This window comes from Staurois parvus, unplaced genomic scaffold, assembly GCF_062004578.1.
Source record: "Staurois parvus isolate SC_StPar_1 unplaced genomic scaffold, SC_StPar_1.0 ptg001933l, whole genome shotgun sequence".
Taxonomy (NCBI): domain Eukaryota; kingdom Metazoa; phylum Chordata; class Amphibia; order Anura; family Ranidae; genus Staurois; species Staurois parvus.
Genome location: NW_028319729.1, coordinates 3,032 through 75,120, shown reverse-complemented (window position 1 = coordinate 75,120; position 72,089 = coordinate 3,032). Strand labels below are relative to the sequence as shown.

Here is a 72,089-nt window from a genome sequence, read left to right as displayed (position 1 = left end):
CCCCCCGATACAGCTCCGAGTATATGACTTCCAGTGTCCCCCCCCCCAATACAGCTCCGAGTATATGACTTCCAGTGTGTGTCCCCCCCGATACAGCTCCGAGTATATGACTTCCAATGTGTCCCCCCAATACATCTCCGAGTATATGACTTCCAATGTGTCCCCCCAATACATCTCCGAGTATATGACTTCCAACATATAACAAGTCATGTATCCGATATGAACCCCCAAACCCCCCCTCTGTATACAATAAACAAGGATACAAAGTCTGAGAGTCCATCACATCTTCATCCTTCATTGTGTTCCTAGTGACACCATCAGGGAGATTTACTAAAACCGGAGAGTGCAGAATCTGGTGCAGCCGTGCACGGCAACCAATCAGCTTCTAGGTTGTATTGTGAAAGCTTCATTGGACAAGCTGAGGTTAGAAGCTGATTGGCTGCCATGCACAGCTGCACCAGATCCTGAGATCTCCAGGTTTAGTAAATCTCCCCCAATGTCCCCTGATTGATGACTTGGTGTGTTGTACACAGAGGGGGGTGGGGGGTTCATATTGGGGACACGGCTTGTTCTGTGTTGGGGGTCATATATGAGGAGCTGTATTCGGGGTATATATTGGTGACACGGCTTGTTCTGTGTTGGGGGTCATATATGAGGAGCTGTATTCGGGGTATATATTGGGGACACGGCTTGTTCTGTGTTGGGGGTCATATATGAGGAGCTGTATTCGGGGTATATATTGGGGACACGGCTTGTTCTGTGTTGGGGGTCATATATGAGGAGCTGTATTCGGGGTATATATTGGGGACACGGCTTGTTCTGTGTTGGGGGTCATATATGGGGAGCTGTATTCGGGGTATATATTGGTGACACGGCTTGTTCTGTGTTGGGGGTCATATATGGGGAGCTGTATTCGGGGTATATATTGGGGACACGGCTTGTTCTGTGTTGGGGGTCATATATGGGGAGCTGTATTCGGGGTATATATTGGGGACACGGCTTGTTCTGTGTTGGGGGTCATATATGAGGGGCTGTATTCGGGGTATATATTGGTGACACGGCTTGTTCTGTGTTGGGGGTCATATATGGGGAGCTGTATTCGGGGTATATATTGGGGACACGGCTTGTTCTGTGTTGGGGGTTATATATGGGGAGCTGTATTCGGGGTATATATTGGGGACACGGCTTGTTCTGTGTTGGGGGTCATATATGGGGAGCTGTATTCGGGGTATATATTGGTGACACGGCTTGTTCTGTGTTGGGGGTCATATATGGGGAGCTGTATTCGGGGTATATATTGGGGACACGGCTTGTTCTGTGTTGGGGGTCATATATGGGGAGCTGTATTCGGGGTATATATTGGGGACACGGCTTGTTCTGTGTTGGGGGTCATATATGGGGAGCTGTATTCGGGGTATATATTGGGGACACGGCTTGTTCTGTGTTGGGGGTCATATATGGGGAGCTGTATTCGGGGTATATATTGGGGACACGGCTTGTTCTGTGTTGGGGGTCATATATGAGGAGCTGTATTCGGGGTATATATTGGGGACACGGCTTGTTCTGTGTTGGGGGTCATATATGAGGAGCTGTATTCGGGGTATATATTGGGGACACGGCTTGTTCTGTGTTGGGGGTCATATATGAGGAGCTGTATTCGGGGTATATATTGAGGACACGGCTTGTTCTGTGTTGGGGGTCATATATGAGGAGCTGTATTCGGGGTATATATTGGGGACACGGCTTGTTCTGTGTTGGGGGTCATATATGAGGAGCTGTATTCGGGGTATATATTGGTGACACGGCTTGTTCTGTGTTGGGGGTCATATATGAGGAGCTGTATTCGGGGTATATATTGGGGACACGGCTTGTTCTGTGTTGGGGGTCATATATGAGGAGCTGTATTCGGGGTATATATTGGGGACACGGCTTGTTCTGTGTTGGGGGTCATATATGGGGAGCTGTATTCGGGGTATATATTGGGGACACGGCTTGTTCTGTGTTGGGGGTCATATATGGGGAGCTGTATTCGGGGTATATATTGGGGACACGGCTTGTTCTGTGTTGGGGGTCATATATGAGGAGCTGTATTCGGGGTATATATTGGGGACACGGCTTGTTCTGTGTTGGGGGTCATATATGAGGAGCTGTATTCGGGGTATATATTGGGGACACGGCTTGTTCTGTGTTGGGGGTCATATATGAGGAGCTGTATTCGGGGTATATATTGGGGACACGGCTTGTTCTGTGTTGGGGGTCATATATGGGGAGCTGTATTCGGGGTATATATTGGGGACACGGCTTGTTCTGTGTTGGGGGTCATATATGAGGAGCTGTATTCGGGGTATATATTGGGGACACGGCTTGTTCTGTGTTGGGGGTCATATATGAGGGGCTGTATTCGGGGTATATATTGGGGACACGGCTTGTTCTGTGTTAGGGGTCATATATGAGGAGCTGTATTCGGGGTATATATTGGGGACACGGCTTGTTCTGTGTTGGGGGTCATATATGAGGAGCTGTATTCGGGGTATATATTGGGGACACGGCTTGTTCTGTGTTGGGGGTCATATATGAGGAGCTGTATTCGGGGTATATATTGGTTTTTGGTATACTTTGGTTTTGTCTGTATTCTTAGCTGTGTTCTCTCTTCTATTGGCTGAGATGTGTCGGAACCCCTGGAAACCATTTCTCCATTCTTCTGACTTCTCTCCATTGCCGTGAAATCTGATTGGTTGTTGGAGGTTCTTGCACTTCGTTTGGCTTTGTTCTGCCTCATGTTTGTCCTTCAGGAAGATAGCCGGACCCATCAGTCTACAGAAAATGGAAGATTCATCTGCATATATGTTGCCTTCCTTGGCTATTCCTTCCCCCTCAATGACACGCCATCAACAATTGTAAAATAAAACATTTTAGTTTTTTATTACATGCCTTTTTTAGACCTAGTTTGGTCCTTCCTGGGTCCCTTTGCTTCTCTATGCAATGCAGGCAGATCATGGCTGGTGGAAGGAACCAACTGGGTGCTTTACAGAGCTTCCTGAAAACATCACAGCACCCGGCCTCAGTACTCCTCTGAAGAGTCCTGATGTAACCAATGGGCTAGCTTGTGGGAGGAGTTATGCAAGAAATCATCGCAATCCCCTGAGTGGTGGCCATCAGTCTGGAAGAGTGGGCGTTTCTAGGAAGGCAACATTTGCATACATGCTGACCTAGGTGCCGCCCTCATGTGATGCTGAGCCTCCACGATTGGTGGAACTGAAATCCAGTGAATGAAAGGGCGGGGCCAAGGACAGTCAGACTGAGGAGGAAAGTGATAAATGATGCTGGACGTCCTCTAGCCAGGAAAGCAGACGGAGCTCTATCTGACTTGCTGCAGCTTCTAATGCACATTGTGAGAAGCTCACAGTGTGCAGTGAAATCAGAGTAAGCCATTTTACTACAGGAGAGGAGTCGGTACAACTGTGCAAGACTGGAGGGGGGCCGGAGGGGGGATTTATTGTACCGTCATTGGTTATAATGTATGAGAAATCTACGTTTTGTTGTATTTGCTTCTCACCTATAAATAAAATATATATATAATTTCCATTTCTAATCCTATTATTGCCATTATTATTCGGATTATTATCATTATAAATATTATTTCTGTTATTAATATTATTATCATGATAGTTGTCGATATTGTTGGAATTATTATTATCATTGCTATAAATAATATTAGTATCAGAATTATCACGCCAATACTAAGGAGGCGAAGCAGCCATCTTGGATATTGCGTTGGCTGGGAATCGAACCCAGGTCAGCTGCTTGGAAAGCAGCCATGCTAACCACTACACCACCAATGCGAGGTTGCCTGTTTTTGAAATGTGGGAGGAAACCGGAGTACCCGGAGGAAACCCACGCAGGCACAGGGAGAACATGCAAACTCCATGCAGATAGGGTCCTGGTCAGGATTTCAACCAAGGACCCCAGTGCTGCAAGGCTAACCAATAAGCCTCTGTGCTGCCCATAGTTTGGCCTCTGATGTATAAGGCCCGCCCCCGCTGAGCGGGGTAAATCAGTGATGTCCAGTAGAGATTAGAGATGATGTCTTCAGCTGTACATTATTGGCTGGACGGGTTCGGGGATGTCGTCCATCTTATTTCCCACATGAGTGTCCTGTCTGTGAACATGAGGAGAACTCTTTGTGTGAGATGTTGGTCTGTGGAGCGGCCATGTGAAGAACGCTTCGTGCTCATGTCTTCTGATGGTGAAGGTCTCCTCTGTGCCCCCAACCTGACCCTTAGACAACCTCATATAGGACGTCGCTGGTAGTCAGAGTTCTCATTGGCCCCAGCAGAAAAGGCCTCAAGCTGGGAGGACGACTCCTCCCACTTCTGAAGCCAAGAAGCGTTCCTGACATTTCTCTGAGACTTTAACCTCCAAGGCCAGACTTAAGCCAGGGGCCCAGTTCAGTCACAATCCTGGGGCCCCTAAAACCCCAAACCTACAGACAAGTTCTAATAAACATCCTAAGGGGAAGCCACCATTTCCCAACGTGGGGGGACACCCCAATATAGAGAGAGCATTGTATACAGTGAGGAACAGAAGTATTTGAACCCCTGAGAAGATCCGTGTTCATATTTGGTACAGAAGCCTTTGTCTGCAATTACAGAGGTCAGACGGTTCCTGTAGTCCTTGGCCAGGTTTGCACTGCAACAGGGATTTTGGCCGACTCCTCCACACCGATCTCCTCTAGATCTGTCAGGTTTCGGGGCTGTCGCTGAGCAACACGGAGTTTCAGCTCCCTCCAAAGATGTTCTATTGGATTTAGGTCTGGAGACTGGCTAGGCCACTCCAGAACCTTGATATGCTTCTTACGGAGCCACTCCTTGGTTCTCCTGGCTGTGTGCTTCGGGTCGTTGTCATGTTGGAAGACCCAGCCACGACCCGTCTTCAATGCTCTGACTGAGGGAAGGAGGTTGTTGCTGAAAATCTCACAATAAATGGCCCCATTCATCCTCTCCTTAATACAGTGCAGTCGTCCTGTCCCCTTTGCAGAAAAGCACCCCCAAAGCATGATGTTACCACCCCCATGCTTCACAGTAGGGATGGTGTTCTTGGGATGCAACTCATCCTTCTTTTTCCTCCAAACACGGCGAGTGAAGTTTAGACCAAACGTTCTCCTTTGGTCTCATCTGACCACATGACTTTCTCCCATGCCTCCTCTGACCACATGACTTTCTCCCATGCCTCCTCTGACCACATGACTTTCTCCCATGCCTCCTCTGCATCATCCAGATGGTCATTGGCAACCTTCAGACGGGCCTGGACATGTGATGACTGGAGCAGGGGAACCTTCAGACGGGCCTGGACATGTGATGACTGGAGCAGGGGAACCTTCAGACGGGCCTGGACATGTGATGACTTGAGCAGTGGAACCTCCCATGCAATGCATGATTGGAAACCATGACGTCGTAGTGTTCTACCGACAGTGACCTGTGAAACTGTGGTCCCAGCTCTCTTCATGTCATTGACCAGCTCCTCCCTTGTAGTTCTGGGCTGATTCCTCACCTTTCTTCTCATCAGTGATACCCCACGAGGGGACATCTTGCATGGAGCCCCAGTCCAAGGGAGACTGACAGTCGTCTTCAGCCTCTTCCATTTTCTAACAATTGCTCCAACAGTTGATCTATTTTCACCAAGCTGCTTGGCAATTGCCCCGTAGCCCTTTCCAGCCTTGTGGAGGTCTACAATTTTGTCTCTGGTGTCTTTTGACAGCTCTTTGGTCTTGCCCATGGTAGTAGTTGGCGTCTGACTGACTGTGGGGTGGACAGGTGTCTTTAAAGAACTCAGACAGGTGATTTCTAAGTGGGAGAACTTGCAAAATCGCAGGGGGTTCAAATACTTCTGTTCCTCACTGTATACAGATATGATTGGGGGGGTGACACCCCAATATAGAGAGAACATTGTATATACAGATATGATGGGGGAGGGGTGACACCCCAATATAGAGAGAACATTGTATATACAGATATGATGGGGGAGAGGTGACACCCCAATATAGAGAGAACATTGTATATACAGATATGACGGGGGAGGGGTGACACCCCAATATAGAGAGAACATTGTATATACAGATATGATGGGGGACGGGTGACACCCCAATATAGAGAGAACATTGTATATACAGATATGACGGGGGAGGGGTGACACCCCAATATAGAGAGAACATTGTATATACAGATATGATGGGGGAGAGGTGACACCCCAATATAGAGAGAACATTGTATATACAGATATGATGGGGGAGAGGTGACACCCCAATATAGAGAGAACATTGTATATACAGATATGACGGGGGAGGGGTGACACCCCAATATAGAGAGAACATTGTATATACAGATATGATGGGGGACGGGTGACACCCCAATATAGAGAGAACATTGTATATACAGATATGACGGGGGAGGGGTGACACCCCAATATAGAGAGAACATTGTATATACAGATATGACGGGGGAGGGGTGACACCCCAATATAGAGAGAACATTGTATATACAGATATGATGGGGGAGGGGTGACACCCCAATATAGAGAGAACATTGTATATACAGATATGATGGGGGGGGGGGTGTGATACCCCAATATAGAGAGAACATTGTATATACAGATATGATGGGGGAGGGGTGACACCACAATATAGAGAGAACATTGTATATACAGATATGATGGGGAGGGGTGACACCCCAATATAGAGAGAACATTGTATATACAGATATGATGGGGAGGGGTGACACCCCAATATAGAGAGAACATTGTATATACAGATATGATGGGGGAGGGGTGACACCCCAATATAGAGAGAACATTGTATAATCAGATATGATGGGGGGGTGACACCCCAATATAGAGAGAACATTGTATATACAGATATGATGGGGGGGGGGGTGACACCCCAATATAGAGAGAACATTGTATATACAGATATGATGGGGGAGGGGAGACACCCCAATATAGAGAGAACATTGTATATACAGATATGATGGGGGAGGGGGGACACCCCAATATAGAGAGAACATTGTATATACAGATATGATTGGGGGGGTGACACCCCAATATAGAGAGAACATTGTATATACAGATATGATGGGGGAGGGGTGACACCCCAATATAGAGAGAACATTGTATATACAGATATGATGGGGGAGGGGTGACACCCCAATATAGAGAGAACATTGTATATACAGATATGATGGGGGAGGGGGGACACCCCAATATAGAGAGAACATTGTATATACAGATATGATGGGGGAGGGGTGACACCCCAATATAGAGAGAACATTGTATATACAGATATGATGGGGGAGGGGAGACACCCCAATATAGAGAGAACATTGTATATACAGATATGATGGGGGAGGGGTGACACCCCAATATAGAGAGAACATTGTATATACAGATATGATGGGGGAGGGGTGACACCCCAATATAGAGAGAACATTGTATATACAGATATGATGGGGGGGGGACACCACAATATAGAGAGAACATTGTATACACAGATATGATGGGGGAGGGGTGACACCCCAATATAGAGAGAACATTGTATATACAGATATGATGGGGAGGGTGACACCCCAATATAGAGAGAACATTGTATATACAGATATGATGGGGGAGGGGTGACACCCCAATATAGAGAGAACATTTATATACAGATATGATGGGGGAGGGGTGACACCCCAATATAGAGAGAACATTGTATATACAGATATGATGGGGGAGGGGTTATACCCCAATATAGAGAGAACATTGTATATACAGATATGATGGGGGGGGGACACCCCAATATAGAGAGAACATTGTATATATGTCTTCTGATGGTGGACGTCTCTTTGGTGCCTTCAGCCAGGTGCGATGTAACACACACGTCATCCCGCAATTCTCATGCGTCTTGCCATGCGACAATTGCAGCAACATCACACTGCATTCGGGGCGCCATGTTGATGGTGAACGTCTCTTTGGTGCCTCTTCAGACATCTCCATAGAGGACGTCACTGGCAGGAAGGGTTCTCATTGGTCCCAGCAGAAAAGGCCTCAAGCTGGAAAGACTCCTCCCACTTCTGAAGCCAATCGGAGTTCCTTTCTTTTCTCCCAAGCTTCATCCTCCAAGACCAGACCTAAGCCAGGGGCCCAGTTCAGTCACAATCCTGGGGCCCCTAATCCCCAAACCTTCAGACAAGCCCTATTAAACCTCCTGAAGGGAAGCCCCCATTTCCTAAAGTGGGGGGACGTCTGTTGGCCTTTGGGGTCACCTGGTCAGCAGACATCTCAGAAGCTCAGGTAAGAGACGTGGTGTCCAGGGGCTACAGGCTAGAGGTCATCTCCCTGCCCCCACCCCGCTTCGTGTTGTCCAACCTGCCGGTGTCCCCGCAGGGACTAGCGATCCTCCATGCTGCTCCTGCAGATCTGCTGACCCAAGGAGATCTCCCCATTGGACCAACAGCAGAAAGGTTTCCGGGTTTTTACTCCAACCGTTTCCTTGTTCTAAAGCCTCAAGGAGGACATAGGCTGCATTCACTGGGGGGATTAGGGGGCATACAGGGGATTCCTGGGGCTGGGATCACTGTGAACAGTGGGGGATGGGAAGTCTGTACAAAGCAATGACAGGCTGAGCCGGGACCATTCCCATGTATCCGCACATCCATCGGTCATCTGTGGTCAGGGAAGGATGAGCGATCCTGGCCCTAACCGTAGATGACCGATGGATGTGCGGATACATGGGAATGGTCGCGGCTCAGCCTGTCATTGCTTTGTACAGACTTCCCATCCCCCACTGTTCACAGTGATCCCATCCGCAGGAATCCCCTGTATGCCCCTAATCCCCCCAGTGAATGCAGCCTATGTCCTCCTTGAGCTCGGGTTCACACCAATGCGGTGCGGGAAACGCTGCGAATCCTGTACGTTTCCCGCACCGCATTGCAATCGCATCACGTTCATGCGATCTGGTGCGGGAGTCAGTAATAAATTATTGACACCCGAAACAGATGGCAAGACGCGATGTGATTGCCAGAAATCACATGACATGGGTGAGAAGACCCATACCATGTGATTCAGGTGCGGATCTAAAGACAGTCCTGCACCTTTGTGGTGCGGATGCGATGTGATTTGAGCCATAGGAAGTGTATGGCCCAAATCGCAGCGCACAGACATGTGCATGGAATGCGCAGAGGAATGCGGTGTGATTCCTGTGCAGACTCCATGCAGTGTCCCGCACCACATAGTGTGAACCGGCTGGGAGGCTTTAGAACAGGGAAAAGGTTGGAGTAAGGCCCCGGTCACAGGGGGCGTACTAATCCGTACAGCCGTGGGGGGCCGTGTTTACTTGGGGGATGTACCGGTGTTCATGCATCCCTGTGCAGGCAGGTTCATTGATGTCAGTTGGGATGCAGCGGCTGCATGGATACAGACACTGCTCCCAATGTAACATCTGTGCGGGTGAACAGCTGTGAACACAGATAGTGTGCGTTCAGGGCCATGCATCCATACGGATGTCAGATTGGGATCAGCATCTGTGTCCATGTTACCACTACGTCCCAACTGACATCAATGGAACTGCCTGCACAGGGATGCATGAACACCGGGACATCCCCTGCAAATAAACACGGCCCCCCACGGCGGTACACATTGGTATGTCCCCTGTGAATGTGGCCTAAAAACCGGGAACTATTCTGCTGTTGGTCCAATGGGGAGATCTCCTTGGGTCAGCAGATCTGCAGGAGCAGCATGGAGGATCGCTAGTCCCTGCGGGGACACCGGCAGGTTGGACAACACGAAGCGGGGTGGGGGCAGGGAGATGAACTCTAGTCTGTAGCCCCTGGACACCACGTCTCTTACCTGAGCTTCTGAGATGTCTGCTGACCAGGTGACCCCAAAGGCCAACAGACGTCCCCCCACTTTAGAAAGTAGGGAAATCCCTTCAGGAGGTTTAATAGGACTAGTCTGCAGGTTTGGGGATTAGGGGCCCCAGGATTGTGACTGAACTGGGCCCCTGGCTTAGGTCTGGTCTTGGAGGATGAAGCTTGGGAGAAAAGAAAGAAACTCTGATTGGCTTCAGAAGTAGGAGGAGTCTTTCCAGCTTGAGGCCTTTTCTGCTGGGACCAATGAGAACCCTTCCTGCCAGTGACGTCCTTTATGGAGATGTCTGAAGAGGCACCAAAGAGACGTTCACCATCAACATGGCGCCCCGAATGCAGTGTGATGTTGCTGCAATTGTCGCATGGCAAGACGCATGAGAATTGCGGGATGACGTGTGTGTTACATCGCACCTGGCTGAAGGCACCAAAGAGACGTCCACCATCAGAAGACATATATACAATGTTCTCTCTATATTGTGGTGTCCCCCCCCCATCATATCTGTATATACAATGCTCTCTCTATATTGGGGTGTCACCCCCCCATCATATCTGTATATACAATGCTCTCTCTATATTGGGGTGTCACCCCTCCCCCATCATATCTGTATATACAATGTTCTCTCTATATTGGGGTGTCACCCCTCCCCCATCATATCTGTGTATACAATGTTCTCTCTATATTGGGGTGTCACCCCCCCCATCATATTTGTATATACAATGTTCTCTCTATAGTGGGGTGTCACCCCTCCCCCATCATATCTGTATATACAATGTTCTCTCTATATTGGGGTGTCACCTCTCCCCCATCATATCTGTATATACAATGTTCTCTCTATATTGGGGTCCCCCCCCCCCATCATATCTGTATATACAATGTTCTCTCTATATTGGGGTGTCTCCCCTCCTCCATCATATCTGTATATACAATGTTCTCTCTATATTGGGGTGTCTCCCCTCCCCCATCATATCTGTATATACAATGTTCTCTCTATATTGGGGTGTCACCCCTTCCCCATCATATCTGTATATACAATGTTCTCTCTATATTGGGGTCCCCCCCCCATCATATCTGTATATACAATGTTCTCTCTATATTGGGGTGTCTCCCCTCCCCCATCATATCTGTGTATACAATGTTCTCTCTATATTGGGGTGTCACCCCTCCCCCATATCTGTATATACAATGTTCTCTCTATATTGGGGTGTCACCCCTCCCCCATCATATCTGTATATACAATGTTCTCTCTATATTGGGGTGTCACCCCTCCCCCATCATATCTGTATATACAATGTTCTCTCTATATTGGGGTGTCACCCCTCCCCCATCATATCTGTATATACAATGTCCTCTCTATATTGGGGTGTCACCCCTCCCCCATCATATCTGTGTATCTAATGTTCTCTCTGAGTCTTCTGGCCGGCCTCTTCGGTTGGCCCGCGCTTCTTCTTTAGCCGCAATACATTCTATAGGTGTCAGACACCACCTGACGGTATCTCTAGCGGCCCACAGTGTGGGGTTCCTCAGCACGCGGGGTCTAAGTCCCAATCTGCTTATGCACCAGGGCCCCTGATGGTGGGGATGGACTTGGAGCAGACCGAGACCAGGGCGCGACCCCTGAGTATGTCCAGCAGTGGTAGAGAGTACCGTCAGAGGTGTTGCGGGAAATAGAGCCTGACGAGAAGAGGCTGGTAGGCCTTGCAGCAGGGACTGATCCTTGCGGGATGGATGGATGGACAGTCAGCGTGACGTAAGGCGTAGTCAGGCAGGCCGGGTCAGCAACGTGCGGGCAGCGAGGTACCGGAGGAGCAGGCAGAGAATGGTCAGGGTCACGAGCCGGGTTCAGCAACGTGCGGGCAGCGAGGTACCGGAGGAGCAGGCAGAGAATGGTCAGGGTCACGAGCCGGGTTCAGCAACGTGCGGGCAGCGAGGTACCGGAGGAGCAGGCAGGAGAGTGGTCAGGGTCACGAGCCGGGTTCAGCAACGTGCGGGCAGCGAGGTACCGGAGGAGCAGGCAGGAGAGTGGTCAGGGTCACGAGCCGGGTTCAGCAACGTGCGGGCAGCGAGGTACCGGAGGAGCAGGCAGAGAATGGTCAGGGTCACGAGCCGGGTTCAGCAACGTGCGAGCAGCGAGGTACCAGAGGAGCAGGCAGAGAATGGTCAGGGTCACGAGCCGGGTTCAGCAATGTGCGGGCAGCGAGGTACCAGAGGAGCAGGCAGGAGAGTGGTCAGGTCAAGCCAGGGGTCAAGCAGGAGACAACCAGCAGGGTCAGGATCAAGCAGAGGTCGGCAACAGGAAACTTCACAAACCAGATGACAGGAACAGGATAATAAGACATACCTCCTGTCCTGTTTAAATAGCGCGCCCTGCGCTGTCATTGGTGCCAGGCGCCTGTCCGCGATCGGGAGTGCGCATGCGCGGCCGTCGCCGCCGCCACAATCGCCCAGGGCCCACTGGCTAGAGCGTGTCGGTGTTCTGTGCATGCGCCACCCGGCGTATCGCGGCAGAACACCCGACCCCTGACAATAGGTGAATACGGCTGCGATATTTAGGAGGTGACACAGTCGAAGATGAAACAGTCTGCTGGACATATAACTGGATGTCTCCCGCACAAGATGACGGCGACCTGGTATGAGGTGGGATTGTTGAGATTTTTCACCTTAGGTCGCTTGTGCTTCTTCTTTCGCTGGAATAAATTGCGTGGATTAAAGCGGGTGCCATCACTAGGAGATGCACCGCTGGGATGGCCAGTCGGTTGGTCAGTCCCAGAACTAATGTCATCGCTTGGTGGTTGGATGATGTCACTGATTGATGACATGGTAGAATATCTCTTAGGAATGATGTCATGCGTTGATGGGACGGCATCATCACCCTGTGGAATGACATCACTCGTTGATGGGACGGTATAATCAACCTGTAGAATGACATCACTCAGTAATGGGACGGTATCATCGTCCTGTGGAATGACGTCACTCATTGATGAGACCATTTTGCCATAACTGAACTCTATGGTTGTCCAGCGCCTCTTCATTGCCCGCCATAAATCCCGTAGGATAAAACGGGCGGTATCGCTAGGAATTTCACCTCTGGATTGGACACTGGGATGGACAGTCATGGTTGTCCATTCTCGCCTATTGCCAGAACTCGATCGTAGGGTCATGTCTTTTGTTGGAAAGACGCCAGAAGTCGTTGATGGTAAAGTGTTATCTAATGCTGGAAAGAGTAAACCTCTTGTTGATGTGCTGGAAGGATGAACACGGATGGGATCCCTGGGAGGTGCGACGCTGGGAATGGGAAAGTCGGTCTCTTCCATAGCACTGTCCACATTTTCACTTGTTGATGAAAGGATGTAGCCATGCCTGAACTCCTTGGTTGGCCTGCGCCTCCCCATTGGCCGGCATAGATGCCGTAGGTGAGCGCGGATGTCATCCCTGGGAGGTGGGACGCTGGGAATGGGAAGGTCAGTCTCTTCCATACGAAAGTCAGCCTGGTCCATAGTGCTGTCTGTTGTTACATCGATGTCAATCGTCGGTGGGTTGATGTTGCTTTTCATTGGTTGGATCCATTGGTGAAATGGCTTGAAATATTTTAGGAACATTACCAGCAGCAAGATGATAAGTCCCAACAAGCATTCTGATTGGTGCTCAGCAACAGTATTTATAAGCATGGGTAGCACTGTGTTCCCTAAGGCCGCCCACCCATTGGACCAGACTGACTGGAGCTCAGCAACCATCCATTGGTAGCAGTCAGTGGCATTTATAAGCATGGGTGGGATTGTGTTCCCTAAGGCCGCCCACCCATTGGACCAGACTGACTGGAGCTCAGCAAACATCCATTGGTAGCAGTCAGTGGCATTTATAAGCATGGGTGGGGCTGTGTTCCCTAAGGCCGCCCACCCATTGGACCAGACTGACTGGAGCTCAGCAACCATCCATTGGTAGCAGTCAGTGGCATTTATAAGCATGGGTGGGGCTGTGTTCTCTGAGGTTGGCCCCTCGCTGTACCAGACATCGAGTAGTTGATAAAAGAATTCAATCAGCTCCAGGAACATCAAATATTGTGCTAATATTGTGGCCAGATGATTCCTGCGCAGGATGTACCTCAGAATGAGAACACTTATCAGGACTGTCCCCTTATACCAGAATGGAATGGTGGCCAGTAGTGAAAACCAACTGATGGGTCCTGGGGACTCGTTTTCCAATTCTCTGACCTTTTCCTGCTCCAGTTCTTCCATCATCTTCATGGTCCTCCCCTCCTCCATGCGTATATCTGGGGAGTCTTTGATGAAATATCGGTGTTCCTCCATCATCTTCATGCTCCCCCCCTCCATGCGGATATCTGGGGAGTCTTTGATGAAATTTCTTTGTTCCTCCATAATCTTCATATCATTGTCCTTGTCCATGCCGGTCTTTGTGGAGTCTTTGATGTCCTTCCTGTGTACTCCCCAAGGGAGCAACAGGATAACAATCGCGGCAAAGATTCTGCACATTTTTGTTTTTTTTTTTTAGAAAAAAAACAGGAGCTCTGTAAGGAAGCAGCTGTCTCTGGTGAGAGAAAACAGCAACTGAGGACTCACAGTGAGGGAGGTCATGTGACCACAGTGAGGGGGGCGGGGTTTATGTGTGACCAATCAGCAGCCTCTGTTCAGCCTGCTTTACTCTGATTGGCTCATCTGTGATCCAGTCTGTTTACAGTGCAAAGTCACAGTGAGGGGGGCGGGGTTTATGTGTGACCAATCAGCAGCGTCTGTTCAGCCTGCTTTACTCTGATTGGCTCATCTGGGATCCAGTCTGTTTACAGTGCAAAGTCACAGTGAGGGGGGCGGAGTTTATGTGTGACCAATCAGCAGCCTCTGTTCAGCCTGCTTTACTCTGATTGGCTCATCTGGGATCCAGCTCAGATGGCTTTGGATTGGATGTTGGGATGTAGAGCAGATCTGGATTGGATCCTATTATATAACATTGATAACATTTCCCTGTATTTATAATATAGACGCCTCTGTTTATATTCATACAATGTTATTATAATGTCATTTTATTTATTTTACTGTATTAATAGGATTGTAATGATTGATATGAATTGTAATATAAACAATAATGGGTGTAATATTAATAATCCCAATAATTATAATACAATAAAGCTGTTCTGTGTATTTGGATGACAGAAATCTCCTGGCCATTCTCTGTGCTGACATTTCCCTGATGTAATGCACACAGGAGCCGCTAGAGGGCAGCAACACTCAGCTCCTCCTGTAGTGTCCCATCACCATAGATTTCCTCCTGGAAGACCCATCACCATGGAGACCAGGCAGGAAGTGATCGGTGTTTTCATGGTGTCTGGAGGGGAAGTTGGGGAAGCTGCGCCCCGGGGTGGCCGGGAAGGGGAAGTGCTGGGGGAAGGGAGACACTGGGGGAAGGGAGACACTGGGGGGGGGGGGGGTCAGCCCCCATTATTATTATGGGTAATAAGATGTGTAATCATATATAATGTTATAGTGATACATCGTCATAACTCCTCTGATAGTCACACTTATTGTTATCATTAACCATCATTTCTATACCCCCCCCCATCATCACTATACCCCCCCCATCATCGCTATACCCCCCCCATCATCACTATACCCCCCCATCATCACTATACCCCCCCCATCATCGCTATACCCCCCCCCATCATTTCTATACCCCCTCCCCATCATCGCTATACCCCCCCCATCATCACTATACCCCCCCCATCATCGCTATACCCCCCCCCATCATCGCTGTACCCCCCCCATCATCGCTATACCCCCCCCATCATCGCTGTACCCCCCCCATCATCGCTATACCCCCCCCATCATCGCTATACCCCCCCCCATCATCGCTGTACCCCCCCCCATCACTGCTATATTCCCCCCATCATCGCTATACCCCCCATCATTGCTATACCCCCCCCCCATCATCGCTATACCCCCCCATCATTTCTATACCCCCCCATCATCACTATACCCCCCCATCATCGCTATACCCCCCCCATCATCGCTATACCCCCCCCATCATCGCTATACCCCCCCCCCATCATCGCTGTACCCCCCCCCATCACTGCTATATTCCCCCCATCATCGCTATACCCCCCATCATTGCTATACCCCCCCCCCCATCATCGCTATACCCCCCCCCATCACCGCTATACCCCCCCATCATTTCTATACCCCCCCATCATCGCTATACCCCCCCCATCATCGCTATACCCCCCCATCATTGCTATACCCCCCCATCATCACTATACCCCCCCATCATCGCTATACCCCCCCCATCATCGCTATACCCCCCCATCATTGCTATACCCCCCCCATCATCACTATACCCCCCCATCATCGCTATACCCCCCCCCATCATCGCTATACCCCCCCCCATCATTGCTATACCCCCCCCCCCCCATCATCGCTATACCCCCCCCCATCACCGCTATACCCCCCCATCATTTCTATACCCCCCCATCATCGCTATACCCCCCCCCATCATCGCTATACCCCCCCATCATTGCTATACCCCCCCCATCATCACTATACCCCCCCATCATCGCTATACCCCCCCCATCATCGCTATACCCCCCCATCATTGCTATACCCCCCCCATCATCACTATACCCCCCCATCACTGCTATACCCCCCCCATCATCGCTATACCCCCCATCATCGCTATACCCCACCATCATCACTGTACACCCCCCATCATCGCTGTACACCCCCCCCCACCATCATCGCTGTACACCCCCCCCCCCACCATCATCGCTGTACACCCCCCCATCATCGCTGTACACCCCCCCATCATCGCTGTACACCCCCCCCATCATCACTGTACACCCCCCCCATCCTCATCATGGCTGTACACCCCCCCCCCATGTTTGGGACCCCCTGTATGACCTTTACCGGGGTAATCAGGACGGATGGCGGATGCAATGCTTTACAAGCTGCTAAGAAAACAATTATAAATACACATTTTTTTTCCTGCAAAACACGGCATTTATTTATTTATTTCATTGTTTTTTAAGGTGAACTTCTATTGTTGGAGAATATTTCTCTGGCTGTCAGTTTGCATTTGTATCTTCTATGCTGGGAAAAGGTTTCTTTGAGTTGTGATGATTTGGTTTGTGATTATGATGGGTCACCATTGTGAACTAACCATCCGTTTTACTCTTCTAGAAGATCAGGAAATATTCCCGGACACATTCCTTGCTGACCCCCCAACATTAATAAAAGGGGGCGTTCAGAAGAGGGCGACAGACCCCAGTGTAGCCGAAGGGATGATGGCGTGCCCCCTGTCTTCTCTGACAGCCAATGGTGAGTTCACATGGGGAATGCCCTTCATCACTGAGCTGACAACACTGTCTCTGCTGCACTGAAATCCCAAGCAGTGTTGTCAGCCCCGGCCAGTTCTTCTCTGTATTACTAATAGCGTGTTAGGAGGCCTGGATCCCAAATGGGGAAACAGATTTGATGAAGAGAGGCAGCTCTGTAATGTGGGGTATCCCTGAGGGTCCCCAGAAAAGTGTCCAAGGATGAGAGTGCCCCCGGATAGTGTACGTCCAGTAAATGTTTATCAAATGTTACTTCAACTTTAAAGGATAAATGTAAAGGTGTACAACCCCCCCTCCCATCCCCCGATACCTGCTGTACTTACCTTTGGGGTGGGAGCTGTCAGGGCTCCCACAGGTGACCCAGTAGTCCAGGGATTCTCTGGGCAGCACTTCCTGGAAGGAGCAGATGGATTCTGATTGCTCGGCGCTGTCACAGGGAGTCTATCTGGTCCGTCTTGTGAGCGCTGCACAGAAAAGAGCGGATATTTCACATTCCCTGACCACTGGACCTGCTGAAGAAACCCTGACAACTCAGGATGGCCAGAAGTAAGTACAGAGCCCCCTCTGCTATGATATGTCCCCCCCCCCCCCATGTATGTAGGATGGCATCGGTCTTGGGCAAGCGCCTGGTGCTGAAATCAGCGCCATCCATCAACTCTCATCCATTCTTCTTCAAAACATCACGGTCAGACAGCGGTGGGAGGGGGGGGAATAGAGGGGCGTGCTGTCAACCACGCTAGCCCCCAGTCTACAGAACATGTAATACATACATGCACTCTGTCACCTAGAGCTCAGGATGAAATACACATTATAGATTCTCCTTTGAAGCTGGACTCCAGGTATGAAAAGAACATCAATGAATCCTCATAATCTCCTGTACAGCAGAGCTCAGGCTGGGAGATGGAGGAGCATCAGAGGGAACCAATAGGAATAGATAGGATTTGTGGTGGTTTTTGCCCATGTGATTGGTTCTGGCCTCTTTCACATAACCGTTCCAATCAGGTCCACCTGTCAGTTTTTGGATTTGGCTAAACAGGCCAGACTTCCCTCCCCACCTCCATCAATGAGACTTTCCTCCCCACCTCCATCAATGAGACTTCCCTCCCCACCTCCATCAATGAGACTTTCCTCCTCACATCCACCAATGAGACTTCCCTCCCCACCTCCATCAATGAGACTTTCCTCCTTACATCCACCAATGAGCCCACACTGGGGAAAAAAAACAAACCGTTTTCTTTGTTCTGTTATACAATTTTGCACATTCTCCTCCAGGTTGCTGATGCCTCTCCAGTCGCCGTCATCTCGTCCAGCGTGCCCCCCAGTACTGGGGTGCACTTACCTGCGGGCGCCGTAGTTACTTTGGCTCCGCCCCCAGACATCATCGGGATGAAGGACAGCGGAGGAGATGTAAGTCCCTGATTTCAGTCTTCTGCTTCATTCTGCCTCAAGTATTCAGGGAAAGGGAAAAGCTGTCACTTTGTAACAGGTTCTCTTTATAGCCCCGCCTCCTCTGCGGCTCTTTTTGTATAAACGGTTTGGTTAGGAAGGGAAGGATTACCATACACTTACAGATCTAAAGCCAGCGAGTTATAGAGGAAATAATGCAGCATGCAGACCTTTTACTAAAGCGCAACTCCACCAAAAAGGGGAAATTCCGCCTTAAAGTGACATCAACCACTTGCCTACCGGGCACTTTTACCCCCTTCCTGCCCAGGCCAGATGTCACACTTTGAATGACAATCGCACGGTCATGCAACATTGCATCCAAACTAAATTTATAGCTTTTTTTTTAGACAAACAGAGATTTCTTTTGTTGGTATTTAATCAGCACTGGGGGGGAGGGGGGGGGTTAATTTATGTTAAACAAACGATGAAAGACCAAACATTTTGAAAAAAACACATTTTTGTTTAGTTTCTGTTATAAAGTTTTGTAAATAGGTGATTTTTCTCCTTCACTGATGAGGCGGCACTGATGGGCATTGATTGGCGGCACTGACAACCAGCACTGATGGGCACTGACAGCCAGCACTGATGGGCACTGATAGTCAGCAATGATGGATATTGATGAGGCACTGATGAGACTTCTCCAATATGTGGCACTGATAGGCAGCACTGATGGGCACTGATAGATAGCACTGATGGGTACAGACAGGCATCAATGATGGACAATGAAATTCATCACTGATAAGCAATGTACTGATGAGCACTGACCACTAGCACTGTTGGGTACTTATAGCCATCACTGATGGGCACTGATAGCCAGCACTGATGGGCACCCATACAAAGCACTGATGGGCAGTGACCACTAGCACTGATGGGTACTGATAGCCATCACTGATTGGCACTGATAGCCAGCACTGATGGTCACTGACCACTAGCACTGATGGGCACTGATAGCCATCACTGATGGGCACCCATACAAAGCACTGATGGGCAGTGAGCACTAGCACTGATGGGTACTGATAGCCATCACTGATGGGCACTGATAGCCTGTACTGATGGTCACTGACCGCTAGCACTGATGGGCACTGATAGCCAGCACTGATGGGCACTGACCACTAGCACTGATGGGTACTGATAGCCATCACTGATGGGCACCCATACAAAGCACTGATGGGCAGTGACCACTAGCACTGATGGGCACTGATAGCCAGCACTGATGGGCACCCATACAAAGCACTGATGGGCAGTGAGCACTAGCACTGATGGGTACTGATAGCCATCACTGATGGGCACTGATAGCCTGTACTGATGGTCACTGACCGCTAGCACTGATGGGCACTGATAGCCAGCACTGATGGGCACCCATACAAAGCACTGATGGGCAGTGAGCACTAGCACTGATGGGTACTGATAGCCATCACTGATGGGCACTGATAGCCTGTACTGATGGTCACTGACCGCTAGCACTGATGGGCACTGATAGCCATCACTGATGGGCACCCATACAAAGCACTGATGGGGCTACACTGATAAGTGCCCTGATGATCAGTGTATTTGTCCCCTCTGAGAAATGCCGCTTCCCAGCTCTCCTCTCCTCATGTGCTGTGAGCGGGAGGAGAGGACTGCCGATATCCAGCATTTCTGATTTACACTGATCGGCTGTGATTGGGCACAGCTGACCACATGGTAAAAGGCTACTCCGATTGGCCCTTTTACTGGACATATGAGCAGCTGTGGCTGAACAGCACAGCGATCAAAAGATCGCGCCCGTTGCGGGCGCCCCCTGGAGGGGGAGGGGAGGGCGTGGTTCTGGGAGGACGTCCATGGACACCCTCTCAGAACTAGCCGACCTCGCTGTCGCTGTCTTTTGCCTGTAGTGTGGTCAGGAACTGGTTACAGGTAATTAAAACTTCCTTTCTGTCTGTAATGGTTTTGCACAGAGCGGCCCCGATCCTCCTCTTCTCGGGTCACTTGCCTGCCCTCCTTGTCCCTCCCTTCTGCCTCGTTCCCCCATAGCAAGTAACTTGTTTGGGGGCACCCAAGCAAACTTGCTCCTGAGCCACTGCGATGTGTGTCCATTCACACACAGAGCACTGTTTGGCCCTCCTCATTGGCTCACTGGCTCTGATTGACAGTAGCAGGAACCAAAGGGCTCCTGCTACTGTCTCAGCCAATGAGTAGGGAGAGTCCCCATACAGCTGAGGCTATAGTGAACATCAGTGGATTGGAGGGGGTTCAGGTAAGGATTGGGGGTGCTTCACACAGAAGGTTTTTTACCTTCATTCATAGAATGGCTGCAGGGAGCGGTCTTAGAACATGCAGGGATCCTGCAGGAGCGGAGGATCAGGTATGAGAGGCGGCACCGATGGGCACTGATAGGTAACAATGACTGGCACTGATAGGCAACACTGATGGGCACTGATATGTGGCATTGATGGGCACTGACAGGTGGCACTGACTGGCACTGATAGGTGACAATGACTGGCACTGATAGGCAACACTGATGGGCACTGATATGTGGCACTGATGGGGACTGACAGGTGGCACTGATAGGTGACAATGACTGGCACTGATGGGAACTGACAGGTGGCACTGATGGGGCTACACTGAGCAGTGCCCTGATGATCAGTGTAGATGTCCCCTCTGAGGAATGACGATTACCGGCTCTCCTCTCCTCACATGCTGTCAGCGTTAGGAGAGGATTGCCAATAGCCGGCATTTCCTTCTTTACATGTGATCAGTTGTGATTGGACACAGTTGATCACATGACAGAACTGATATCATCGACTCTTTACTTTGATCGGTGATCCTGTGTGTTCTAGGGATACGGCGCACCACCGATTGCCACCCCGCACTCCCCCGAGAGCCCCTGATGATGTCTGCTCTGTCATATGACGTCCTCCCAGAACGAAAGAACCGCCCATCCCCCCCCCCCCCCCCGCCTGTCCTTTCCTTCTATTATTACTATTATACAGGAATTATGGCGCCAACAGTTTGCGCAGCGCTGTACAATATAAGGGGGGCGGTACAATTACAATACATTTCAGTACAGAAGGAATAGGAGGGCCCGGCTCTTGGAGCTTACACTCTAAAGTCTCCATACCAGGGTCAGTCATACACCCCATACTATGGTCGGTCACATGTTCCCATACCAGAGAGGCATGATGGGATTTGTAGTTTCAGCACAGCTGGAGTTTGAAGGTCGCCTGGTCTAGGCTGTAGCCCCTCCGCAGAAAAGCTATAGTACTCTATAGGGAAGGATTTGGGGGCTTGTCAGGGTCGGCTACATAGACCTAAAGATACAGTTGGATCAGGAGATGTGTAGTCTCTAATGGGAGCTTTATATTTCTGTGTCCACATTCAGCGCAGCAACACAATGGGGGAAACATCAAATTAATTAGGGGCCCTCTTCTCATGTCAATGGGGAGCCCCAGACCCCTCCCAGCCCGCTGCTTTGGGGAATGAAGGGGGGGAACAATAATCAAGCAGGTTAGAAAACCCAAAAACCTGTCCTGAATGTCCTTCCTCCCCTTCCAAGTATATCAGCCATGGGGGGGGGGGTCATGGTTTTACCACCCCCCAGACTGCTTGGATGGAAGGGGCTGTACACATGATTTGCGGATGCAGCAGAGATGATACCCTCTGTCACATTTGCCATCGGTACTGCTGAGTGTGAATGGGACCCGTCACAACTGCCCTGCATCCATGTACAATGCATGTGGTTGCTGCTCGGGGGCGGGGACTTTACAGGATTATATCACTTAGTGAGAAGGTGACTTCTCATCTCCCAGCTGCCTGTCAATTGCCCTCTGAAAAGAGATCCAACGGTGATCACTGTTAGAGGACAATGCTGGTATAAAGAGCCCTTCCTCTGGCTGTGTGCAGAGATCTGCCCATGTGTATGTCAGAGGATTCCCGGCTCTGGAAACCTATACAATGTTCTTTTATACTTGGAGATGTAAACGGCTTGATACTGAAAGAGCCTTTACATGGTTAGTAAAAGAACTTCCTTCCCTATGAACAGCGAACCCCACCTGTGAACGGACTTCATGATCCAATCAATATTTGTCTGCAGACGTAACGACGTTCAATATATAAATGTATTCTTCTATAAATCCTCGCTCCGCGCTCCTCCTACCTACACCTCCCCCACCAATAGCTGCTGTATTCACCAACCTGAGAAACAGACAAAACTAGAGTCTACCAAAACCAATGTGTCCCCCCCCCCCCCCCGGTACAGCTCCGAGTATACGACTTCCAATGTGTCCCCCCCCCCCGATACAGCTCCGAGTATATGACTTCCAGTGTCCCCTCCCCGATACACCTCCGAGTATACGACTTCCAATGTGTCCCCCCCCCCCCGATACAGCTCCGAGTATATGACTTCCAATGTGTCCCCCCCCCCCCGATACAGCTCCGAGTATATGACTTCCAATGTGTCCCCCCCCCCCCGATACAGCTCCGAGTATATGACTTCCAATGTGTCCCCCCCCCCCCCCCGATACAGCTCCGAGTATACGACTTCCAATGTGTCCCCCCCCCCCCCCCCGATACAGCTCCGAGTATACGACTTCCAATGTGTCCCCCCCCCCCCCCCGATACAGCTCCGAGTATACGACTTCCAATGTGTCCCCCCCCCCCGATACAGCTCCGAGTATATGACTTCCAATGTGTCCCCCCCCCCCCGATACAGCTCCGAGTATACGACTTCCAATGTGTCCCCCCCGGTACACCTCCGAGTATATGACTTCCAATGTGTCCCCCCCCCCCCGATACAGCTCCGAGTATATGACTTCCAATGTGTCCCCCCCCCCCCCGATACAGCTCCGAGTATATGACTTCCAGTGTGCCCCCCCAATACAGCTCCGAGTATATGACTTCCAATGTGTCCCCCCAATACAGCTCCGAGTATATGACTTCCAATGTCCCCCCCCAATACAGCTCCGAGTATATGACTTCCAATGTGTCCCCCCGATACAGCTCCGAGTATATGACTTCCAATGTGTCCCCCCAATACAGCTCCGAATATATGACTTCCAATGTCCCCCCCAATACAGCTCTGAGTATATGACTTCCAATGTGTCCCCCCAATACAGCTCCGAATATATGACTTCCAATGTCCCCCCCAATACAGCTCCGAGTATATGACTTCCAATGTGTCCCCCCAATACAGCTCCGAATATATGACTTCCAATGTCCCCCCCAATACAGCTCCGAGTATATGACTTCCAATGTCCCCCCAATACAGCTTCGAGTATATGACTTCCAATGTGTCCCCCCCGATACAGCTCCGAGTATATGACTTCCAATGTGTACCCCCCCAATACAGCTCAGAGTTTATGACTTCCAATGTGTCCCCCCAATACAGCTCCGAGTATATGACTTCCAATGTCCCCCCCAATACAGCTCCGAGTATATGACTTCCATTGTGTCCCCCCCCAATACAGCTCCGAGTATATGACTTCCATTGTGTACCCCCCCAATACAGCTCCGAGTATATGACTTCCAATGTGTCCCCCCAATACAGCTCCGAGTATATGACTTCCAATGTGTCCCCCCAATACAGCTCCGAGTATATGACTTCCAATGTCCCCCCCCCAATACAGCTCCGAGTATATGACTTCCAATGTGTCCCCCTAATACAGCTCCGAGTATATGACTTCCAATGTGTCCCCCCCAATACTGCTCCGAGTATATGACTTCCAATGTGTCCCCCAATACAGCTCCGAGTATATGACTTCCAATGTGTCCCCCCCAATACAGCTCCGAGTATATGACCTCCAATGTGTCCCCCCAATACAGCTCCGAGTATATGACTTCCAATGTCCCCCCCCGATACAGCTCCGAGTATATGACTTCCAATGTGTCCCCCCAATACAGCTCCGAGTATATGACTTCCAATGTGTCCCCCCAATACAGCTCCGAGTATATGACTTCCAATGTGTCCCCCCCCAATACAGCTCCGAGTATATGACTTCCAATGTGTCCCCCCAATACAGCTCCGAGTATATGACTTCCAATGTGTCCCCCAATACAGCTCCGAGTATATGACTTCCAATGTGTCCCCCCCCAATACAGCTCCGAGTATATGACTTCCAATGTGTCCCCCCCAATACAGCTCCGAGTATATGACTTTCAATGTGTCCCCCAATACAGCTCCGAGTATATGACTTTCAATGTGTCCCCCAATACAGCTCCGAGTATATGACTTCCAATGTGCCCCCCAATACTGCTCCGAGTATATGACTTCCAATGTCCCCCCAATACAGCTCCGAGTATATGACTTCCAATGTCCCCCCAATACAGCTCCGAGTATATGACTTCCAATGTGTCCCCCCAATACAGCTCCGAGTATATGACTTCCAATGTGTCCCCCCAATACAGCTCCGAGTATATTACTTCCAATGTGTCCCCCCCCAATACAGCTCCGAGTATATTACTTCCAATGTGTCCCCCCCCGATACAGCTCCGAGTATATGACTTCCAATGTGTCCCCCCCCAATACAGCTCCGAGTATATGACTTCCAATGTGTCCCCCCAATACAGCTCCGAGTATATGACTTCCAATGTCCCCCCCAATACAGCCCTGAGTATATGACTTCCAATGTCCCCCCCCCAATACAGCTCCGAGTATATGACTTCCAATGTCCCTCCAATACAGCTCCGAGTATATGACTTCCAATGTGTCCCCCCAATACAGCTCCGAGTATATGACTTCCAATGTGTCCCCCCCGATACAGCTCCGAGTATATGACTTCCAATGTGTCCCCCCCGATACAGCTCCGAGTATATGACTTCCAATGTGTCCCCCCAATACAGCTCCGAGTATATGACTTCCAATGTGTCCCCCCCGATACAGCTCCGAGTATATGACTTCCAATGTGTCCCCCCAATACAGCTCCGAGTATATGACTTCCAATGTGTCCCCCCCGATACAGCTCCGAGTATATGACTTCCAATGTGTCCCCCCAATACAGCTCCGAGTATATGACTTCCAGTGTGTCCCCCCCCGATACAGCTCCGAGTATATGACTTCCAGTGTCCCCCCCCCCAATACAGCTCCGAGTATATGACTTCCAGTGTGTCCCCCCCCGATACAGCTCCGAGTATATGACTTCCAATGTGTCCCCCCAATACATCTCCGAGTATATGACTTCCAATGTGTCCCCCCCCGATACAGCTCCGAGTATATGACTTCCAATGTGTCCCCCCAATACAACTCCGAGTATATAACTTCCAATGTGTCCCCCCCAATACATCTCCGAGTATATGACTTCCAATGTGTCCCCCCAATACATCTCCGAGTATATGACTTCCAATGTGTCCCCCCCAATACATCTCCGAGTATATGACTTCCAATGTGTCCCCCCAATACAGCTCCGAGTATATGACTTCCAATGTGTCCCCCCAATACAGCTCCGAGTATATGACTTCCAATGTGTCCCCCCAATACAGCTCCGAGTATATGACTTCCAATGTCCCCCCCAATACAGCTCCGAGTATATGACTTCCAATGTGTCCCCCCAATACATCTCCGAGTATATGACTTCCAATGTGTCCCCCCCAATACAGCTCCGAATATATGACTTCCAATGTGTCCCCCCCAATACATCTCCGAGTATATGACTTCCAATGTGTCCCCCCAATACATCTCCGAGTATATGACTTCCAATGTGTCCCCCCCAATACAGCTCCGAATATATGACTTCCAATGTGTCCCCCCCAATACAACTCCGAGTATATGACTTCCAACATATAACAAGTCATGTATCCGATATGAACCCCCAAACCCCCCCTCTGTATACAATAAACAAGGATACAAAGTCTGAGAGTCCATCACATCTTCATCCTTCATTGTGTTCCTAGTGACACCATCGGGGAGATTTACTAAAACCGGAGAGTGCAGAATCTGGTGCAGCCGTGCACGGCAACCAATCAGCTTCCAGGTTGTATTGTCAAAGCTTCATTGGACAAGCTGAGGTTAGAAGCTGATTGGCTGCCATGCACAGCTGCACCAGATCCTGAGATCTCCAGGTTTAGTAAATCTCCCCCAATGTCCCCTGATTGATGACTTGGTGTGTTGTACACAGAGGGGGGTGGGGGTTCATATTGGGGACACGGCTTGTTCTGTGTTGGGGGTCATATATGAGGAGCTGTATTCGGGGTATATATTGGGGACACGGCTTGTTCTGTGTTGGGGGTCATATATGAGGAGCTGTATTCGGGGTATATATTGGTGACACGGCTTGTTCTGTGTTGGGGGTCATATATGAGGAGCTGTATTCGGGGTATATATTGGGGACACGGCTTGTTCTGTGTTGGGGGTCATATATGGGGAGCTGTATTCGGGGTATATATTGGGGACACGGCTTGTTCTGTGTTGGGGGTCATATATGAGGAGCTGTATTCGGGGTATATATTGGGGACACGGCTTGTTCTGTGTTGGGGGTCATATATGAGGAGCTGTATTCGGGGTATATATTGGGGACACGGCTTGTTCTGTGTTGGGGGTCATATATGGGGAGCTGTATTCGGGGTATATATTGGTGACACGGCTTGTTCTGTGTTGGGGGTCATATATGGGGAGCTGTATTCGGGGTATATATTGGGGACACGGCTTGTTCTGTGTTGGGGGTCATATATGAGGAGCTGTATTCGGGGTATATATTAGGGACACGGCTTGTTCTGTGTTGGGGGTCATATATGATTAGCTGTATTCGGGGTATATATTGGGGACACGGCTTGTTCTGTGTTGGGGGTCATATATGAGGAGCTGTATTCGGGGTATATATTGGTGACACGGCTTGTTCTGTGTTGGGGGTCATATATGAGGAGCTGTATTCGGGGTATATATTGGGGACACGGCTTGTTCTGTGTTGGGGGTCATATATGAGGAGCTGTATTCGGGGTATATATTGGGGACACGGCTTGTTCTGTGTTGGGGGTCATATATGGGGAGCTGTATTCGGGGTATATATTGGTGACACGGCTTGTTCTGTGTTGGGGGTCATGTATGGGGAGCTGTATTCGGGGTATATATTGGGGACACGGCTTGTTCTGTGTTGGGGGTCATATATGGGGAGCTGTATTCGGGGTATATATTGGGGACACGGCTTGTTCTGTGTTGGGGGTCATATATGAGGAGCTGTATTCGGGGTATATATTGGGGACACGGCTTGTTCTGTGTTGGGGGTCATATATGAGGAGCTGTATTCGGGGTATATATTGGGGACACGGCTTGTTCTGTGTTGGGGGTCATATATGAGGAGCTGTATTCGGGGTATATATTGGGGACACGGCTTGTTCTGTGTTGGGGGTCATATATGAGGAGCTGTATTCGGGGTATATATTGGGGACACGGCTTGTTCTGTGTTGGGGGTCATACAGTTGTGTCCAAAATTATTCAACCCCCAATGCTGTAAAGGGGTTTAGGGACTATAGTGTACATTTGGAATTGTATTCAGAATCAAATCCTACAAGGACGTTGTAACTACCCAAATGCAACTAAAATGACATCAATTGTTTATGTAATACAGTAGTAAATGGTTCTTATGTGGTTTCTTCATTGCCACAATTATTCAACCCCTTAAAGACTACCACTCTGAAGAACAGAGGTTCATACAGGTGCTTTCCATCAGGTATTGAAAACACCTGTGGATGTCACCGAGCAGCAATCAAGCATAATAAGCACCAATTAGGCAGCTTTAAAATGACTGTGATACTCAGCTCCTTCTAGACATTTACTGGTGTGGTTACAAACATGGTGAAGGCAAGAGAATGGTCCAGGAAGACAAGAGAAGAGGTGATTTCTCTTCACAGGAAGGGCAATGGCTATAAGAAGATTGCAAAGATGTTAAACATACCAAGAGACACCTTAGGAAGCATCATTCGCAAATTCAAGGCAAAGGGCACTGTTGAAACGCTACCTGGTCGTGGCAGAAAGAAGATGCTGACTTCGACTGCTGTGCGCTACCTGAAGCGTAGAGTGGAGAGAAGTCCCCGTGTGACTGCTGAGGAACTGAGAAAAGATTTGTCAGATGTGGGTACAGAAGTTTCAGCCCAGACAATAAGACGCACACTGCGTAATGAAGGCCTCCGTGCCAGAACTCCCAGGCGTACCCCCTTGCTGTCTCCAAAGAATAAGAAGAGTCGACTGCAGTATGCCAAAAGCCATGTGGACAAACCACAAAAGTTGTGGGATAGTGTTCTGTGGACTGATGAAACAAAATTAGAACTGTTTGGGCCCATGGATCAACGCTATGTTTGGAGGAGGAAGAACAAGGCCTATGATGAAAAGAACACCTTGCCTACTGTGAAGCATGGTGGAGGGTCAATCATGCTTTGGGGCTGTTTTGCTTCTGCAGGTACAGGGAAGCTTCAGCGTGTGCAAGGTACCATGAATTCTCTTCAGTACCAGGAGATATTGGATGGAAACGTGATGCAGTCCGTCACACACCTGAGGCTTGGGAGACGTTGGACCTTTCAACAGGACAATGATCCCAAGCATACCTCCAAGTCCACTAGAGCATGGTTGCAGAGGAAAGGCTGGAACATTTTGGAGTGGCCATCGCAGTCACCAGACTTAAATCCGATTGAGAACCTCTGGTGGGACTTAAAGAAAGCAGTTGCAGTGCGCAAGCCTAAGAATGTGACTGAACTGGAGGCCTTTGCCCATGAAGAATGGGCGAAGATACCCGTAGATCGCTGCAAGACACTTGTGTCAAGCTATGCTTCACGTTTAAAAGCTGTTATAACTGTAAAAGGATGCTGTACTAAGTACTAAGATTGAATGTCACTTGGGGGTTGAATAAAACTGATAATGCTGTGAGCACAGAAAAGACATTTGTGGTTATTTCATTATAACTGTTATGTTATATTTGTCTGACCTACAAGTGCCTCTTTAATGTAAATGTAAGCAAGATGACTGAATGATCAAAAGCAATGTCAAACTGGCCAAAACACTCAATTTCAGTGGGGGTTGAATAATTTTGGACACAACTGTATATGGGGAGCTGTATTCGGGGTATATATTGGGGACACGGCTTGTTCTGTGTTGGGGGTCATATATGAGGAGCTGTATTCGGGGTATATATTGGGGACACGGCTTGTTCTGTGTTGGGGGTCATATATGAGGAGCTGTATTCGGGGTATATATTGGGGACACGGCTTGTTCTGTGTTGGGGGTCATATATGAGGAGCTGTATTCGGGGTATATATTGGGGACACGGCTTGTTCTGTGTTGGGGGTCATATATGGGGAGCTGTATTCGGGGTATATATTGGTGACACGGCTTGTTCTGTGTTGGGGGTCATATATGAGGAGCTGTATTCGGGGTATATATTGGGGACACGGCTTGTTCTGTGTTGGGGGTCATATATGGGGAGCTGTATTCGGGGTATATATTGGGGACACGGCTTGTTCTGTGTTGGGGGTCATATATGGGGAGCTGTATTCGGGGTATATATTGGGGACACGGCTTGTTCTGTGTTGGGGGTCATATATGGGGAGCTGTATTCGGGGTATATATTGGTGACACGGCTTGTTCTGTGTTGGGGGTCATATATGGGGAGCTGTATTCGGGGTATATATTGGTGACACGGCTTGTTCTGTGTTGGGGGTCATATATGAGGGGCTGTATTCGGGGTATATATTGGGGACACGGCTTGTTCTGTGTTGGGGGTCATATATGAGGAGCTGTATTCGGGGTATATATTGGTGACACGGCTTGTTCTGTGTTGGGGGTCATATATGAGGAGCTGTATTCGGGGTATATATTGGGGACACGGCTTGTTCTGTGTTGGGGGTCATATATGAGGAGCTGTATTCGGGGTATATATTGGTGACACGGCTTGTTCTGTGTTGGGGGTCATATATGAGGAGCTGTATTCGGGGTATATATTGGGGACACGGCTTGTTCTGTGTTGGGGGTCATATATGAGGAGCTGTATTCGGGGTATATATTGGGGACACGGCTTGCTCTGTGTTGGGGGTCATATATGAGGAGCTGTATTCGGGGTATATATTGGTGACACGGCTTGTTCTGTGTTGGGGGTCATATATGGGGAGCTGTATTCGGGGTATATATTGGTGACACGGCTTGTTCTGTGTTGGGGGTCATATATGAGGAGCTGTATTCGGGGTATATATTGGGGACACGGCTTGTTCTGTGTTGGGGGTCATATATGAGGAGCTGTATTCGGGGTATATATTGGGGACACGGCTTGCTCTGTGTTGGGGGTCATATATGAGGAGCTGTATTCGGGGTATATATTGGTGACACGGCTTGTTCTGTGTTGGGGGTCATATATGGGGAGCTGTATTCGGGGTATATATTGGTGACACGGCTTGTTCTGTGTTGGGGGTCATATATGAGGAGCTGTATTCGGGGTATATATTGGGGACACGGCTTGTTCTGTGTTGGGGGTCATATATGGGGAGCTGTATTCGGGGTATATATTGGGGACACGGCTTGTTCTGTGTTGGGGGTCATATATGAGGAGCTGTATTCGGGGTATATATTGGGGACACGGCTTGTTCTGTGTTGGGGGTCATATATGAGGAGCTGTATTCGGGGTATATATTGGTTTTTGGTATACTTTGGTTTTGTCTGTATTCTTAGCTGTGTTCTCTCTTCTATTGGCTGAGATGTGTCGGAACCCCTGGAAACCATCTCTCCATTCTTCTGACTTCTCTCCATTGCCGTGAAATCTGATTGGTTGTTGGAGGTTCTTGCACTTCGTTTGGCTTTGTTCTGCCTCATGTTTGTCCTTCAGGAAGATAGCCGGACCCATCAGTCTACAGAAAATGGAAGCTTCATCTGCATATATGTTGCCTTCCTTGGCTATTCCTTCCCCCTCAATGACACGCCATCAACAATTGTAAAATAAAACATTTTAGTTTTTTATTACATGCCTTTTTTAGACCTAGTTTGGTCCTTCCTGGGTCCCTTTGCTTCTCTATGCAATGCAGGCAGATCATGGCTGGTGGAAGGAACCAGCTGGGTGCTTTACAGAGCTTCCTGAAAACATCACAGCACCCGGCCTCAGTTCTCCTCTGAAGAGCCCTGATGTAACCAATGGGCTAGCTTGTGGGAGGAGTTATGCAAGAAATCATCGCAATCCCCTGAGTGGTGGCCATCAGTCTGGAAGAGTGGGCGTTTCTAGGAAGGCAACATTTGCATACATGCTGACCTAGGTGCCGCCCTCATGTGATGCTGAGCCTCCACGATTGGTGGAACTGAAATCCAGTGAATGAAAGGGCGGGGCCAAGGACAGTCAGACTGAGGAGGAAAGTGATAAATGATGCTGGACGTCCTCTAGCCAGGAAAGCAGACGGAGCTCTATCTGACTTGCTGCAGCTTCTAATGCACATTGTGAGAAGCTCACAGTGTGCAGTGAAATCAGAGTAAGCCATTTTACTACAGGAGAGGAGTCGGTACAACTGTGCAAGACTGGAGGGGGGCCGGAGGGGGGATTTATTGTACCGTCATTGGTTATAATGTATGAGAAATCTACGTTTTGTTGTATTTGCTTCTCACCTACAAATAAAATATATATATAATTTCCATTTCTAATCCTATTATTGCCATTATTATTCGGATTATTATCATTATAAATATTATTTCTGTTATTAATATTATTATCATGATAGTTGTCGATATTGTTGGAATTATTATTATCATTGCTATAAATAATATTAGTATCAGAATTATCACGCCAATACTAAGGAGGCGAAGCAGCCATCTTGGATATTGCGTTGGCTGGGAATCGAACCCAGGTCAGCTGCTTGGAAAGCAGCCATGCTAACCACTACACCACCAACGCGAGGTTGCCTGTTTTTGAAGTGTGGGAGGAAACCGGAGTACCCGGAGGAAACCCACGCAGGCACAGGGAGAACATGCAAACTCCATGCAGATAGGGTCCTGGTCAGGATTTCAACCAAGGACCCCAGTGCTGCAAGGCTAACCAATAAGCCTCTGTGCTGCCCATATTTTGGCCTCTGATGTATAAGGCCCGCCCCCGCGGAGCGGGGTAAATCAGTGATGTCCAGTAGAGATTAGAGATGATGTCTTCAGCTGTACATTATTGGCTGGACGGGTTCGGGGATGTCGTCCATCTTATTTCCCACATGAGTGTCCTGTCTGTGAACATGAGGAGAACTCTTTGTGTGAGATGTTGGTCTGTGGAGCGGCGATGTGAAGAACGCTTCGTGCTCATGTCTTCTGATGGTGAAGGTCTCCTCTGTGCCCCCAGCCTGACCCTTAGACAACCTCATATAGGACGTCGCTGGTAGTCAGAGTTCTCATTGGCCCCAGCAGAAAAGGCCTCAAGCTGGGAGGACGACTCCTCCCACTTCTGAAGCCAAGAAGCGTTCCTGACGTTTCTCTGAGACTTTAACCTCCAAGGCCAGACTTAAGCCAGGGGCCCAGTTCAGTCACAATCCTGGGGCCCCTAATCCCCAAACCTACAGACAAGTTCTAATAAACATCCTAAGGGGAAGCCACCATTTCCCAACGTGGGGGGACACCCCAATATAGAGAGAACATTGTATACAGTGAGGAACAGAAGTATTTGAACCCCTGAGAAGATCCGTGTTAATATTTGGTACAGAAGCCTTTGTCTGCAATTACAGAGGTCAGACGGTTCCTGTAGTCCTTGGCCAGGTTTGCACTGCAACAGGGATTTTGGCCGACTCCTCCACACCGATCTCCTCTAGATCTGTCAGGTTTCGGGGCTGTCGCTGAGCAACACGGAGTTTCAGCTCCCTCCAAAGATGTTCTATTGGATTTAGGTCTGGAGACTGGCTAGGCCACTCCAGAACCTTGATATGCTTCTTACGGAGCCACTCCTTGGTTCTCCTGGCTGTGTGCTTCGGGTCGTTGTCATGTTGGAAGACCCAGCCACGACCCGTCTTCAATGCTCTGACTGAGGGAAGGAGGTTGTTGCTGAAAATCTCACAATAAATGGCCCCATTCATCCTCTCCTTAATACAGTGCAGTCGTCCTGTCCCCTTTGCAGAAAAGCACCCCCAAAGCATGATGTTACCACCCCCATGCTTCACAGTAGGGATGGTGTTCTTGGGATGCAACTCATCCTTCTTTTTCCTCCAAACACGGCGAGTGAAGTTTAGACCAAACGTTCTCCTTTGGTCTCATCTGACCACATGACTTTCTCCCATGCCTCCTCTGACCACATGACTTTCTCCCATGCCTCCTCTGCATCATCCAGATGGTCATTGGCAACCTTCAGACGGGCCTGGACATGTGATGACTGGAGCAGGGGAACCTTCAGACGGGCCTGGACATGTGATGACTGGAGCAGGGGAACCTTCAGACGGGCCTGGACATGTGATGACTTGAGCAGTGGAACCTCCCATGCAATGCATGATTGGAAACCATGACGTCGTAGTGTTCTACCGACAGTGACCTGTGAAACTGTGGTCCCAGCTCTCTTCATGTCATTGACCAGCTCCTCCCTTGTAGTTCTGGGCTGATTCCTCACCTTTCTTCTCATCAGTGATACCCCACGAGGGGACATCTTGCATGGAGCCCCAGTCCAAGGGAGACTGACAGTCGTCTTCAGCCTCTTCCATTTTCTAACAATTGCTCCAACAGTTGATCTATTTTCACCAAGCTGCTTGGCAATTGCCCCGTAGCCCTTTCCAGCCTTGTGGAGGTCTACAATTTTGTCTCTGGTGTCTTTTGACAGCTCTTTGGTCTTGCCCATGGTAGTAGTTGGCGTCTGACTGACTGTGGGGTGGACAGGTGTCTTTAAAGAACTCAGACAGGTGATTTCTAAGTGGGAGAACTTGCAAAATCGCAGGGGGTTCAAATACTTCTGTTCCTCACTGTATACAGATATGATTGGGGGGGTGACACCCCAATATAGAGAGAACATTGTATATACAGATATGATGGGGGAGAGGTGACACCCCAATATAGAGAGAACATTGTATATACAGATATGACGGGGGAGGGGTGACACCCCAATATAGAGAGAACATTGTATATACAGATATGATGGGGGACGGGTGACACCCCAATATAGAGAGAACATTGTATATACAGATATGACGGGGGAGGGGTGACACCCCAATATAGAGAGAACATTGTATATACAGATATGACGGGGGAGGGGTGACACCCCAATATAGAGAGAACATTGTATATACAGATATGATGGGGGAGGGGTGACACCCCAATATAGAGAGAACATTGTATATACAGATATGATGGGGGGGGGGTGTGATACCCCAATATAGAGAGAACATTGTATACACAGATATGATGGGGGAGGGGTGACACCACAATATAGAGAGAACATTGTATATACAGATATGACGGGGGAGGGGTGACACCCCAATATAGAGAGAACATTGTATATACAGATATGACGGGGGAGGGGTGACACCCCAATATAGAGAGAACATTGTATATACAGATATGATGGGGGAGGGGTGACACCCCAATATAGAGAGAACATTGTATATACAGATATGATGGGGAGGGGTGACACCCCAATATAGAGAGAACATTGTATATACAGATATGATGGGGGAGGGGTGACACCCCAATATAGAGAGAACATTGTATAATCAGATATGATGGGGGGGTGACACCCCAATATAGAGAGAACATTGTATATACAGATATGATGGGGGGGGGGGGTGACACCCCAATATAGAGAGAACATTGTATATACAGATATGATGGGGGAGGGGAGACACCCCAATATAGAGAGAACATTGTATATACAGATATGATGGGGGAGGGGGGACACCCCAATATAGAGAGAACATTGTATATACAGATATGATTGGGGGGGTGACACCCCAATATAGAGAGAACATTGTATATACAGATATGATGGGGGAGGGGTGACACCCCAATATAGAGAGAACATTGTATATACAGATATGATGGGGGAGGGGTGACACCCCAATATAGAGAGAACATTGTATATACAGATATGATGGGGGAGGGGGGACACCCCAATATAGAGAGAACATTGTATATACAGATATGATGGGGGAGGGGTGACACCCCAATATAGAGAGAACATTGTATATACAGATATGATGGGGGAGGGGAGACACCCCAATATAGAGAGAACATTGTATATACAGATATGATGGGGGAGGGGTGACACCCCAATATAGAGAGAACATTGTATATACAGATATGATGGGGGAGGGGTGACACCCCAATATAGAGAGAACATTGTATATACAGATATGATGGGGGAGGGGTGACACCCCAATATAGAGAGAACATTGTATATACAGATATGATGGAGGGGGGACACCACAATATAGAGAGAACATTGTATACACAGATATGATGGGGGAGGGGTGACACCCCAATATAGAGAGAACATTGTATATACAGATATGATGGGGGGGGGGACACCCCAATATAGAGAGAACATTGTATATACAGATATGATGGGGGAGGGGTGACACCCCAATATAGAGAGAACATTGTATATACAGATATGATGGGGGAGGGGTGACACCCCAATATAGAGAGAACATTTATATACAGATATGATGGGGGGAGGGGTGACACCCCAATATAGAGAGAACATTGTATATACAGATATGATGGGGGGGGGGTGACACCCCAATATAGAGAGAACATTGTATATACAGATATGATGGGGGAGGGGTGACACCCCAATATAGAGAGAACATTGTATATATGTCTTCTGCTGGTGGACGTCTCTTTGGTGCCTTCAGCCAGGTGCGATGTAACACACACGTCATCCCGCAATTCTCATGCGTCTTGCCATGCGACAATTGCAGCAACATCACACTGCATTCGGGGCGCCATGTTGATGGTGAACGTCTCTTTGGTGCCTCTTCAGACATCTCCATAAAGGACGTCACTGGCAGGAAGGGTTCTCATTGGTCCCAGCAGAAAAGGCCTCAAGCTGGAAAGACTCCTCCCACTTCTGAAGCCAATCAGAGTTCCTTTCTTTTCTCCCAAGCTTCATCCTCCAAGACCAGACCTAAGCCAGGGGCCCAGTTCAGTCACAATCCTGGGGCCCCTAATCCCTAAACCTTCAGACAAGCCCTATTAAACCTCCTGAAGGGAAGCCCCCATTTCCTAAAGTGGGGGGACGTCTGTTGGCCTTTGGGGTCACCTGGTCAGCAGACATCTCAGAAGCTCAGGTAAGAGACGTGGTGTCCAGGGGCTACAGGCTAGAGGTCATCTCCCTGCCCCCACCCCCGCTTCGTGTTGTCCAACCTGCCGGTGTCCCCGCAGGGACTGGCGGTCCTCCATGCTGCTCCTGCAGATCTGCTGACCCAAGGAGATCTCCCCATTGGACCAACAGCAGAAAGGTTTCCGGGTTTTTACTCCAACCGTTTCCTTGTTCTAAAGCCTCAAGGAGGACATAGGCTGCATTCACTGGGGGGATTAGGGGGCATACAGGGGATTCCTGGGGCTGGGATCACTGTGAACAGTGGGGGATGGGAAGTCTGTACAAAGCAATGACAGGCTGAGCCGGGACCATTCCCATGTATCCGCACATCCATCGGTCATCTGTGGTCAGGGAAGGATGAGCGATCCTGGCCCTAACCGTAGATGACCGATGGATGTGCGGATACATGGGAATGGTCGCGGCTCAGCCTGTCATTGCTTTGTACAGACTTCCCATCCCCCACTGTTCACAGTGATCCCATCCGCAGGAATCCCCTGTATGCCCCTAATCCCCCCAGTGAATGCAGCCTATGTCCTCCTTGAGCTCGGGTTCACACCAATGCGGTGCGGGAAACGCTGCGAATCCTGTACGTTTCCCGCACCGCATTGCAATCGCATCACGTTCATGCGATCTGGTGCGGGAGTCAGTAATAAATTATTGACACCCGAAACAGATGGCAAGACGCGATGTGATTGCCAGAAATCACATGACATGGGTGAGAAGACCCATACCATGTGATTCAGGTGCGGATCTAAAGACAGTCCTGCACCTTTGTGGTGCGGATGCGATGTGATTTGAGCCATAGGAAGTGTATGGCCCAAATCGCAGCGCACAGACATGTGCATGGAATGCGCAGAGGAATGCGGTGTGATTCCTGTGCAGACTCCATGCAGTGTCCCGCACCACATAGTGTGAACCAGCTGGGAGGCTTTAGAACAGGGAAAAGGTTGGAGTAAGGCCCCGGTCACAGGGGGCAAACTAATCCGTACAGCCGGGGGGGGCCGTGTTTACTTGGGGGATGTACCGGTGTTCATGCATCCCTGTGCAGGCAGGTTCATTGATGTCAGTTGGGATGCAGCGGCTGCATGGATACAGACACTGCTCCCAATGTAACATCTGTGCGGGTGAACAGCTGTGAACACAGATAGTGTGCGTTCAGGGCCATGCATCCATACGGATGTCAGATTGGGATCAGCATCTGTGTCCATGTTACCACTACGTCCCAACTGACATCAATGGAACTGCCTGCACAGGGGTGCATGAACACCGGGACATCCCCTGCAAATAAACACGGCCCCCCACGGCGGTACACATTGGTATGTCCCCTGTGAATGTGGCCTAAAAACCGGGAACTATTCTGCTGTTGGTCCAATGGGGAGATCTCCTTGGGTCAGCAGATCTGCAGGAGCAGCATGGAGGACCGCTAGTCCCTGCGGGGACACCGGCAGGTTGGACAACACGAAGCGGGGTGGGGGCAGGGAGATGAACTCTAGTCTGTAGCCCCCGGACACCACGTCTCTTACCTGAGCTTCTGAGATGTCTGCTGACCAGGTGACCCCAAAGGCCAACAGACGTCCCCCCACTTTAGAAAGTAGGGAAATCCCTTCAGGAGGTTTAATAGGACTAGTCTGCAGGTTTGGGGATTAGGGGCCCCAGGATTGTGACTGAACTGGGCCCCTGGCTTAGGTCTGCTCTTGGAGGATGAAGCTTGGGAGAAAAGAAAGAAACTCTGATTGGCTTCAGAAGTAGGAGGAGTCTTTCCAGCTTGAGGCCTTTTCTGCTGGGACCAATGAGAACCCTTCCTGCCAGTGACGTCCTTTATGGAGATGTCTGAAGAGGCACCAAAGAGACGTTCACCATCAACATGGCGCCCCGAATGCAGTGTGACGTTGCTGCAATTGTCGCATGGCAAGACGCATGAGAATTGCGGGATGACGTGTGTGTTACATCGCACCTGGCTGAAGGCACCAAAGAGACGTCCACCAGCAGAAGACATATATACAATGTTCTCTCTATATTGGGGTGTTCCCCCCCCCCATCATATCTGTATATACAATGTTCTCTCTATATTGGGGTGTCACCCCTCCCCCATCATATCTGTATATACAATGTTCTCTCTATATTGGGGTGTCACCCCTCCCCCATCATATCTGTGTATACAATGTTCTCTCTATATTGGGGTGTCACCCCCCCATCATATCTGTATATACAATGTTCTCTCTATAGTGGGGTGTCACCCTCCCCCATCATATCTGTATATACAATGTTCTCTCTATATTGGGGTGTCACCCCTCCCCCATCAATCTGTATATACAATGTTCTCTCTATATTGGGGTCCCCCCCATCATATCTGTATATACAATGTTCTCTCTATATTGGGGTGTCACCCCCCCCCCCCCCATCATATCTGTATATACAATGTTCTCTCTATATTGGGGTGTCACCCCTCCCCATCATATCTGTGTATACAATGTTCTCTCTATATTGGGGTGTCACCCCTCCCCCATATCTGTATATACAATGTCCTCTCTATATTGGGGTGTCCCCCTCCCCCATCACTATCTGTGTATCTAATGTTCTCTCTGAGTCTTCTGGCCGGCCTCTTCGGTTGGCCCGCGCTTCTTCTTTAGCCGCAATACATTCTATAGGTGTCAGACACCACCTGACGGTATCTCTAGCGGCCCACAGTGTGGGGTTCCTCAGCACGCGGGGTCTAAGTCCCAATCTGCTTATGCACCAGGGCCCCTGATGGTGGGGATGGACTTGGAGCAGACCGAGACCAGGGCGCGACCCCTGAGTATGTCCAGCAGTGGTAGAGAGTACCGTCAGAGGTGTTGCGGGAAATAGAGCCTGACGAGAAGAGGGCTGGTAGGCCTTGCAGCAGGGACTGATCCTTGCGGATGGATGGATGGACAGTCAGCGTGACGTAAGGCGTAGTCAGGCAGGCCGGGGTCAGCAACGTGCGGGCAGCGAGGTACCGGAGGAGCAGGCAGAGAATGGTCAGGGTCACGAGCCGGGTTCAGCAACGTGCGGGCAGCGAGGTACCGGAGGAGCAGGCAGGAGAGTGGTCAGGGTCACGAGCCGGGTTCAGCAACGTGCGGGCAGCGAGGTACCGGAGGAGCAGGCAGAGAATGGTCAGGGTCACGAGCCGGGTTCAGCAACGTGCGGGCAGCGAGGTACCGGAGGAGCAGGCAGAGAATGCAGGTCACGAGCCGGGTTCAGCAACGTGCGGGCAGCGAGGTACCGGATGAGCAGGCAGAGAATGGTCAGGGAGTCTCGAGCCGGGTTCAGCAACGTGCGGGCAGCGAGGTACCGGAGGAGCAGGCAGGAGAGTGGTCAGGGTCACGAGCCGGGTTCAGCAACGTGCGGGCAGCGAGGTACCAGAGGAGCAGGCAGGAGAGTGGTCAGGTCAAGCCAGGGTCAAGCAGGAGACAACCAGCAGGGTCAGGATCAAGCAGAGGTCGGCAACAGGAAACTTCACAAACCAGATGACAGGAACAGGATAATAAGACATACCTCCTGTCCTGTTTAAATAGCGTGCCCTGCGCTGTCATTGGTGCCAGGCGCCTGTCCGCGATCGGGAGTGCGCATGCGCGGCCGTCGCCGCCGCCACGATCGCCCAGGGCCCACTGGCTAGAGCGTGTCGGTGTTCTGTGCATGCGCCACCCGGCGTATCGCGGCAGAACACCCGACCCCTGACAATAGGTGAATACGGCTGCGATATTTAGGAGGTGACACAGTCGAAGATGAAACAGTCTGCTGGACATATAACTGGATGTCTCCCGCACAAGATGACGGCGACCTGGTATGAGGTGGGATTGTTGAGATTTTTCACCTTAGGTCGCTTGTGCTTCTTCTTTCGCTGGAATAAATTGCGTGGATTAAAGCGGGTGCCATCACTAGGAGATGCACCGCTGGGATGGCCAGTCGGTTGGTCAGTCCCAGAACTAATGTCATCGCTTGGTGGTTGGATGATGTCACTGATTGATGACATGGTAGAATATCTCTTAGGAATGATGTCATGCGTTGATGGGACGGCATCATCACCCTGTGGAATGACATCACTCGTTGATGGGACGGTATCATCAACCTGTGGAATGACATCACTCAGTAATGGGACGGTATCATCGTCCTGTGGAATGACGTCACTCATTGATGAGAACATTTTGCCATAACTGAACTCTATGGTTGTCCAGCGCCTCTTCATTGCCCGCCATAAATCCCGTAGGATAAAACGGGCGGTATCGCTAGGAATTTCACCTCTGGATTGGACACTGGGATGGACAGTCATGGTTGTCCATTCTCGCCTATTGCCAGAACTCGATCGTAGGATCATGTCTTTTGTTGGAAAGACGCCAGAAGTCGTTGATGGTAAAGTGTTATCTAATGCTGGAAAGAGTAAACCTCTTGTTGATGTGCTGGAAGGATGAACACGGATGGGATCCCTGGGAGGTGCGACGCTGGGAATGGGAAAGTCAGAATCTCCCGTAGCACTGTCCGCATATTCATCTTTTGGTGGTATGTGGTCACTCTCTGGTAGATTGAGCTTGCGGTGCCTGAACTCCTTGGTTGGCCTGCGCCTCCCCATTGGCCGGCATAGATCCCGTAGGTGAGCACGGATGTCATCCCTGGGAGGTGGGACGCTGGGAATGGGAAGGTCAGTCTCTTCCATAGCACTGTCCACACTTTCACTTGTTGATGGGAAGATGTTAATGTTCCTGAGCTGCTTGTTTCGCTCGCTCCTCCTCATTTCCCGGAGTAAATCCGTTATGTGAGCACGGACGTCATTGCTAGGAGGTGTGAGGATGGGAGTACGAAAGTCAGCCTGGTCCATAGTGCTGTCTGTTGTTAGATTGATGTCAATCGTCGGTGGGTTGATGTTGCTTTTCGTTGGTTGGATCCATTGGTGAAATGGCTTGAAATATTTTAGGAACATTACCAGCAGCAAGATGATAAGTCCCAACAAGCATTCTGATTGGTGCTCAGCAACAGTATTTATAAGCATGGGTAGCACTGTGTTCCCTAAGGCCGCCCACCCATTGGACCAGACTGACTGGAGCTCAGCAACCATCCATTGGTAGCAGTCAGTGGCATTTATAAGCATGGGTAGCACTGTGTTCCCTAAGGCCGCCCACCCATTGGACCAGACTGACTGGAGCTCAGCAACCATCCATTGGTAGCAGTCAGTGGCATTTATAAGCATGGGTGGGGCTGTGTTCCCTAAGGCCGCCCACCCATTGGACCAGACTGACTGGAGCCCAGCAAACATCCATTGGTAGCAGTCAGTGGCATTTATAAGCATGGGTGGGATTGTGTTCCCTAAGGCCGCCCACCCATTGGACCAGACTGACTGGAGCTCAGCAACCATCCATTGGTAGCAGTCAGTGGCATTTATAAGCATGGGTGGGGCTGTGTTCTCTGAGGTTGGCCCCTCGCTGTACCAGACATCGAGTAGTAGATAAAAGAATTCAATCAGCTCCAGGAACATCAAATATTGTTCTAATATTGTGGCCAGATGATTCCTGCGCAGGATGTACCTCAGAATGAGAACACTTATCAGGACTGTCCCCTTATACCAGAATGGAATGGTGGCCAGTAGTGAAAACCAACTGATGGGTCCTGGGGACTCGTTTTCCAATTCTCTGACCTTTTCCTGCTCCAGTTCTTCCATCATCTTCATGGTCCTCCCCTCCTCCATGCGTATATCTGGGGAGTCTTTGATGAAATATCGGTGTTCCTCCATCATCTTCATGCTCCCCCCCTCCATGCGGATATCTGGGGAGTCTTTGATGAAATTTCTTTGTTCCTCCATCATCTTCATATCATTGTCCTTGTCCATGCCGGTCTTTGTGGAGTCTTTGATGTCCTTCCTGTGTACTCCCCAAGGGAGCAACAGGATAACAATCGCGGCAAAGATTCTGCACATTTTTGTTTTTTTTTTTTAGAAAAAAAACAGGAGCTCTGTAAGGAAGCAGCTGTCTCTGGTGAGAGAAAACAGCAACTGAGGACTCACAGTGAGGGAGGTCATGTGACCACAGTGAGGGGGGCGGGGTTTATGTGTGACCAATCAGCAGCCTCTGTTCAGCCTGCTTTACTCTGATTGGCTCATCTGTGATCCAGTCTGTTTACAGTGCAAAGTCACAGTGAGGGGGGCGGAGTTTATGTGTGACCAATCAGCAGCCTCTGTTCAGCCTGCTTTACTCTGATTGGCTCATCTGGGATCCAGTCCAGGCGGCTTTGGATTGGATGTTGGGATGTAGAGCAGATCTGGATTGGATCCTATTATATAACATTGATAACATTTCCCTGTATTTATAATATAGACGCCTCTGTTTATATTCATACAATGTTATTATAATGTCATTTTATTTATTTTACTGTATTAATAGGATTGTAATGATTGATATGAATTGTAATATAAACAATAATGGGTGTAATATTAATAATCCCAATAATTATAATACAATAAAGCTGTTCTGTGTATTTGGATGACAGAAATCTCCTGGCCATTCTCTGTGCTGACATTTCCCTGATGTAATGCACACAGGAGCCGCTAGAGGGCAGCAACACTCAGCTCCTCCTGTAGTGTCCCATCACCATAGATTTCCTCCTGGAAGACCCATCACCATGGAGACCAGGCAGGAAGTGATCGGTGTTTTCATGGTGTCTGGAGGGGAAGTTGGGGAAGCTGCGCCCCGGGGTGGCCGGGAAGGGGAAGTGCTGGGGGAAGTGAGACACTGGCGGAAGGGAGACACTGGGGGGGGGGGGGGGGGGGTGTCAGCCCCCATTATTATTATGGGTAATAAGATGTGTAATCATATATAATGTTATAGTGATACATCGTCATAACTCCTCTGATAGTCACACTTATTGTTATCATTAACCATCATTTCTATACCCCCCCCCATCATCACTATACCCCCCCCCATCATCACTATACCCCCCCCCCCCCATCATCGCTATACCCCCCCATCATCGCTATACCCCCCACCATCATCACTATACCCCCCCATCATCACTATACCCCCCCCATCATCGCTATACCCCCCCCATCATCACTATACCCCCCCATCATCGCTATACCCCCCCATCATCGCTGTACCCCCCCCCCATCATCGCTATACCCCCCCCATCATCACTATACCCCCCCCCCATCATCACTATACCCCCCCCATCATCACTATACCCCCCCATCATCGCTATACCCCCCCCATCATCGCTATACCCCCCCCCATCATCGCTGTACCCCCCCCATCATCGCTATACCCCCCCCATCATCGCTATACCCCCCCATCATCGCTGTACCCCCCCCATCACTACTATATTCCCCCCATCATCGCTATACCCCCCATCATTGCTATACCCCCCCCCCATCATCGCTATACCCCCCCCATCACCGCTATACCCCCCCATCATTTCTATACCCCCTCCATCATCACTATACCCCCCCATCATCGCTATACCCCCCCCCATCATCGCTATACCCCCCCATCATTGCTATACCCCCCCCATCATCACTATACCCCCCCATCATCGCTATACCCCCCCCCATCATCGCTATACCCCCCCATCATTGCTATACCCCCCCCATCATCACTATACCCCCCCATCATCGCTATACCCCCCCCCATCATCGCTGTACCCCCCCCATCATCGCTATACCCCCCATCATCGCTATACCCCACCATCATCACTGTACACCCCCCATCATCGCTGTACACCCCCCCCACCATCATCGCTGTACACCCCCCCCCCCCACCATCATCGCTGTACACCCCCACCATCATCGCTGTACACCCCCCCATCATCGCTGTACACCCCCCCATCATCGCTGTACACCCCCCCATCATCGCTGTACACCCCCCCCATCATCACTGTACACCCCCCCCCCACCATGGCTGTACACCCCCCCCCCATGTTTGGGACCCCTGTATGACCTTTACCGGGGTAATCAGGACGGATGGCGGATGCAATGCTTTACAAGCTGCTAATAAAACAATTATAAATACACATTTTTTTTCCTGCAAAACACGGCATTTATTTATTTATTTCATTGTTTTTTAAGGTGAACTTCTATTGTTGGAGAATATTTCTCTGGCTGTCAGTTTGCATTTGTATCTTCTATGCTGGGAAAAGGTTTCTTTGAGTTGTGATGATTTGGTTTGTGATTATGATGGGTCACCATTGTGAACTAACCATCCGTTTTACTCTTCTAGAAGATCAGGAAATATTCCCGGACACATTCCTTGCTGACCCCCCAACATTAATAAAAGGGGGCGTTCAGAAGAGGGCGACAGACCCCAGTGTAGGCGAAGGGATGATGGCGTGCCCCCTGTCTTCTCTGACAGCCAATGGTGAGTTCACATGGGGAATGCCCTTCATCACTGAGCTGACAACACTGTCTCTGCTGCACTGAAATCCCAAGCAGTGTTGTCAGCCCCGGCCAGTTCTTCTCTGTATTACTAATAGCGTGTTAGGAGGCCTGGATCCCAAATGGGAAAACAGATTTGATGAAGAGAGGCAGCTCTGTAATGTGGGGTATCCCTGAGGGTCCCCAGAAAAGTGTCCAAGGATGAGAGTGCCCCCGGATAGTGTACGTCCAGTAAATGTTTATCAAATGTTACTTCAACTTTAAAGGATAAATGTAAAGGTGTACAACCCCCCCTCCCATCCCCCGATACCTGCTGTACAACCCCCCCTCCCATCCCCCGATACCTGCTGTACAACCCCCCTCCCATCCCCCGATACCTGCTGTACAACCCCCCCTCCCATCCCCCGATACCTGCTGTACAACCCCCCCTCCCATCCCCCGATACCTGCTGTACTTACCTTTGGGGTGGGAGCTGTCAGGGCTCCCACAGGTGACCCAGTAGTCCAGGGATTCTCTGGGCAGCACTTCCTGGAAGGAGCAGATGGATTCTGATTGCTCGGCGCTGTCACAGGGAGTCTATCTGGTCCGTCTTGTGAGCGCTGCACAGAAAAGAGCGGATATTTCACATTCCCTGACCACTGGACCTGCTGAAGAAACCCTGACAACTCAGGATGGCCAGAAGTAAGTACAGAGGGACCTGGGGGGGGGGGGGGTACGGTGTTCATACACCCTCTGCACTGCATTTGTATTGTGGAGCTCACGGTGAGCTGACTATCTTCTACCCCCTCTGCTATGATATGTCCCCCCCCCCCATGTATGTAGGATGGCATCGGTCTTGGGCAAGCGCCTGGTGCTAAAATCAGCGCCATCCATCAACTCTCATCCATTCTTCTTCAAAACATCACGGTCAGACAGCGGTGGGGGGGGGATAGAGGGGCGTGCTGTCAACCACGCTAGCCCCCAGTCTACAGCACATGTAATACATACATGCACTCTGTCACCTAGAGCTCAGGATGAAATACACATTATAGATTCTCCTTTGAAGCTGGACTCCAGGTATGAAAAGAACATCAATGAATCCTCATAATCTCCTGTACAGCAGAGCTCAGGCTGGGAGATGGAGGAGCATCAGAGGGAACCAATAGGAATAGATAGAATTTGTGGTGGTTTTTGCCCATGTGATTGGTTCTGGCCTCTTTCACATTACCGTTCCAATCAGGTCCACCTGTCAGTTTTTGGATTTGGCTAAACAGGCCAGACTTCCCTCCCCACCTCCATCAATGAGACTTCCCTCCCCACCTCCATCAATGAGACTTCCCTCCCCACCTCCATCAATGAGACTTTCCTCCTCACATCCACCAATGAGCCCCCACCGGGTTGTTTTCTTTTTGTGCTAAAAAGATTGGGGAAAAAAAACCAAACCGTTTTCTTTGTTCTGTTATACAATTTTGCACATTCTCCTCCAGGTTGCTGATGCCTCTCCAGTCGCCGTCATCTCGTCCAGCGTGCCCGCCAGTACTGGGGTGCACTTACCTGCGGGCGCCGTAGTTACTTTGGCTCCGCCCCCAGACATCATCGGGATGAAGGACAGCGGAGGAGATGTAAGTCCCTGATTTCAGTCTTCTGCTTCATTCTGCCTCAAGTATTCAGGGAAAGGGAAAAGCTGTCACTTTGTAACAGGTTCTCTTTATAGCCCCGCCTCCTCTGCGGCTCTTTTTGTATAAACGGTTTGGTTAGGAAGGGAAGGATTACCATACACTTACAGATCTAAAGCCAGCGAGTTATAGAGGAAATAATGCAGCATGCAGACCTTTTACTAAAGCGCAACTCCACCAAAAAGGGGAAATTCCGCCTTAAAGTGACATCAACCACTTGCCTACCGGGCACTTTTACCCCCTTCCTGCCCAGGCCAGATGTCACACTTTGAATGACAATCGCACGGTCATGCAACATTGCATCCAAACTAAATTTATAGCTTTTTTTTTAGACAAACAGAGATTTCTTTTGTTGGTATTTAATCAGCACTGGGGGGGGGGAGGGGGGGGTTAATTTATGTTAAACAAACGATGAAAGACCAAACATTTTGAAAAAAACACATTTTTGTTTAGTTTCTGTTATAAAGTTTTGTAAATAGGTGATTTTTCTCCTTCACTGATGAGGCGGCACTGATGGGCATTGATTGGCGGCACTGACAACCAGCACTGATGGGCACTGACAGCCAGCACTGATGGGCACTGATAGTCAGCAATGATGGATATTGATGAGGCACTGATGAGACTTCTCCAATATGTGGCACTGATAGGCAGCACTGATGGGCACTGATAGATAGCACTGATGGGTACAGACAGGCATCAATGATGGACAATGAAATTCATCACTGATAAGCAATGTACTGATGAGCACTGACCACTAGCACTGTTGGGTACTGATAGCCATCACTGATGGGCACTGATAGCCAGCACTGATGGGCACCCATACAAAGCACTGATGGGCAGTGACCACTAGCACTGATGGGTACTGATAGCCATCACTGATGGGCACTGATAGCCAGCACTGATGGTCACTGACCACTAGCACTGATGGGCACTGATAGCCATCACTGATGGGCACCCATACAAAGCACTGATGGGCAGTGAGCACTAGCACTGATGGGTACTGATAGCCATCACTGATGGGCACTGATAGCCTGTACTGATGGTCACTGACCGCTAGCACTGATGGGCACTGATAGCCAGCACTGATGGGCACTGACCACTAGCACTGATGGGTACTGATAGCCATCACTGATGGGCACCCATACAAAGCACTGATGGGCAGTGACCACTAGCACTGATGGGCACTGATAGCCATCACTGATAGGCACCCATACAAAGCACTGATGGGCAGTGACCACTAGCACTGATGGGCACTGATAGCCAGCACTGATGGGCACCCATACAAAGCACTGATGGGCAGTGAGCACTAGCACTGATGGGTACTGATAGCCATCACTGATGGGCACTGATAGCCTGTACTGATGGTCACTGACCGCTAGCACTGATGGGCACTGATAGCCATCACTGATGGGCACCCATACAAAGCACTGATGGGGCTACACTGATAAGTGCCCTGATGATCAGTGTATTTGTCCCCTCTGAGAAATGCCGCTTCCCAGCTCTCCTCTCCTCATGTGCTGTGAGCGGGAGGAGAGGACTGCCGATATCCAGCATTTCTGATTTACACTGATCGGCTGTGATTGGGCACAGCTGACCACATGGTAAAAGGCTACTCCGATTGGCCCTTTTACTGGACATATGAGCAGCTGTGGCTGAACAGCACAGCGATCAAAAGATCGCGCCCGTTGCGGGCGCCCCCTGGAGGGGGAGGGGAGGGCGTGGTTCTGGGAGGACGTCCATGGACACCCTCTCAGAACTAGCCGACCTCGCTGTCGCTGTCTTTTGCCTGTAGTGTGGTCAGGAACTGGTTACAGGTAATTAAAAAAAAAAGCCAAACATGTTATACTTCCTTTCTGTCTGTAATGGTTTTGCACAGAGCGGCCCCGATCCTCCTCTTCTCGGGTCACTTGCCTGCCCTCCTTGTCCCTCCCTTCTGCCTCGTTCCCCCATAGCAAGTAACTTGTTTGGGGGCACCCAAGCAAACTTGCTCCTGAGCCACTGCGATGTGTGTCCATTCACACACAGAGCACTGTTTGGCCCTCCTCATTGGCTCACTGGCTCTGATTGACAGTAGCAGGAACCAAAGGGCTCCTGCTACTGTCTCAGCCAATGAGTAGGGAGAGTCCCCATACAGCTGAGGCTATAGTGAACATCAGTGGATTGGAGGGGGTTCAGGTAAGGATTGGGGGTGCTTCACACAGAAGGTTTTTTACCTTCATTCATAGAATGGCTGCAGGGAGCGGTCTTAGAACATGCAGGGATCCTGCAGGAGCGGAGGATCAGGTATGAGAGGCGGCACCGATGGGCACTGATAGGTAACAATGACTGGCACTGATAGGCAACACTGATGGGCACTGATATGTGGCATTGATGGGCACTGACAGGTGGCACTGACTGGCACTGATAGGTGACAATGACTGGCACTGATAGGCAACACTGATGGGCACTGATATGTGGCACTGATGGGGACTGACAGGTGGCACTGACTGGCACTGATAGGTGACAATGACTGGCACTGATGGGAACTGACAGGTGGCACTGATGGGGCTACACTGAGCAGTGCCCTGATGATCAGTGTAGATGTCCCCTCTGAGGAATGACGATTACCGGCTCTCCTCTCCTCACATGCTGTCAGCGTTAGGAGAGGATTGCCAATAGCCGGCATTTCCTTCTTTACATGTGATCAGTTGTGATTGGACACAGTTGATCACATGACAGAACTGATATCATCGACTCTTTACTTTGATCGGTGATCCTGTGTGTTCTAGGGATACGGCGCACCACCGATTGCCACCCCGCACTCCCCCGAGAGCCCCTGATGATGTCTGCTCTGTCATATGACGTCCTCCCAGAACGAAAGAACCGCCCCCCCGCCTGTCCTTTCCTTCTATTATTACTATTATACAGGAATTATGGCGCCAACAGTTTGCGCAGCGCTGTACAATATAAGGGGGGCGGTACAATTACAATACATTTCAGTACAGAAGGAATAGGAGGGCCCGGCTCTTGGAGCTTACACTCTAAAGTCTCCATACCAGGGTCAGTCATACACCCCATACTATGGTCGGTCACATGTTCCCATACCAGAGAGGCATGATGGGATTTGTAGTTTCAGCACAGCTGGAGTTTGAAGGTCGCCTGGTCTAGGCTGTAGCCCCTCCCCAGAAAAGCTATAGTACTCTATAGGGAAGGATTTGGGGGCTTGTCAGGGTCGGCTACATAGACCTAAAGATACAGTTGGATCAGGAGATGTGTAGTCTCTAATGGGAGCTTTATATTTCTGTGTCCACATTCAGCGCAGCAACACAATGGGGGAAACATCAAATAAATTAGGGGCCCTCTTCTCATGTCAATGGGGAGCCCCAGACCCCTCCCAGCCAGCTGCTTTGGGGAATGAAGGGGGGGAACAATAATCAAGCAGGTTAGAAAACCCAAAAACCTGTCCTGAATGTCCTTCCTCCCCTTCCAAGTATATCAGCCATGGGGGGGTGGGTCATGGTTTTACCACCCCCCAGACTGCTTGGATGGAAGGGGCTGTACACATGCTTTGCGGATGCAGCAGAGATGATACCCTCTGTCACATTTGCCATCGGTACTGCTGAGTGTGAATGGGACCCGTCACAACTGCCCTGCATCCATGTACAATGCATGTGGTTGCTGCTCGGGGGCGGGGACTTTACAGGATTATATCACTTAATGAGAAGGTGACTTCTCATCTCCCAGCTGCCTGTCAATTGCCCTCTGAAAAGAGATCCAACGGTGATCACTTTTAGAGGGCAATGCGGGTATAAAGAGCCCTTCCTCTGGCTGTGTGCAGAGATCTGCCCATGTGTATGTCAGAGGATTCCCGGCTCTGGAAACCTATACAATGTTCTTTTATACTTGGAGATGTAAACGGCTTGTTACTGAAAGAGCCTTTACATGGTTAGTAAAAGAACTTCCTTCCCTATGAACAGCGAACCCCACCTGTGAACGGACTTCATGATCCAATCAATATTTGTCTGCAGACGTAACGACGTTCAATATATAAATGTATTCTTCTATAAATCCCCGCTCCGCGCTCCTCCTACCTACACCTCCCCCACCAATAGCTGCTGTATTCACCAACCTGAGAAACAGACAAAACTAGAGTCTACCAAAACCAATGTGTCCCCCCCCCCCCGGTACAGCTCCGAGTATACGACTTCCAATGTGTCCCCCCCGGTACAGCTCCGAGTATATGACTTCCAGTGTGTCCCCCCAATACAGCTCCGAGTATATGACTTCCAATGTGTCCCCCCCATACAGCTCCGTGTATATGACTTCCAATGTGTCCCCCCAATACAGCTCCGAGTATATGACTTCCAATGTCCCCCCCCCGATACAGCTCCGAGTATATGACTTCCAATGTCCCCCCCAATACAGCTCCGAGTATATGACTTCCAGTATGTCCCCCCAATACAGCTCCGAGTATATGACTTCCAATGTGTCCCCCCAATACAGCTCCGAATATATGACTTCCAATGTCCCCCCCAATACAGCTCCGAGTATATGACTTCCAATGTCCCCCCAATACAGCTTCGAGTATATGACTTCCAATGTCCCCCCCAATACAGCTCCGAGTATATGACTTCCAATGTGTACCCCCCCAATACAGCTCCGAGTATATGACTTCCATTGTGTACCCCCCCAATACAGCTCCGAGTATATGACTTCCAATGTGTCCCCCCAATACAGCTCCGAGTATATGACTTCCAATGTGTCCCCCCAATACAGCTCCGAGTATATGACTTCCAATGTCCCCCCCCAATACAGCTCCGAGTATATGACTTCCAATGTCCCCCCCAATACAGCTCCGAGTATATGACTTCCAATGTGTCCCCCCAATACAGCTCCGAGTATATGACTTCCAATGTGTCCCCCCCAATACTGCTCCGAGTATATGACTTCCAATGTGTCCCCCCAATACAGCTCCGAGTATATGACTTCCAATGTGTCCCCCCAATACAGCTCCGAGTATATGACTTCCAATGTCCCCCCCCAATACAGCTCCGAGTATATGACTTCCAATGTGTCCCCCCAATACAGCTCTGAGTATATGACTTCCAATGTGTCCCCCCAAATACTGCTCCGAGTATATGACTTCCAATGTGTCCCCCCAATACAGCTCCGAGTATATGACTTCCAATGTCCCCCCCCGATACAGCTCCGAGTATATGACTTCCAATGTGTCCCCCCAATACAGCTCCGAGTATATGACTTCCAATGTGTCCCCCCCCCAATACAGCTCCGAGTATATGACTTCCAATGTGTCCCCCCAATACAGCTCCGAGTATATGACTTCCAATGTGTCCCCCAATACAGCTCCGAGTATATGACTTCCAATGTGTCCCCCAATACAGCTCCGAGTATATGACTTCCAATGTGCCCCCCCCCCCCCGATACAGCTCCGAGTATATGACTTCCAATGTGTCCCCCCCCAATACAGCTCCGAGTATATGACTTCCAATGTGTCCCCCCCCCCGATACAGCTCCGAGTATATGACTTCCAATGTGTCCCCCCCAATACAGCTCCGAGTATATGACTTCCAATGTGTCCCCCCCAATACAGCTCCGAGTATATGACTTCCAATGTGTCCCCCCCAATACAGCTCCGAGTATATGACTTCCAATGTGTCCCCCAATACAGCTCCGAGTATATGACTTCCAATGTGCCCCCCCCCCCCCGATACAGCTCCGAGTATATGACTTCCAATGTGCCCCCCCCCCCGATACAGCTCCGAGTATATGACTTCCAATGTGTCCCCCCCCAATACAGCTCCGAGTATATGACTTCCAATGTGTCCCCCCAATACAGCTCCGAGTATATGACTTCCAATGTGTCCCCCCCAATACAGCTCCGAGTATATGACTTCCAATGTGTCCCCCCCAATACAGCTCCGAGTATATGACTTCCAATGTGTCCCCCCCAATACAGCTCCGAGTATATGACTTCCAATGTGTCCCCCAATACAGCTCCGAGTATATGACTTCCAATGTGCCCCCCCCCCCGATACAGCTCCGAGTATATGACTTCCAATGTGTCCCCCCCAATACAGCTCCGAGTATATGACTTCCAATGTGTCCCCCCCAATACAGCTCCGAGTATATGACTTCCAATGTCCCCCCAATACAGCTCCGAGTATATGACTTCCAATGTGTCCCCCCCGATACAGCTCCGAGTATATGACTTCCAATGTGTCCCCCCAATACAGCTCCGAGTATATGACTTCCAATGTCCCCCCCAATACAGCCCTGAGTATATGACTTCCAATGTCCCCCCCCCCAATACAGCTCCGAGTATATGACTTCCAATGTCCCTCCAATACAGCTCCGAGTATATGACTTCCAATGTGTCCCCCCCCGATACAGCTCCGAGTATATGACTTCCAGTGTCCCCCCCCCCAATACAGCTCCGAGTATATGACTTCCAGTGTCCCCCCCCCCAATACAGCTCCTAGTATATGACTTCCAGTGTGTGTCCCCCCCGATACAGCTCCGAGTATATGACTTCCAATGTGTCCCCCCCAATACATCTCCGAGTATATGACTTCCAACATATAACAAGTCATGTATCCGATATGAACCCCCAAACCCCCCCTCTGTATACAATAAACAAGGATACAAAGTCTGAGAGTCCATCACATCTTCATCCTTCATTGTGTTCCTAGTGACACCATCGGGGAGATTTACTAAAACCGGAGAGTGCAGAATCTGGTGCAGCCGTGCACGGCAGCCAATCAGCTTCTAGGTTGTATTGTGAAAGCTTCATTGGACAAGCTGAGGTTAGAAGCTGATTGGCTGCCATGCACAGCTGCACCAGATCCTGAGATCTCCAGGTTTAGTAAATCTCCCCCAATGTCCCCTGATTGATGACTTGGTGTGTTGTACACAGAGGGGGGTGGGGGGTTCATATTGGGGACACGGCTTGTTCTGTGTTGGGGGTCATATATGAGGAGCTGTATTCGGGGTATATATTGGGGACACGGCTTGTTCTGTGTTGGGGGTCATATATGAGGAGCTGTATTCGGGGTATATATTGGTGACACGGCTTGTTCTGTGTTGGGGGTCATATATGAGGAGCTGTATTCGGGGTATATATTGGTGACACGGCTTGTTCTGTGTTGGGGGTCATATATGGGGAGCTGTATTTGGGGTATATATTGGGGACACGGCTTGTTCTGTGTTGGGGGTCATATATGAGGGGCTGTATTCGGGGTATATATTGGTGACACGGCTTGTTCTGTGTTGGGGGTCATATATGAGGAGCTGTATTCGGGGTATATATTGGTGACACGGCTTGTTCTGTGTTGGGGGTCATATATGAGGAGCTGTATTCGGGGTATATATTGGGGACACGGCTTGTTCTGTGTTGGGGGTTATATATGGGGAGCTGTATTCGGGGTATATATTGGGGACATGGCTTGTTCTGTGTTGGGGGTCATATATGGGGAGCTGTATTCGGGGTATATATTGGGGACACGGCTTGTTCTGTGTTGGGGGTCATATATGAGGAGCTGTATTCGGGGTATATATTGGGGACACGGCTTGTTCTGTGTTGGGGGTCATATATGAGGAGCTGTATTCGGGGTATATATTGGGGACACGGCTTGTTCTGTGTTGGGGGTCATATATGAGGAGCTGTATTCGGGGTATATATTGGGGACACGGCTTGTTCTGTGTTGGGGGTCATATATGGGGAGCTGTATTCGGGGTATATATTGGGGACACGTCTTGTTCTGTGTTGGGGGTCATATATGAGGAGCTGTATTCGGGGTATATATTGGGGACACGGCTTGTTTTGTGTTGGGGGTCATATATGAGGAGCTGTATTCGGGGTATATATTGGGGACACGGCTTGTTCTGTGTTGGGGGTCATATATGAGGAGCTGTATTCGGGGTATATTTTGGTTTTTGGTATACTTTGGTTTTGTCTGTATTCTTAGCTGTGTTCTCTCTTCTATTGGCTGAGATGTGTCGGAACCCCTGGAAACCATTTCTCCATTCTTCTGACTTCTCTCCATTGCCGTGAAATCTGATTGGTTGTTGGAGGTTCTTGCACTTCGTTTGGCTTTGTTCTGCCTCATGTTTGTCCTTCAGGAAGATAGCCGGACCCATCAGTCTACAGAAAATGGAAGCTTCATCTGCATATATGTTGCCTTCCTTGGCTATTCCTTCCCCCTCAATGACACGCCATCAACAATTGTAAAATAAAACATTTTAGTTTTTTATTACATGCCTTTTTTAGACCTAGTTTGGTCCTTCCTGGGTCCCTTTGCTTCTCTATGCAATGCAGGCAGATCATGGCTGGTGGAAGGAACCAGCTGGGTGCTTTACAGAGCTTCCTGAAAACATCACAGCACCCGGCCTCAGTACTCCTCTGAAGAGCCCTGATGTAACCAATGGGCTAGCTTGTGGGAGGAGTTATGCAAGAAATCATCGCAATCCCCTGAGTGGTGGCCATCAGTCTGGAAGAGTGGGCGTTTCTAGGAAGGCAACATTTGCATACATGCTGACCTAGGTGCCGCCCTCATGTGATGCTGAGCCTCCACGATTGGTGGAACTGAAATCCAGTGAATGAAAGGGCGGGGCCAAGGACAGTCAGACTGAGGAGGAAAGTGATAAATGATGCTGGACGTCCTCTAGCCAGGAAAGCAGACGGAGCTCTATCTGACTTGCTGCAGCTTCTAATGCACATTGTGAGAAGCTCACAGTGTGCAGTGAAATCAGAGTAAGCCATTTTACTACAGGAGAGGAGTCGGTACAACTGTGCAAGACTGGAGGGGGGCCGGAGGGGGGATTTATTGTACCGTCATTGGTTATAATGTATGAGAAATCTACGTTTTATTGTATTTGCTTCTCACCTACAAATAAAATATATATATAATTTCCATTTCTAATCCTATTATTACCATTATTATTCGGATTATTCTCATTATAAATATTATTTCTGTTATTAATATTATTATCATGATAGTTGTCGATATTGTTGGAATTATTATTATCATTGCTATAAATAATATTAGTATCAGAATTATCACGCCAATACTAAGGAGGCGAAGCAGCCATGTTGGATATTGCGTTGGCTGGGAATCGAACCCAGGTCAGCTGCTTGGAAAGCAGCCATGCTAACCACTACACCACCAACGCGAGGTTGCCTGTTTTTGAAATGTGGGAGGAAACCGGAGTACCCGGAGGAAACCCACGCAGGCACAGGGAGAACATGCAAACTCCATGCAGATAGGGTCCTGGTCAGGATTTCAACCAAGGACCCCAGTGCTGCAAGGCTAACCAATAAGCCTCTGTGCTGCCCATAGTTTGGCCTCTGATGTATAAGGCCCGCCCCCGCTGAGCGGGGTAAATCAGTGATGTCCAGTAGAGATTAGAGATGATGTCTTCAGCTGTACATTATTGGCTGGACGGGTTCGGGGATGTCGTCCATCTTATTTCCCACATGAGTGTCCTGTCTGTGAACATGAGGAGAACTCTTTGTGTGAGATGTTGGTCTGTGGAGCGGCCATGTGAAGAACGCTTCGTGCTCATGTCTTCTGATGGTGAAGGTCTCCTCTGTGCCCCCAACCTGACCCTTAGACAACCTCATATAGGACGTCGCTGGTAGTCAGAGTTCTCATTGGCCCCAGCAGAAAAGGCCTCAAGCTGGGATGACTCCTCCCACTTCTGAAGCCAAGAAGCGTTCCTGACGTTTCTCTGAGACTTTAACCTCCAAGGCCAGACTTAAGCCAGGGGCCCAGTTCAGTCACAATCCTGGGGCCCCTAAAACCCCAAACCTACAGACAAGTTCTAATAAACATCCTAAGGGGAAGCCACCATTTCCCAACGTGGGGGGACACCCCAATATAGAGAGAACATTGTATACAGTGAGGAACAGAAGTATTTGAACCCCTGAGAAGATCCGTGTTCATATTTGGTACAGAAGCCTTTGTCTGCAATTACAGAGGTCAGACGGTTCCTGTAGTCCTTGGCCAGGTTTGCACTGCAACAGGGATTTTGGCCGACTCCTCCACACCGATCTCCTCTAGATCTGTCAGGTTTCGGGGCTGTCGCTGAGCAACACGGAGTTTCAGCTCCCTCCAAAGATTTCTATTGGATTTAGGTCTGGAGACTGGCTAGGCCACTCCAGAACCTTGATATGCTTCTTACGGAGCCACTCCTTGGTTCTCCTGGCTGTGTGCTTCGGGTCGTTGTCATGTTGGAAGACCCAGCCACGACCCGTCTTCACTGCTCTGACTGAGGGAAGGAGGTTGTTGCTGAAAATCTCACAATAAATGGCCCCATTCATCCTCTCCTTAATACAGTGCAGTCGTCCTGTCCCCTTTGCAGAAAAGCACCCCCAAAGCATGATGTTACCACCCCCATGCTTCACAGTAGGGATGGTGTTCTTGGGATGCAACTCATCCTTCTTTTTCCTCCAAACACGGCGAGTGAAGTTTAGACCAAACGTTCTCCTTTGGTCTCATCTGACCACATGACTTTCTCCCATGCCTCCTCTGACCACATGACTTTCTCCCATGCCTCCTCTGACCACATGACTTTCTCCCATGCCTCCTCTGCATCATCCAGATGGTCATTGGCAACCTTCAGACGGGCCTGGACATGTGATGACTGGAGCAGGGGAACCTTCAGACGGGCCTGGACATGTGATGACTGGAGCAGGGGAACCTTCAGACGGGCCTGGACATGTGATGACTGGAGCAGGGGAACCTTCAGACGGGCCTGGACATGTGATGACTGGAGCAGGGGAACCTTCAGACGGGCCTGGACATGTGATGACTGGAGCAGGGGAACCTTCAGACGGGCCTGGACATGTGATGACTTGAGCAGTGGAACCTTCCGTGCAATGCATGATTGGAAACCATGACGTCGTAGTGTTCTACCGACAGTGACCTGTGAAACTGTGGTCCCAGCTCTCTTCATGTCATTGACCAGCTCCTCCCTTGTAGTTCTGGGCTGATTCCTCACCTTTCTTCTCATCAGTGATACCCCACGAGGGGACATCTTGCATGGAGCCCCAGTCCAAGGGAGACTGACAGTCGTCTTCAGCCTCTTCCATTTTCTAACAATTGCTCCAACAGTTGATCTATTTTCACCAAGCTGCTTGGCAATTGCCCCGTAGCCCTTTCCAGCCTAGTGGAGGTCCACAATTTTGTCTCTGGTGTCTTTTGACAGCTCTTTGGTCTTGCCCATGGTAGTAGTTGGCGTCTGACTGACTGTGGGGTGGACAGGTGTCTATAAAGAGCTCAGACAAGTGATTTCTAAGTGGGAGAACTTGCAAAATCGCAGGGGGTTCAAATACTTCTGTTCCTCACTGTATACAGATATGATTGGGGGGGTGACACCCCAATATAGAGAGAACATTGTATATACAGATATGATGGGGGAGGGGTGACACCCCAATATAGAGAGAACATTGTATATACAGATATGATGGGGGAGGGGGGACACCCCAATATAGAGAGAACATTGTATATACAGATATGATGGGGGAGGGGTGACACCCCAATATAGAGAGAACATTGTATATACATATATGATGGGGGGGGGGTGACACCCCAATATAGAGAGAACATTGTATATACAGATATGATGGGGGGGGGGGTGACACCCCAATATAGAGAGAACATTGTATATACAGATATGATGGGGGGGGTGACACCCCAATATAGAGAGAACATTGTATATACAGATATGATGGGGGAGGGGGGACACCCCAATATAGAGAGAACATTGTATATACAGATATGATGGGGGGGGTGACACTCCAATATAGAGAGAACATTGTATATACAGATATGATGGGGGGGGGACACCCCAATATAGAGAGAACATTGTATATACAGATATGATGGGGGGGGGTGACACCCCAATATAGAGAGAACATTGTATATACAGATATGATGGGGGAGGGGGGACACCCCAATATAGAGAGAACATTGTATATACAGAGATGATGGGGGAGGGGTGACACCCCAATATAGAGAGAACATTGTATATATGTCTTCTGATGGTGGACGTCTCTTTGGTGCCTTCAGCCAGGTGCGATGTAACACACACGTCATTCCGCAATTCTCATGCGTCTTGCCATGCGACAATTGCAGCAACATCACACTGCATTCGGGGCGCCATGTTGATGGTGAACGTCTCTTTGGTGCCTCTTCAGACATCTCCATAAAGGACGTCACTGGCAGGAAGGGTTCTCATTGGCCCCAGCAGAAAAGGCCTCAAGCTGGAAAGACTCCTCCCACTTCGGAAGCCAATCAGAGTTCCTTTCTTTTCTCCCATGCTTCATCCTCCAAGACCAGACCTAAGCCAGGGGCCCAGTTCAGTCACAATCCTGGGGCCCCTAATCCCTAAACCTTCAGACAAGCCCTATAAAACCTCCTGAAGGGAAGCCCCCATTTCCTAAAGTGGGGGGACGTCTGTTGGCCTTTGGGGTCACCTGGTCAGCAGACATCTCAGAAGCTCAGGTAAGAGGCGTGGTGTCCAGGGGCTACAGGCTAGAGGTCATCTCCCTGCCCCCACCCCGCTTCGTGTTGTCCAACCTGCCGGTGTCCCCGCAGGGACTAGCGATCCTCCATGCTGCTCCTGCAGATCTGCTGACCCAAGGAGATCTCCCCATTGGACCAACAGCAGAAAGGTTTCCGGGTTTTTACTCCAACCGTTTCCTTGTTCTAAAGCCTCAAGGAGGACATAGGCTGCATTCACTGGGGGGATTAGGGGGCATACAGGGGATTCCTGGGGCTGGGATCACTGTGAACAGTGGGGGATGGGAAGTCTGTACAAAGCAATGACAGGCTGAGCCGGGACCATTCCCATGTATCCGCACATCCATCGGTCATCTGTGGTCAGGGAAGGATGAGCGATCCTGGCCCTAACCGTAGATGACCGATGGATGTGCGGATACATGGGAATGGTCGCGGCTCCTGTCAGCCTGTCATTGCTTTGTACAGACTTCCCATCCCCCACTGTTCACAGTGATCCCATCCGCAGGAATCCCCTGTATGCCCCTAATCCCCCCAGTGAATGCAGCCTATGTCCTCCTTGAGCTCGGGTTCACACCAATGCGGTGTGGGAAACGCTGCGAATCCTGTACGTTTCCCGCACCGCATTGCAATCGCATCACGTTCACGCGATCTGGTGCGGGAGTCAGTAATAAATTATTGACACCCGAAACAGATGGCAAGACGCGATGTGATTGCCAGAAATCACATGACATGGGTGAGAAGACCCATACCATGTGATTCAGGTGCGGATCTAAAGACAGTCCTGCACCTTTGTGGTGCGGATGCGATGTGATTTGAGCCATAGGAAGTGTATGGCCCAAATCGCAGCGCACAGACATGTGCATGGAATGCGCAGAGGAATGCGGTGTGATTCCTGTGCAGACTCCATGCAGTGTCCCGCACCACATAGTGTGAACCGGCTGGGAGGCTTTAGAACAGGGAAAAGGTTGGAGTAAGGCCCCGGTCACAGGGGGCGTACTAATCCGTACAGCCGGGGGGGGCCGTGTTTACTTGGGGGATGTACCGGTGTTCATGCATCCCTGTGCAGGCAGGTTCATTGATGTCAGTTGGGATGCAGCGGCTGCATGGATACAGACACTGCTCCCAATGTAACATCTGTGCGGGTGAACAGCTGTGAACACAGATAGTGTGCGTTCAGGGCCATGCATCCATACGGATGTCAGATTGGGATCAGCATCTGTGTCCATGTTACCACTACGTCCCAACTGACATCAATGGAACTGCCTGCACAGGGATGCATGAACACCGGGACATCCCCTGCAAATAAACACGGCCCCCCACGGCGGTACACATTGGTATGTCCCCTGTGAATGTGGCCTAAAAACCGGGAACTATTCTGCTGTTGGTCCAATGGGGAGATCTCCTTGGGTCAGCAGATCTGCAGGAGCAGCATGGAGGACCGCTAGTCCCTGCGGGGACACCGGCAGGTTGGACAACACGAAGCGGGGTGGGGGCAGGGAGATGAACTCTAGTCTGTAGCCCCCGGACACCACGTCTCTTACCTGAGCTTCTGAGATGTCTGCTGACCAGGTGACCCCAAAGGCCAACAGACGTCCCCCCACTTTAGAAAGTAGGGAAATCCCTTCAGGAGGTTTAATAGGACTAGTCTGCAGGTTTGGGGATTAGGGGCCCCAGGATTGTGACTGAACTGGGCCCCTGGCTTAGGTCTGCTCTTGGAGGATGAAGCTTAGGAGAAAAGAAAGAAACTCTGATTGGCTTCAGAAGTAGGAGGAGTCTTTCCAGCTTGAGGCCTTTTCTGCTGGGACCAATGAGAACCCTTCCTGCCAGTGACGTCCTTTATGGAGATGTCTGAAGAGGCACCAAAGAGACGTTCACCATCAACATGGCGCCCCGAATGCAGTGTGATGTTGCTGCAATTGTCGCATGGCAAGACGCATGAGAATTGCGGGATGACGTGTGTGTTACATCGCACCTGGCTGAAGGCACCAAAGAGACGTCCACCAGCAGAAGACATATATACAATGTTCTCTCTATATTGGGGTGTCCCCCCCCCATCATATCTGTATATACAATGCTCTCTCTATATTGGGGTGTCACCCCTCCCCCATCATATCTGTATATACAATGTTCTCTCTATATTGGGGTGTCACCCCCCCATCATATCTGTATATACAATGCTCTCTCTATATTGGGGTGTCACCCCTCCCCCATCATATCTGTATATACAATGTTCTCTCTATATTGGGGTGTCACCCCTCCCCCATCATATCTGTGTATACAATGTTCTCTCTATATTGGGGTGTCACCCCCCCCATCATATTTGTATATACAATGTTCTCTCTATAGTGGGGTGTCACCCCTCCCCCATCATATCTGTATATACAATGTTCTCTCTATATTGGGGTGTCACCTCTCCCCCATCATATCTGTATATACAATGTTCTCTCTATATTGGGGTCCCCCCCCCCATCATATCTGTATATACAATGTTCTCTCTATATTGGGGTGTCACCCCTTCCCCATCATATCTGTATATACAATGTTCTCTCTATATTGGGGTGTCACCCCTCCCCCATCATATCTGTATATACAATGTTCTCTCTATATTGGGGTGTCTCCCCTCCCCCATCATATCTGTATATACAATGTTCTCTCTATATTGGGGTGTCCCCCCATCATATCTGTATATACAATGTTCTCTCTATATTGGGGTCCCCCCCCCATCATATCTGTATATACAATGTTCTCTCTATATTGGGGTGTCTCCCCTCCCCCATCATATCTGTGTATACAATGTTCTCTCTATATTGGGGTGTCACCCCTCCCCCATCATATCTGTATATACAATGTTCTCTCTATATTGGGGTGTCACCCCTCCCCCATATCTGTATATACAATGTTCTCTCTATATTGGGGTGTCACCCCCCCCCCCATCATATCTGTATATACAATGTTCTCTCTATTTTGGGGTGTCACCCCTCCCCCATCATATGTGTGTATCTAATGTTCTCTCTGAGTCTTGTGGCCGGCCTCTTCGGTTGGCCCGCGCTTCTTCTTTAGCCGCAATACATTCTATAGGTGTCAGACACCACCTGACGGTATCTCTAGCGGCCCACAGTGTGGGGTTCCTCAGCACGCGGGGTCTAAGTCCCAATCTGCTTATGCACCAGGGCCCCTGATGGTGGGGATGGACTTGGAGCAGACCGAGACCAGGGCGCGACCCCTGAGTATGTCCAGCAGTGGTAGAGAGTACCGTCAGAGGTGTTGCGGGAAATAGAGCCTGACGAGAAGAGGCTGGTAGGCCTTGCAGCAGGGACTGATCCTTGCGGGATGGATGGATGGACAGTCAGCGTGACGTAAGGCGTAGTCAGGCAGGCCGGGTCAGCAACGTGCGGGCAGCGAGGTACCGGAGGAGCAGGCAGAGAATGGTCAGGGTCACGAGCCGGGTTCAGCAACGTGCGGGCAGCGAGGTACCGGAGGAGCAGGCAGGAGAGTGGTCAGGGTCACGAGCCGGGTTCAGCAACGTGCGGGCAGCGAGGTACCGGAGGAGCAGGCAGAGAATGGTCAGGGTCACGAGCCGGGTTCAGCAACGTGCGAGCAGCGAGGTACCAGAGGAGCAGGCAGAGAATGGTCAGGGTCACGAGCCGGGTTCAGCAATGTGCGGGCAGCGAGGTACCAGAGGAGCAGGCAGGAGAGTGGTCAGGTCAAGCCAGGGGTCAAGCAGGAGACAACCAGCAGGGTCAGGATCAAGCAGAGGTCGGCAACAGGAAACTTCACAAACCAGATGACAGGAACAGGATAATAAGACATACCTCCTGTCCTGTTTAAATAGCGCGCCCTGCGCTGTCATTGGTGCCAGGCGCCTGTCCGCGATCGGGAGTGCGCATGCGCGGCCGTCGCCGCCGCCACAATCGCCCAGGGCCCACTGGCTAGAGCGTGTCGGTGTTCTGTGCATGCGCCACCCGGCGTATCGCGGCAGAACACCCGACCCCTGACAATAGGTGAATACGGCTGCGATATTTAGGAGGTGACACAGTCGAAGATGAAACAGTCTGCTGGACATATAACTGGATGTCTCCCGCACAAGATGACGGCGACCTGGTATGAGGTGGGATTGTTGAGATTTTTCACCTTAGGTCGCTTGTGCTTCTTCTTTCGCTGGAATAAATTGCGTGGATTAAAGCGGGTGCCATCACTAGGAGATGCACCGCTGGGATGGCCAGTCGGTTGGTCAGTCCCAGAACTAATGTCATCGCTTGGTGGTTGGATGATGTCACTGATTGATGACATGGTAGAATATCTCTTTGGAATGATGTCATGCGTTGATGGGACGGCATCATCACCCTGTGGAATGACATCACTCGTTGATGGGACGGTATCATCAACCTGTGGAATGACATCACTCAGTAATGGGACGGTATCATCGTCCTGTGGAATGACGTCACTCATTGATGAGAACATTTTGCCATAACTGAACTCTATGGTTGTCCAGCGCCTCTTCATTGCCCGGCATAAATCCCGTAGGATAAAACGGGCGGTATCGCTAGGAATTTCACCTCTGGATTGGACACTGGGATGGACAGTCATGGTTGTCCATTCTCGCCTATTGCCAGAACTCGATCGTAGGATCATGTCTTTTGTTGGAAAGACGCCAGAAGTCGTTGATGGTAAAGTGTTATCTAATGCTGGAAAGAGTAAACCTCTTGTTGATGTGCTGGAAGGATGAACACGGATGGGATCCCTGGGAGGTGCGACGCTGGGAATGGGAAAGTCGGTCTCTTCCATAGCACTGTCCACATTTTCACTTGTTGATGAAAGGATGTAGCCATGCCTGAACTCCTTGGTTGGCCTGCGCCTCCCCATTGGCCGGCATAGATGCCGTAGGTGAGCGCGGATGTCATCCCTGGGAGGTGGGACGCTGGGAATGGGAAGGTCAGTCTCTTCCATACGAAAGTCAGCCTGGTCCATAGTGCTGTCTGTTGTTAGATCGATGTCAATCGTTGGTGGGTTGATGTTGCTTTTCGTTGGTTGGATCCATTGGTGAAATGGCTTGAAATATTTTAGGAACATGACCAGCAGCAAGATGATAAGTCCCAACAAGCATTCTGATTGGTGCTCAGCAACAGTATTTATAAGCATGGGTAGCACTGTGTTCCCTAAGGCCGCCCACCCATTGGACCAGACTGACTGGAGCTCAGCAACCATCCATTGGTAGCAGTCAGTGGCATTTATAAGCATGGGTGGGGCTGTGTTCCCTAAGGCCGCCCACCCATTGGACCAGACTGACTGGAGCTCAGCAACCATCCATTGGTAGCAGTCAGTGGCATTTATAAGCATGGGTGGGGCTGTGTTCCCTAAGGCCGCCCACGCATTGGACCAGACTGACTGGAGCCCAGCAAACATCCATTGGTAGCAGTCAGTGGCATTTATAAGCATGGGTGGGATTGTGTTCCCTAAGGCCGCCCACCCATTGGACCAGACTGACTGGAGCCCAGCAAACATCCATTGGTAGCAGTCAGTGGCATTTATAAGCATGGGTGGGGCTGTGTTCTCTGAGGTTGGCCCCTCGCTGTACCAGACATCGAGTAGTTGATAAAAGAATTCAATCAGCTCCAGGAACATCAAATATTGTGCTAATATTGTGGCCAGATGATTCCTGCGCAGGATGTACCTCAGAATGAGAACACTTATCAGGACTGTCCCCTTATACCAGAATGGAATGGTGGCCAGTAGTGAAAACCAACTGATGGGTCCTGGGGACTCGTTTTCCAATTCTCTGACCTTTTCCTGCTCCAGTTCTTCCATCATCTTCATGGTCCTCCCCTCCTCCATGCGTATATCTGGGGAGTCTTTGATGAAATATCGGTGTTCCTCCATCATCTTCATGCTCCCCCCCTCCATGCGGATATCTGGGGAGTCTTTGATGAAATGTCTTTGTTCCTCCATAATCTTCATATCATTGTCCTTGTCCATGCCGGTCTTTGTGGAGTCTTTGATGTCCTTCCTGTGTACTCCCCAAGGGAGCAACAGGATAACAATCGCGGCAAAGATTCTGCACATTTTTGTTTTGTTTTTTTTTTAGAAAAAAAACAGGAGCTCTGTAAGGAAGCAGCTGTCTCTGGTGAGAGAAAACAGCAACTGAGGACTCACAGTGAGGGAGGTCATGTGACCACAGTGAGGGGGGCGGGGTTTATGTGTGACCAATCAGCAGCCTCTGTTCAGCCTGCTTTACTCTGATTGGCTCATCTGGGATCCAGTCTGTTTACAGTGCAAAGTCACAGTGAGGGGGGCGGAGTTTATGTGTGACCAATCAGCAGCCTCTGTTCAGCCTGCTTTACTCTGATTGGCTCATCTGGGATCCAGCTCAGGCGGCTTTGGATTGGATGTTGGGATGTAGAGCAGATCTGGATTGGATCCTATTATATAACATTGATAACATTTCCCTGTATTTATAATATAGACGCCTCTGTTTATATTCATACAATGTTATTATAATGTCATTTTATTTATTTTACTGTATTAATAGGATTGTAATGATTGATATGAATTGTAATATAAACAATAATGGGTGTAATATTAATAATCCCAATAATTATAATACAATAAAGCTGTTCTGTGTATTTGGATGACAGAAATCTCCTGGCCATTCTCTGTGCTGACATTTCCCTGATGTAATGCACACAGGAGCCGCTAGAGGGCAGCAACACTCAGCTCCTCCTGTAGTGTCCCATCACCATAGATTTCCTCCTGGAAGACCCATCACCATGGAGACCAGGCAGGAAGTGATCGGTGTTTTCATGGTGTCTGGAGGGGAAGTTGGGGAAGCTGCGCCCTGGGGTGGCCGGGAAGGGAAAGTGCTGGGGGAAGGGAGACACTGGGGGAAGGGAGACACTGGGAGGGGGGGGTCAGCCCCCATTATTATTATGGGTAATAAGATGTGTAATCATATATAATGTTATAGTGATACATCGTCATAACTCCTCTGATAGTCACACTTATTGTTATCATTAACCATCATTTCTATACCCCCCCATCATCACTATACCCCCCCATCATCGCTATACCCCCCCCCCATCATCGCTGTACCCCCCCCCCATCATCGCTATACCCCACCATCATCACTGTACACCCCCCATCATCGCTGTATACCCCCCCCACCATCATCGCTGTACACCCCCACCATCATCGCTGTACACCCCCCCATCATCGCTGTACACCCCCCCATCATCGCTGTACACCCCCCCCATCATCACTGTACACCCCCCCCCCACCATGGCTGTACACCCCCCCCCCCATGTTTGGGACCCCCTGTATGACCTTTACCGGGGTAATCAGGACGGATGGCGGATGCAATGCTTTACAAGCTGCTAATAAAACAATTATAAATACACATTTTTTTTCCTGCAAAACACGGCATTTATTTATTTATTTCATTGTTTTTTAAGGTGAACTTCTATTGTTGGAGAATATTTCTCTGGCTGTCAGTTTGCATTTGTATCTTCTATGCTGGGAAAAGGTTTCTTTGAGTTGTGATGATTTGGTTTGTGATTATGATGGGTCACCATTGTGAACTAACCATCCGTTTTACTCTTCTAGAAGATCAGGAAATATTCCCGGACACATTCCTTGCTGACCCCCCAACATTAATAAAAGGGGGCGTTCAGAAGAGGGCGACAGACCCCAGTGTAGCCGAAGGGATGATGGCGTGCCCCCTGTCTTCTCTGACAGCCAATGGTGAGTTCACATGGGGAATGCCCTTCATCACTGAGCTGACAACACTGTCTCTGCTGCACTGAAATCCCAAGCAGTGTTGTCAGCCCCGGCCAGTTCTTCTCTGTATTACTAATAGCGTGTTAGGAGGCCTGGATCCCAAATGGGAAAACAGATTTGATGAAGAGAGGCAGCTCTGTAATGTGGGGTATCCCTGAGGGGCCCCAGAAAAGTGTCCAAGGATGAGAGTGCCCCCGGATAGTGTACGTCCAGTAAATGTTTATCAAATGTTACTTCAACTTTAAAGGATAAATGTAAAGGTGTACAACCCCCCCTCCCATCCCCCGATACCTGCTGTACTTACCTTTGGGGTGGGAGCTGTCAGGGCTCCCACAGGTGACCCAGTAGTCCAGGGATTCTCTGGGCAGCACTTCCTGGAAGGAGCAGATGGATTCTGATTGCTCGGCGCTGTCACAGGGAGTCTATCTGGTCCGTCTTGTGAGCGCTGCACAGAAAAGAGCGGATATTTCACATTCCCTGACCACTGGACCTGCTGAAGAAACCCTGACAACTCAGGATGGCCAGAAGTAAGTACAGAGGGACCTGGGGGGGGGGGGGTACAGTGTTCATACACCCTCTGCACTGCATTTGTATTGTGGAGCTCACGGTGAGCTGACTATCTTCTACCCCCTCTGCTATGATATGTCCCCCCCCCCCCATGTATGTAGGATGGCATCGGTCTTGGGCAAGCGCCTGGTGCTGAAATCAGCGCCATCCATCAACTCTCATCCATTCTTCTTCAAAACATCACGGTCAGACAGCGGTGGGGGGGGTGGATAGAGGGGCGTGCTGTCAACCACGCTAGCCCCCAGTCTACAGCACATGTAATACATACATGCACTCTGTCACCTAGAGCTCAGGATGAAATACACATTATAGATTCTCCTTTGAAGCTGGACTCCAGGTATGAAAAGAACATCAATGAATCCTCATAATCTCCTGTACAGCAGAGCTCAGGCTGGGAGATGGAGGAGCATCAGAGGGAACCAATAGGAATAGATAGGATTTGTGGTGGTTTTTGCCCATGTGATTGGTTCTGGCCTCTTTCACATAACCGTTCCAATCAGGTCCACCTGTCAGTTTTTGGATTTGGCTAAACAGGCCAGACTTCCCTCCCCACCTCCATCAATGAGACTTCCCTCCCCACCTCCATCAATGAGACTTCCCTCCCCACCTCCATCAATGAGACTTTCCTCCTCACATCCACCAATGAGCCCCCACCGGGTTGTTTTCTTTTTGTGCTAAAAAGATTGGGGAAAAAAACCAAACCGTTTTCTTTGTTCTGTTATACAATTTTGCACATTCTCCTCCAGGTTGCTGATGCCTCTCCAGTCGCCGTCATCTCGTCCAGCGTGCCCGCCAGTACTGGGGTGCACTTACCTGCGGGCGCCGTAGTTACTTTGGCTCCGCCCCCAGACATCATCGGGATGAAGGACAGCGGAGGAGATGTAAGTCCCTGATTTCAGTCTTCTGCTTCATTCTGCCTCAAGTATTCAGGGAAAGGGAAAAGCTGTCACTTTGTAACAGGTTCTCTTTATAGCCCCGCCTCCTCTGCGGCTCTTTTTGTATAAACGGTTTGGTTAGGAAGGGAAGGATTACCATACACTTACAGATCTAAAGCCAGCGAGTTATAGAGGAAATAATGCAGCATGCAGACCTTTTACTAAAGCGCAACTCCACCAAAAAGGGGAAATTCCGCCTTAAAGTGACATCAACCACTTGCCTACCGGGCACTTTTACCCCCTTCCTGCCCAGGCCAGATGTCACACTTTGAATGACAATCGCACGGTCATGCAACATTGCATCCAAACTAAATTTATAGCTTTTTTTTTTTTGACAAATAATAGAGATTTAATTTGTTGGTATTTAATCAGCACTGGGGGGGGGGGGGGGGGTGGATATTTTTTGCTAAACAAACGATGAAAGATCAAACATTTTGAAAAAAAAAATTTTTTTTTAGTTTCTGTTTTAAAGTTTTGTAAATAGGTGATTTTTTTTCCTTCACTGATGTGCACTGATGGGCATTGATTGACGGCAATGATGGATATTGATGAGGCACTGATGACGCTTCTCCACTTATGGGCACTGATAGCCATCACTGATGGGCACCCATACAAAGCACTGATGGGGCTACACTGATAAGTGCCCTGATGATCAGTGTATTTGTCCCCTCTGAGAAATGCCGCTTCCCAGCTCTCCTCTCCTCATGTGCTGTGAGCGGGAGGAGAGGACTGCCGATATCCAGCATTTCTGATTTACACTGATCGGCTGTGATTGGGCACAGCTGACCACATGGTAAAAGGCTGCTCTGATTGGCCCTTTCCTGGACATATGATCAGCTGAGGCTGAAGGACACAGCGATCAAACATCGCGCCTGGGGGGGGGTTCTGGAAGGACGTCCATGGTCGCTCTCTGAAAACTTCTCATGTCAATGGGGAGCCCCAGACCCCTCCCAGCCAGCTGCTTTGGGGAATGAAGGGGGTGAACAATAATCAAGCAGGTTAGAAAACCCAAAAACCTGTCCTGAATGTCCTTCCTCCCCTTCCAAGTATATCAGCCATGGGGGGGGGGTCATGGTTTTACCACCCCCCAGACTGCTTGGATGGGAGGGGCTGTACACATGATTTGCGGATGCAGCAGAGATGATACCCTCTGTCACATTTGCCATCGGTACTGCTGAGTGTGAATGGGACCCGTCACAACTGCCCTGCATCCATGTACAATGCATGTGGTTGCTGCTCGGGGGCGGGGACTTTACAGGATTATATCACTTAGTGAGAAGGTGACTTCTCATCTCCCAGCTGCCTGTCAATTGCCCTCTGAAAAGAGATCCAACGGTGATCACTGTTAGAGGGCAATGCAGGTATAAAGAGCCCTTCCTCTGGCTGTGTGCAGAGATCTGCCCATGTGTATGTCAGAGGATTCCCGGCTCTGGAAACCTATACAATGTTCTTTTATACTTGGAGATGTAAACGGCTTGATACTGAAAGAGCCTTTACATGGTTAGTAAAAGAACTTCCTTCCCTATGAACAGCGAACCCCACCTGTGAACGGACTTCATGATCCAATCAATATTTGTCTGCAGACGTAACGACGTTCAATATATAAATGTATTCTTCTATAAATCCTCGCTCCGCGCTTCTACTGTGCAAGACTGGAGGGGGGCCGGAGGGGGGATTTATTGTACCGTCATTGGTTATAATGTATGAGAAATCTACGTTTTATTGTATTCTCACCTACAAATAAAAAATATATATTTTCTGGCGTATAAGACTACTTGTTATACTTGAAAATATACCCCAAAAATTGGGGGTGGTCTGATACGCGGGGTATAAAATGTGACCCTTGAGTTTGTTTGGGTCAGGCTGGCTGAATGCAGTAATGTCCATACAGAACACCGCGCTGAGCCAAGCTGGCTGAAAACAAATGTCCCTGTGAGAGATGAATCTGTCAGCCCGCCGGATGTGCCGTATATACAGGATTCTGCGCTGAGCCAAGCGGGTTCAAAACGTAGCGGTACGTCCCGACTGTAATCAGCCCGCTGGATGTGTGTACGTACGGTAGTTGCAGCTACATAAAGTATACACTGAGCCAATCACAGCAAGCGATGTATTCTACTAATGAATACAAAGGCTGCTGGGATTGGCTGAGTCAGAGAGGTGGGCTGATGTCACAACCCAGCCAATCCCAGCAGGCTTTGTATTCATTAGTCCAACACTGAGCATGGGGCCCCCCACATCCAATATACACCCTACTTCTATATACAAAGCGCTATATACATCTGACACACCACACATATATATATACTGTATACAGGACATACCGCACATATATACTGTATACAGGACACACCCCTCATATATACTGTATACAGGACACACCCCTCATATATACTGTATACAGGACACACCCCTCATATATACTGTATACAGGACACACCGCACATATATACTGTATACAGGACATACCGCACATATATACCGTATACAGGACACACCCCTCATATATACAGGACATACCGCACATATATACTGTATACAGGACACACCCCACATATATACTGTATACAGGACACACCCCTCATATATACCGTATACAGGACACACCTCACATATATACCGTATACAGGACACACCCCTCATATATACCGTATACAGGACACACCCCTCATATATACCGTATACAGGACACACCCCACATATATACTGTATACAGGACACACCGCACATATATACTGTATACAGGACACACCTCACATATATACCGTATACAGGACACACCCCTCATATATACTGTTTACAGGACACACCCCTCATATATACTGTATACAGGACACACCGCACATATATACTGTATACAGGACACACCGCACATATATACCGTATACAGGACACACCCCTCATATATACTGTATACAGGACACCCCGCACATATATACTGTATACAGTACACACCACACATATATACTGTATACAGGACACACCCCTCATATATACTGTATACAGGACACACCGCACATATATACCGTATACAGGACACACCGCACATATATACTGTATACAGGACACACCCCACATATATACTGTATACAGGACACACCCCACATATATACTGTATACAGGACACACCGCACATATATACTGTATACAGTACACACCACACATATATACTGTATACAGGACACACCCCTCATATATACTGTATACAGGACACACCGCACATATATACCGTATACAGGACACACCCCACATATATACTGTATACAGGACACACCCCTCATATATACTGTATACAGGACACATCCCTCATATATACTGTATACAGGACACACCCCTCATATATACTGTATACAGGACACACCCCTCATATATACTGTATACAGGACACACCCCTCAT

At 49.6% G+C, this 72,089-nt stretch overlaps 2 non-coding genes across 2 annotated transcripts; both read right to left on the bottom strand.

Annotated features, from left to right (window-relative positions):
* Positions 1 to 32,424: 32,424 nt before the first annotated feature.
* On the bottom strand, positions 32,425 to 32,496 carry TRNAG-UCC (transfer RNA glycine (anticodon UCC)). The gene has a single exon. It is a non-coding gene; the product is annotated as a tRNA-Gly (tRNA).
* Positions 32,497 to 55,998: 23,502 nt separating this feature from the next.
* TRNAG-UCC (transfer RNA glycine (anticodon UCC)) lies at positions 55,999 to 56,070 on the bottom strand. Its single transcript has one exon. It is a non-coding gene; the product is annotated as a tRNA-Gly (tRNA).
* Between the last annotated feature and the right edge of the window lie 16,019 nt (positions 56,071 to 72,089).